Source organism: Callithrix jacchus, chromosome 13, assembly GCF_049354715.1.
Source record: "Callithrix jacchus isolate 240 chromosome 13, calJac240_pri, whole genome shotgun sequence".
Taxonomy (NCBI): domain Eukaryota; kingdom Metazoa; phylum Chordata; class Mammalia; order Primates; family Cebidae; genus Callithrix; species Callithrix jacchus.
In genome coordinates, this window is record NC_133514.1 from 113019835 (window position 1) to 113091923 (window position 72089).

General features: G+C 42.6%; 1 long non-coding RNA gene across 1 annotated transcript; it reads right to left on the reverse strand.

The window, feature by feature from the left end:
- Positions 1–267: 267 nt before the first annotated feature.
- Positions 268–23987, reverse strand: LOC144578890 (uncharacterized). Its single transcript, XR_013525355.1, has 3 exons — positions 23445–23987; positions 16862–16958; positions 268–6220 (listed from the first exon to the last, which is right to left on the reverse strand). It is a non-coding gene; the product is annotated as an uncharacterized LOC144578890 (long non-coding RNA).
- Positions 23988–72089: the final 48102 nt, after the last annotated feature.

A 72089-nucleotide genomic window follows, 5' to 3' on the forward strand; every position in this document is an offset into this window, starting at 1 on the left:
AGGGTTTCCAGTATTCAGCAATTCAAAGTATGTGGGTGAAAATCCAGGATTAATGAAAGCCATTGCTATAAAGTTTACACATATAAAACAAACTCATGTTTCTAAGTCACATGTAAAGAAAATCATGATAAATATATTTAAAAATCAGCAAACAATTCTAAATTAGCTAATTTCAAGGTTAAAAAGTGACACAGCAGAACTTAGAGCACCCCAAAATAAAATTATTTATACTTTCAGATTTTAATATATTTCTTAGATATAGTGAACTCCACATTTCTCTTCAAAGAACCAGTATGTCAGTATGTTCAACTCTCTTATTCTTTAATTCTCCATTTTAGAGTTTAACTTCCTGGTTCTCTGTGTCCCCTTACCTCTAGTTTCGGTAAACAACTTTCCCGCCAGTTCTAATCAGTAGTTCACATCTGTTTCCCTGGTACCCTGCTCCATCTGACTCATCCCGATTGCCTGCTCTGGTCACCTGCTCCATCCTGACTCATCCTGGTCACCTGCTTTGACCTGAGTCACCCCCAGTCACCTGCTCTGCCATAACCATTTCTCCTGCCAAACCACTTACCCCACCACTCAGACTCATACCCCTGCTCTCTTTAAAATAGCCAATCAGAATTAGCTTAGACTGTGTGGTCTAACCCTAGCCAATAGGGGAACAACACAGCAGTAGGGGCTACATCAGGGGTAAGAACCTCTTTCCCTCTCCTGTTCAGGTGTGCACTCACCATTGCTCCATCCATGAGATGCACCCTTCTACAGAAGTAAATTGCCTTGCTGAGAGAATTTATATTCAAGTTCTACTTCTTCTGCAGCATTGAAATTTTACATATAACACATTTAACGAGTTCCCTAATCAAGTCAAGCAGAATAATAAATATTGAGCCGAAAAAGTACACCTGTTACTACAACACTTATTAGTCTGTATTCAGAGTGCTTATAAAACAGAAAGCTGAAATAGCATCAGGGTAACATCTCTGCTTCATTTCATTATTTTTCTCTACTTAGGTCTTCAGCAAACTCTTTAACAAAGCAGTCAGGCTGAGGAGGTAAGCCTCTCCCTAGGGGTTGGGTTGAGCTGGTAAAGCTCCTGCCCAGGTAACCACACCCCCCAAGAGGTGGGTCTCATGTGGAGCAGTGGGGAACAGGAGGTGGTGGTGGTGATGTCATTTGAAATTATACTTCATTCCACTCTGGGGGTGTGGCTGTGTTTCCCTGTTGGTGGCAGTGAAGCAAGGTTAGAAGCATGTTTTACAATCAAGGCTTCCAGGTGATAGGGAGCAGGGAGGGAGCCAGGGCTGTATAGGATGATAGCAGGGAGAAAGGCAGGGGCTTGGGCCAAGGTGGATTTAAAGGAAAACAACCAGGCCAGGTCAGGTGGCTCACACCTGTGATCCCAGCACTTTGGGAGACCAACATGGGAGGATTGCTTGAGGCCAAGAGTTCAGCCTAGGCAACATAGTGAGACCTGTCTATCCAAAAAAAAAAAAAAAGTCAAGTAGGATGGTGTGGCCTGCAGTCCCAGCTACTTGGGAGGTTGAGGTCAAGACTGCAGTAAGCTATGATCATGCTACTGTACTCCAGCCTGGGCAACAGAGCAAGATCCTGTCTAAAAAATATAACATAAAAGAAAGAAACAGACACCCAAAGGCACTCACAGGCCCAGCCTTCCAGTGCGACCTAGTCAGTGCTGGGCTGTGGGATGTGAGAGGCAGAGGCTCAGCATAGCCCTCGGAGACACCCATTCTGCTGCTTCTCCTCTCCTTGCTTCCATTCATTTAGCTGCATTCAGTTCTGCAATGATGATCAGACAGCAACGGCCAGACCTACCCTACATACAGTGCTCCTGGTGACAGACAAATGCTGCTTCCTTCTTATTTGAGTCAACTAACATTTATGGATCATTTGTCAGTGCATGTCATCATGGTGTAGGCAAAAATATGTGTAATGCACATTCACTGAGAGCTTGCTTTACATAGAACAGGGATTAGGAATTTTGCAACCTGCGAAAATTACTTTTTCTGGTTGCATAAAATATATGTGTACTCTGAGAAAATACATTATCCCTAAAAGAAATTAAAGGATACAAAATATAGAAAATAAAAAAGTAGAACTAATCCCATAATCTCTACCTCCAGATGTAGCTGCCGTTAGAATTTATCTTCAAAACCTTTTTAATATCCTTAAGTCTCTGGGAGTGTTTTATTTTTGAAAATTAAGAGAACAGGACTGGTTGCAGTGGCTTTGGGCTAGGTGCAGTGGCTCATGCCTGTAATCCAGCACTTTTAAAGCTGAGGTGGGTGGATCACCTGAGGTCAGGAGTTTGAGACCAGCCTGGCCAACATGGTGAAACCCCATCTCTACTACAAGTACAAAAATTAGCCGGACATGGTAGCAGACACCTATAATCCAAGCTACTTGGGAGGCTGAGGCAGGAGAATCGCTTGAACCCAGGAGGCAGAGATTGCAGTGAGCTGAGATAGGGCCACTACACTCCAGCCTTGGTGACAGCATGAGGCTCTATCTCAAATAATAATCATAATCATAATAAAAAAAATTAAGAGAACATTAAAATTCATGAAAAATTTTATTTTTCCTTCATTTATACAGCTTAGTTTGGCTGGATATCAGATTCTGGGTTGAAAATTCTTTTCTTTGAGGATATTGAATATTAACCCCCACTCTCTTCTAGCTTGTAGGGTTTCTGCTGAGAGATCTGCTGTGAGTCTGATAGGCTTCCCTTTATGGGTAACCTGACCTTTCTCTCTAGCTACCCTTAGAATTTTCTCCTTTATTTCAACCCTGGTGAATCTAACAATTATGTGTCTTGGGGTTGCTCTACTTGAGGAATATCTTTGTGGTGTCCTCTGTATTACCTGGAGATGAGTATTGTCCCACCTTACTAGTTTAGGGAAGTTTTCCTGAATAATATCCTGAAGAATATTTTCCAGCTTGGAATCATTCTCTTCATGACCTTCAGGTACACCTATCAAATGTAAATTAGGTCTTTTCACATAGTCCCATATTTCTTGGAGACTTTGCTCATTCCTTTTTACTTTTTCTTCTCTAATCTTGTCTTCTCATTTTATTTCATTAAGTTGGTCTTCGACCTCTGATATCCTTACTTCTGCTTGATCAATTCGAGTGTTTAAACCTGTGCATACTTCTTGGAGTTCCCATATTGTATTCTTCAGTTCCATTAATTCACTTATATTCCTCTCTAAATTGTCTATTCTCATTAGGATTTCATCAAATCTTTTTTCAAAGTTCTTAGTTTCTTTACATTGGGCTTGAACATGTTCTTTTAACTCACAGAAGTTTCTTATTATCCACCTTCTGAAGCCTGATTCTGTTAATGGAACGCACTCGTTCTCCATCAGGCCTTGTTCCCCTGTTGATGAGGAACTGTGATCCTCTGTAGAGGGAGAGGCATTCTGATTTTGAGTATTCTCAGCCTTTTTACGCTGGTTTCTTCCCATCATTGTAAATTTATCCACCTGTCGTCTTTGTAATTACCAACTTTCAAATTAGGTCTCTGAGTGGACGTCCAACTTGTTAATTCCCAGGGCCAAAATCTGAGCAACCCACTGCGCAGGCCAAAACAGCGGCATCAAGATTCTTGGTGCATTTCTGTCCGGGAGTCTCCCGTCTGGCTTCCCTTCTGAATCCCTTCTTCAATCAGCTCCAAACGTCAGCCGAAAGGGGAACCAGTCCCGTTTACTCTGCATCAAGAACCGCTGCGCCGGGGCACCGGCAAAACTGCAGCGCTGGCTGCAAGAGTCGCGCTGGCGACCCATGGGGCTCCTCCGCTGGGAATCTCTTGGTCCTTGAGCAACAAAAATTTGTCTGAAAGTGTGGCATCCTCTCATTCTCTGTGCTTTCACTGGAAGCTACAAGCCTGAGCTGCTAGTGGTCAGCCATCTTGGATCTCAAGATCTCAAGATCTAAAATTATAGAAGATGTGAAAGTATTGGTATTCTGGTTAAATAAAATAATCTCAAAAACCTTCCCCAATTTTATTATTTCATTACAATGATTTTATTTTACTAGAAAAAACATTATTGGTTAATTCATCAATGAAATTCACATGGAGAGGAGGCTCATGAGATGTTAGAGGTGCCATCTGCTGTCCTGCCAGCATGGAGCTGAGTTCTGGAGGGTCTGCTGGCCTGTGAGATTGCACATTCAGGTTCAATGCTGGCCCTACCCTCTGCTGAGAAATGCTGAGTGTATTATAAAATATATTGTTTGATGAAAACAATGGCAAGGAAAACCTGGCTGGCCCCCCCTCAAGTGGAAAACAGCTTGGGGCATTCTAAAGTAGCAAAACAGTATATGTATATCATATACCTGTTAAAACAATTCTTTAAGCATGAGATATATGGCCCTGCCCCCATGGCTCCCTCATGGAGAATACTTTCTAGTTTGTCAGTGGTAAGTAGGCACCAGCTGTCTGACTAGTTTATCCTGGTTCTATGAGAAAAAACAGAACATCTGTTTGCTGATAACAATCACCTGTTCAGAGAGAATAACTACGTGGGTCAGAGTCCGCTGGGGCCCTCAGCCCAGACTGCTGTCAGCTCCCTGAGGCTCTCAGCTAGGAAGGCTGTTGGCCCCCGGATAGTCCCACTTTGCTGTTCCATGTGGGTGTCTGCTTCTTAATGCCTTCAGTGCCACCTGGGTGGGGGTCTGTATGGCCAAGCTGGTCTCAGTACCCTCCTGTGAGATTATGTGTTCAGGTTCAATGCTGGCCCTACCCTCCTCTGAGTTCTGGATTTCTGGAGGCGCTGCTGGCCCTACCCTCCTCTGAGATTATGCTTTCAGGTTCAATGCAACACAGTGCAATATATCTTTCAAGAACACAACTCTGCCTGGGACCCTTAAGCTTGAAATTGAAGACCTAATTTTCCCCAGACCAATGAAGCAAATACTTGATGTGGTAGCATCAAGTTTCCTGCAGGTCTGAGAGCTGGATTGTGATGCTTGGATCTAAGGGCAACATATTTATTGGAGGAGGCAAAGTGTTTGCTCATCCATGGAGCTGGCTAAAAGGATGCTTGGGATACGAGTGTGTTCACTCAAGATGCTGTCTGACTGATTGTCTATTGGTAATAAAAAATAGCCAGAAGTAAATTAAAATTCATTCCTCCAGGAATATCTTTGGCCTGAGAACAATAAACGTGTCAAATTACCATCTGTAGTAAAAATGTCAGGGATCTGTATGTACTGTTACTGGTGGATACTATAATTCCCAGGCCCAAGTAGAAATAGGGGTTTTGTTGCTGGCTAGGTGCAATGTGTTTTGGGGTGATATGGAGAATAGGTGTATTTTTTTGAGGTGCCCGGCTAATTTTTGTATTTTTAGTAGAATCTCACTCTGTCACTAGGCTGGAGTGCAGTGGCACAATCTCGGCTCACTGCAACCTCCACCTCTGGGGTTCCAGTGATTCTCCTGCCTCAGCCTCCCAAGTAGCTGGGACTATAGCTGTGCACCAGCACGTCCAACTAATTTTTGTATTTTTGGTAGAAACAAGGTTTCACCATGTTGGCCAGGATGGTCTCTATCTCTTGATCTTGTGATCTACCCGCCTTGGCCTCCCAAAGTACGGGGATTACAGGCGTGAGCCACCGTGCCTGGCTGGTGTATTGTTCTTTTTAAAACAATTTAATGGTAATAGGCAAAATGGCAGTGATAAAGTAAGGATCATGAGAGGACACAAATAAAAATAGGGAGTTGGTCAGGCATCTTTGCTGGGATGACTCCAGTAGAAGTTAGAGTTACACACACACACACACACACACACACACAAAACACTTGCCAGATGTAGCAAATAACAATCCAGAACGTCCTTCCCTTTCTGAATTAATGGTTACTCCTGTGTGCTCCCTGGGCTGTCATCACTCTGCCTGACCCTGCTCAGCTCTCTTCGTCCTCCAGTGGACTGTAAGTTCATTCCACCACTTTATCCCCTGTGGGTTTCTCTGCACCTGGCTTAAGTCAGATATTCAGTTGATTGAACGATATATCTGTTGACTGAATGGATGAAAGAGTGAGTGGTATAGAAAACACACTCACATTTGAGGATCACACAGCTGTGTGAAGTTGACTGTGGATTGCACTGAAGAACGAGGCTGCAACAGGCTTCTCCAAAGGAGGAGACCACGAAGGCAAGCTTGGATTCCATCCTGCAGCCGCTAGATACCAGGGCTGGTCCTGGGCACAAAAGAGACAGGTGGACATTTATGTTTCAGAAATAATATTCTTCCAGCATCACGAGGGGCAGCTTACGGAAAGGTGAGGCGGGAGGCACGTGGGAGATGAGACGGAAAGATTTGTGCTTTATAACCTGAGTTGGAAATGTGATTGTTTTATCTCTGTGGTCTGTGTGTTTCAATATTAGTTATATCCTGCAGTTGAAGGTGACACTGATTTAGAGCAGGGTTGAGCTAAGTCTCCCCTGCCACCTCCTACACCAGAGCCATTCTGTCACTGTGATGTCCACCATCAGAGGAGGGGCAGAAAGACGCCACAGGATCTCAGCTGAAGGGGGTTTTGGGTGGAAGTGGCCGGAAGGCATCTGTGCTAGAGCAATTAATCATTAAACTCACGCACGGATGCTCCCTTAAAGTATAAATGGTGTATGTTAGTGTAAACAGCTAGGAGGGCAGTGAGTGAGTTTCTGAAGAAGAGGAGGAGACAGAGGACAGAGCTGTGACCCAGTGACCGAGAAGGAAGCTGCCAAGAGAGCTGCAGCCAACAGAGCCCTCGGGTTCCAAGATTCCTCCCCACTCCGTTCCTCACTCCCGACCCACTCCTCATCTCCCAGAAACATTCTTCAATGGTAGCCAGTGCCTGCTATTTCTTTCATAAGAAGCAGTCTTTAATTCTGCGTTGGAGATAAGAGGTTTACTCTAAAAGCTCAGATGAGGAGACTCTTGAAAACAGCTCCAATCTAAATGCAACCAGTTAATAAATTCCTGTCCTATTGAGATAAGTTATCACGGCAAATCCAACCACAGGCGGTGCAGCTCCTGAATCAGCAGGGAGAATTATGAGGAGGTGATCAAATGGGTAACTTGTAGATTAATACAAGCACACAAAACCCAGGGAACGAGGAAATCTCGAGACTGTTATTTCCTGTATCTGACATGACAAACATTCCTTAATTCTTCAAACACTCCTTAAAGAAATGAAAATTACTTTCTCATTCTCTAAAAAATAATGATCAAACTTGCAGAAGGGAGAGAATATGGGGGAATGGGAATTGAAGGGATGGGGAAAATGTCCGCTGGAGAAAAGTGAGAGATGTACGTGTTTCACCAGAAATCGAGCAGTTAGGATTTTTGCCATTGCTGTTATGAAGACAGGAAGTTCTGGTGCACATATATTAGGATTGCCAGATAGAACACAGGACACTCAGTTAAATTTGAATTTCAATCAAACAACCGATAGCACATGAGACAGTTGGATTGCATAGGGTGTACATATGTATTTCATGGGGCTATAAAAATAATTCTCTTCCAGAAGACAGTGAGGTTGCACTATAGCAGGGGTAAGACTACGATCTGTGGGCCAAATCCAATCCTCTTCCTGTGGTTGTAAATAAAGGTATATTGCGACACAGCCTGCTCATTCATTTAAATATTGTTCGTGGTGATTTTTCACACCATAACGGCAGAACTGAATAGTTGTGAGACAGACTGCATAGTCTTCAAAGCCTAAAATAATTACTTTCTGCTATAGGAAATCAGGAGTTTCCTAGGTATAGATATTTAGAAAAAAAATTGTTTCTGGTCCTAAGGTTTCAGAAAACATGACAAATAGGAGGAGGATGCAAGAAGTTTGGTGAGTGGGGAGAATTATAAGCAGGAAATTTAAGTGGAGATCACCTTTTTTTTGAGACAGAGTTTTGCTCTTGTTGCCCAGACTGGAGTGCAGTGGCACAATCTTGGCTCACCGCAACCTCTGCCTCCCGGGTTCAAGTGATTCTCCTGCCTCAGCATCCTGAGTAGCTGGGATTACAGGCATGTACCACCATGCCTGGATAATTTTGTATTTCTAGTAGAGATGGGGTTTCTCCATGTTGGTCAGGCTGGTCTTGAACTCCTGACCTCATGTGATCTGCCCGCCTTGGCCTTCCAAGGTGCCGGGATTACAGGCGTGAGCTACTATACCTGGCCTTTTTTATTTTATTTTATTTTTTTGGTGTACTCTGTCACCCAGACTGAAGTACGGTGGTGAGATTATGGCTCATTGCACCCTGGACCTCCTGGCCTCAAGCAGTCCTCCGCTCAGCCTCCCAAAGCGCTGGGATTACAGATAATGGGCTGCTGTGACTGGTGAGGTCAACTCTGGAAGGGTTTTGTAAGCCATTTTAAGGAATACCTTTGCTCTTTCTGCTTAGCCTTCCTAGAATAGTTTTTTTCTCAATATGCCTGTTAAAATCCTCTGTTTTTTGGAGCAAGCTTTAATCTCACCTTGAGCATAAGATTTTTGGTAAGAATATTTTTGTTCATTTTTTAAAAATAAGTGCAATAGTACTTACAGTGGGCTTTTCTTACTTGACAGAAAAGTTGTTTTTTTTTTTTTCCTGAGACAGAGTCTCAGTCTTTCGCCCAGGCTGGAGTGCAGTGGCGTCACCTCGGCTCACTGCAAGCTCCACCCCCCATGTTCATGTTCAATCGATTCTCCTGCCTCAGCCTCCTGAGTAGCTGGGATTACAGGTGCCCACCACTACACCCAGCTACTTTTTTACTTTTAGTAGAGATGGAGTTTCACCATATTGCCCAGGCTGGTCTAGAACTCCTGACCTCAGGTGATCCACCTGCCTTAGCCTCCCAAAGTGTTGGGATTACAGGCGTGAGCCACTACGCCCAGTCAGAAAAATTCTTAAATGCAGAAATTATTTGTCTCTCTAGGTACTAAAGTGATGAAGATAGTTATGTAAAAGTAGATGTTCAATAAATAAATACCGAATAAATATATATATAGTGATCGCCCTACTAGAGCGTAAGAATCATGACAACATTGTTTGACTCCATCAGTTGGATGCTTCTACAGGGACAATCTCTTTGGACTTGAGCGTCTAGGAAATAGAAAATACATGGTCCACATCTTCCACTGTTCAGTGCTATCATTTATACCTGCTTCTTTACACTGCTGAGTAATGGGGCAAATCTTTTCTACTTGAGTATTGCTTTTGCCTTTCTTTCTAATGACTAACAACCCATTGGCCAAGCGCAGTGTCAGCCATCATCTTGTTTGCTTGTTTCCTTCTTCAAACTGTGCTGTGGAGCATTCCAAGTTTGGCTGACTTAGGTGGGATTCATGCTCCTGACTCTAAGGCTATTTTCCCCACTTTGCACACATATTTCTTGAGCAATGATCATCCTTCTTTGGTAGCTTTGTTACAATCCAGTAATACCTGGGTATCTATTTTCCGTACTGAGAAAAGAGCATGGTCAAAAGATTCGGTACGGAGCTGCGTATTGAATGATTAAGAAGACATTTAATTTGAAATACGATTTGTCTCCAAACTGACATTTTGCCTATGAGAAACCTGAGCTCCACGCACAGACCACATGACAAGCAGCTGGTTTTCATGAAAGTCCAGAGAAGCACCTTCTATCAGGTTGCAAACGTCTCCCTTTGGAAGATACCAGCTGAAATCTTTCTGTCTCCCACTCTTGGCTCTAATTTGTTTATCAGACAACCCGCAGTTTTGTCATCATTTCTTCACTTGGAGACAGAACTAGTAAGTCTTGATCAAGCCCAGTGATTCATTTCCTTATTTTTTTTTTCACTATAGTTCCTATTCAAGGTTCTGCCACGTGCTCTTTTGCATGGGGGAGGTGGCGCAGCCTGTGCCCTCTTGACCCGAAAGAGCTCTGGTTGGGCTATGATTCATTAATTCCCTAACGTCTTTTCCAACCGTAGATAAAAATCTCAGTTGGTTAAATGATGGGGCAAGGTGTGGAATGAAGGTTGGCATGGGTCTTGGAAAAAAAGTACATTTCCTTTTCCAAAGTACAGTATTAATTTTAATTGGCTTACAATAAACAGTAGGGGTAATTGTAACTCACAAAAGAGAAGTGTGCTTTGAAGAACTGGCATCATATAGAAAAGAATAAAAGGATGTAGAAAAGTTTTATAGCAATCCTGATATTTGTTCCTGAGATTGATTTTTATAGGATTATAAAATTTGCTGGAATTAGTAGCTCTGTAGAGAGAATAGGAATCGCAGAAGTTCAGAGCCGGAAGGTATTTTACAAAGTGAGTCAACCTCCTTATATTACTGATAAGAAAAATGAGGCAATGAAGTGCTCAGAGGTAGGATTCGTTTCGCAAGTCCTTGAGGTACCTCCATTTGCAAAGCTGCAGATGAATCATGAGTTCTCATCACCTCTGGCCTCTAGAATCACCTAAACATAGTGGAAAAGTTGCAGCTGGTTATGGGGGTATCCAAGGTGGGTTAAGGGGACTGCCTTCTTTCAGACATGCTGTGCTCCCAAAGTCTCGCCACATTTAGCAGGACTTCTCCCAAATATGTGGGGGTTCAGGCTCCCCAGGCCCCTCTGTGTTTCTCCATTAAAATTTCAGTTTGGTATTGGCTTCCTGGGGTTCTAACACTGCTCTGGGAATTCAAAATGTAGTACAGAGAGGATGTGTGAGATGAATATTTCTAAAACATAATGATGTTACTCTTTTGTTTAAATGTCTTTGAAAGCCCTTTCTTGCCAACACCAATACTTTAAATTGTAGTTTTATTATTACTGAGTAAGGGCAACAGGTTTGGAGGTGATTGCTATGGAAAGGGCGGTTTGTTACTAACAGTTCCCAAGAGGAGGGGCAAGCGTCCTGCTGGGCTCCACCACGAGGAAGCACCAGGGTGGGTCGAGAGGTGGCAGAGAGGGGCAGAGTGTGGGTAGGAGGCTTTATTGTGGTTTCCACAGGAAAGGCAAGGCTAGGCAGGCTTAGGATTGGTGAGCCTGAATGCTTTCTGTGGGTTCTGGGCTAGAGAAGCTGTCCCTAGTGGTCTGGTGCCTGGCTCCTGGATGATTAGGGCAGAGGACTGTTGTCTCCTGAGTATGTGTGTCAGGTGGAAGATGTGGTGGGGTGTTGGGCTCTGGATTGTCAGTTTCTATATGAAGGGGGGGCTCCCAGGTGAGTTGTTTGCTATCTCTAAGAATTAGCAAGCCCTGGGAGAGGCAGTCTCTCCCCTGTCAGCAAGAGCCCAGAACCCAGAGCATCAAGAATGCAGAAAATACAGGTAGAATAAGCCACATTTGCAGGAGTGTGCACCTCGAAAGACTTTTCCTGGGAGATGCCCTGAAAAGAGAGGATTCTGTGTTCTATTTTGGGAACTGCTGCTTGTGGGTCCCCTCTGGCAGCATGTTAGCAGATTAAGGTCACTGGGGGAAATCCTGCTCGAAAGAAACCTGTTAGTCTTTATTTAACCCTGTTTTCCAAGCTTGTTTCACCATAAAATCCTTTTGAAAAACATAAACTGTCATTTTTAAGATATCTTGAATATGTGGTTTAGTGGTAGAATCCAGGCTTTGCTTTGTTGAAAATCTGGCCCTCACCTTCTCTCCTGGGGATTTTAGTAAGAATCAGCCATGGCAGGCCGGCTGGTTTAATTAGGGTTACTACCACAAGCTTTTCTCCTTCCTGCCTCCAAGCTTCGCTCAACCGGTTTGCCCATGATTCAGGATAGTACCTCATGCTCCTTACCCAATCCAAGTCTTTCTAGCACCACCTCCTCTGTGAAGCCCTTGCCAGCTTCCCCAGCCCACAAAATAGATATTGCATACCACATGCCAGACTATTCTAAGCACTTAGGAAACCTCAATTAACTTAATCATCACTGTGGTCCTATGAGGCTGGCACAATCTGTATCCCTGTTTTACAGATAAGGAACCCGAGATGCAGTGATGTTGAATGACAGGCAGAGTCATTGATTTGGTTTAAATCTGTGTCCCCGCCATTATCTCATGCTGACTTGTAATCTCTAGTGTTCGAGGTGGGGCCTGATGGGAAGTGACTGGATTATGGGGGTGAATTTCTCCTTTGGTGCTGTTCTTCTGATAGTGAGTGAGTTCTGGTGAGATCTGGTCATTTACAAGTGCGGGGCACCTCCCCTCCCTTTCCCTCTTCCGCCCGCTCTGCTAGGTGAAGTGCTCGCTCCCACTTTGGCTTCCGCCATGATTGTAAGTTTCCTGAGGCCTCCCCACAAGGCGGAAGAAGCTGTGCTTCCTGTAGAGCCTGCAGAACTGTGAGCCAATTCAACGTCTTTTTTTTTTTTTTTTAAATAAATCATACAGTCTCAGGTATTTCTTTATAGCAGCGCAAGAACGGACTAATACAGTCAGTCATAAAGCTGAAAGCTGTTCAGGATGTCATTGGCATTCAATGAATGATGTTAGAATAAATGAAAATATCCATGGGAATCAGGTGGGTCTCTTCTAAAATCTGTGAGTGTGTGTGTGTGCGTGCGTGTGAATATGTGCTTTAAATCAAAGGGAAGGTGCAGCTTTCACTCTCCTCTCTCATTTAACATTCTGCAACGTTATTAAGACTCCACTCATTCATACTTTGTTCAGATAGAATTTAAATTTAGAGTTTACTTTGGCTTAGCAAGATGATTTTCTGAGCCCTTCCACTGAGAGAGTATAAATTCACAGGTAAACAAGAACCCAGGGAAACATTTAAAACCACTTAAATGTACTCTTTGTAGTACTAGCTTATACAAGCACAAGATACTTCTAATTCATTCTTATACGTTAATTACAATAACATTTTAACAACTGTATCAGTCAGGGTTCAACCAGAGAGCAGAACCAGTAGGAGACACTAAGAGGCTTATTGCAGGGAATTGGATATGTAACCATGGGGCTGGCTAGTCAAGTCTGAAATCTGCAGGGCAGTCTCCAGAAGGGGCTGCAGTTGCTATGCACCAGCAGAATTTCTTCAAAGAAGCCTTAGTTCTGCTTTTAAGATCCTTCAACTGACAGAATCAGGCTCCCCCAGATTATCTCAAATAATCTCCTTTAACTAAAGTCAACTCGCTGTGAGTTGACTGACATCTACAAAATACCTTCCCAGTAACCCCTAAACTAGGGTTTGATTGAATAACTGGGGACTGTAGCCTCACCAAATTCACACATCAAAAGGCAGTTACAGGAACCTTTACTAATCACCATGTTCTTAGTCTATTTTATGTTTCTATTTGTATTTTAAAAGAAAAAATAATTTACCTAGAAATAAGCTATTGAATAAATAAGATGTTTTAATCATCTGAATGGACTTTCCTTCATCTGGTAATGAGATAATAGGACACTAGTTACTGGTATTTCCTTGCTTTTCGGTTGTCTTCAGATCCCTTTCTGTTTATCTGCTTCTCTCTCCCTTCATGTTTAAGGTGTAAGTATATCTAGTTGACATCAATCCTGAGCCTTCGTCACCTTACCAAAAAAGGAGGATGATTACAAAGTGCTGACGTCATAGGGCAAACTGGAGGGTGAGATGAATTAAGGAAAGTGCTTGGATGAGGGTCTGCGTAGGCAGTGAGCTGTGCTCTCTTTGTAGCAGTAGGAGTCGCTCTGGTTAATTTCCTCTGGCTATGACCATGCTTGTGAGTGACACATCCAGAGGCTGTGGCATCATGTATTGAAGAATTAAAACATGAGTATATATCAATGCCTTTCTAATGTAAAATGTAGCATTTTCAAAGACCTGTTTTCCATCACCTTTCTGGGGTACTAGAGACACACACTCCTCCAGGCTGTCAGCTGAACTGGCTTTTGAAAATTCATGGCAGCTTTGCTGTCAGGCCAGGTGGGTGGTCTTTCACAGGGAGGGACTTTCTTGCCACAGAACTTGACACAGTCACACTGCTCCTCAACACTGAATGTGTTCAGAGACCCTGATAGGCAGCAAGACAGTTTTATTAGGTAGCTCCCTTTTGAGGTGGAATTCACTCACTATCAGGAGAACAGCATCAAGGAAGAACTTTGCCCCCCATGATCCAATCACCTCCCATTAGGCCCCACATCCAACACTGGGGATTACAATTCAACATGAGATTTGGGCAGGGACACAGATCCAAACTATGTAAAGAAGTGAGTGTGTTTTATCGTCATCTTGGGTTGGAGGAAGATACTAAGATGCAGAGAAAGGGCCTTTTCCTCTGGCCTCAGCTCAGCTCTAGAATTAGATGAAGCAATCCAGCCATCTAGGCCTTTGCCTATCAGCTCTGGGTAAAACTGGCTGTTACTGAGCTCTAAACTCACTCTTCTTTCTAGGCGGGTACCAACACCCAAGCATAGGTGAGGTTGTGGGGAAAAACCCTGATTTCCTTCCCCAATTCTTTTTCCCTGGCACTGCTGGCAATGGCAGGAAGACACATTCCATTTGCCAGGAGGAGTGCTTTCCTAGTTTGCTTTTCGAAGAGTACAGCAAAATTTCTTCTGGGGAAAAGAGTGACAGTCGCTGCCATGTAAACAGGAGGCAAGGGCTTGCGGCACTACCACAGCCTCCTCTTTGCAGAACGCTCTGAGCTGCTCTGAGGCTCGCGAGGGGAGGGGTGTGAGTGGAGAGGAGGATGTTTTCTTTACACATCCACCTCCATAAACTGTCCGTGCCATCTGGTAGAGATTGTATATGCTTTTGTCCCAGACGCAGGAAGAATCATCTCTTCTGCGATGAAGTCTTGATGGAGAGCTCCCGTGTCAGAGCAGCTGACTGTGTACCTGCAGCCAGCAAAGCAGGTCCCCTTTTTCCTGTCCCCAGCCCCTTGCATTTCTGCCTCACCCCAAAATGGTGAAGCCCTCACATGGGAGAATGCAGACTTGCCCCTGCATGCACTGCCATGCTATTTAGAGGAGAGCTCAAGGCAGAGCAGGGGCTCAGCAAATGTTGGTTGAATAAATGAATTAATGGATTTACTAAGCTGTTTCTAGGTTCACCCAAAGGAGCAGTTTAAGACATTTCTAAGGGCCAGGTATAGTGGCTCACGCCTACAATTCTAGCACTTTGGGAGGCCAAGGTAGGAGGATAACTTGAGTCATGGAGTTCTAGGTTCGAGTGAGCTGTGATTGTGCCACTGCATGCCAGCCAGGGTGACAGAAGGAGACCCTGTCTCTAAAAACAAACAAACAAACAAGTTTCTTAGAACCCGAAGCTACTAGAAACAAGAACTAAGAAATGGGCCAGGTGTGGTGGCTCATGCCTATAATCCCAGCCCTTTGGGAGGCTGGGGTGGGTGGATTTTTTGAGCCCAGCCTCCCAAAGGGCTGGGATTATAGGCATTCAGCTTTAGCCTGAGTATTACCACAGGTGTTTCAGTGGTGTCTTAAAGTCAAAGTGAAACTGTACTGCTTGTGGATACCTAGTTCCTGAATTATAAAAGAAACTCCTGGTCTTCATGGCTGTTTTAAAAAAATATTTTGTTACTGACGGATCAAATATTCAATAGGCTTTATTAAGTATGCCTGCGTGTGTGTTCATGTCCTTAAACTAATATTTACTGCTCACTCCTCTTAGCACTACAAGTGTGTTGACTTATTTAATTCTCTCAAGAGTTTGTGAGGAAGTCATTATCATTCTTTATGTTAAGATAAGGCCCAGCCTGGTCAACTTGGTGAAACCCTGTCTCTACTAAAAATACAAAAAATTAGGCTGAGCAATGGTGGCTCATAGCTGTAATCCCAGCACTTTGGGAGGCCAAGGCAGGTAGATCACCTGAGGTCAGGAGTTCGAGACCAGCCTGGCCAATGTGGTAAAACCCTGTCTTTACTAAAAATACAAAAAAATTTAGCCAGGTGTGGTGGCAGGCACCTGTAATCCCAGCTACTCAGCAGGCTGAGGTAGGAGAATCGCTTGAACCCTGGAGGCAGAGGATGCAGTGAGCCAAGATCATGCCTTTGCACTCCAGCATGGGTGACAAGAGCGAAACTACATCTCAAAAAAAAAAAAAAAAAATTAGCCTGGCATGGTGGTATACACCTGTAGTCCCAGCTACTCAGAAGGCTGAGGCAGGAGAATTGCTTGAACCCCGGAGGTGGAGGTTGCAGTGAGCTGAGATTGCACTACCGCACTCCAGCCTGGGCAATAGAGCAAGACACCATCTCAAAAGAAAAAAAGAAAGGGAAAGGGAAGGACAGGGAGGTGATTGCACAGTCCTGGTTCCACACTCAACACTGAGTGTCATAGCCCCTGCTGTACAGAGGGCCCAGCTGGAACTCCTAACTGGCCTGTCTACACGTGTTCTTCCAGGGAAATGGTGCAAATCTCAGATGACATTCAGACTCTGAGAGGGTCTCCTCCACAAACACAACCTGGAGGCACAGTGTGCTTGCTTCAGCTTTTGAGCTCTACTTACGGTAATATTAGAGTGGTCAAAATGGGGGTGGCTTCTGCAACAAAATCTTTAAAACCAAAGTAACAGGACTGGTCACAATTCCTGGTGTTTTCAGGGACGAATGCGCCTTGGTGATGCTGAGGGCTGGGACCCAGGCTGCGCCCGTTCCCCTGCTGCAGCCTCACTTTGTCACGCCCCTGACTTGCAATGAAATACTTGCCTCCAGCTGGAATGTAAACATTTTGGAGTCTTTCGATATTTGTTCCAATTTAGCCAGTCATCATTGACTTTCCTGGAAATTTGCACAATATTCTTTCATTTATTTTAACACTGGGATGAATTCCAAATGAAGAAGGCTCACTACTCTTCAGTGTGTTTTTAAAACATTTTCGAACTTCTCCCTCCATTTTTAGATGAGTAAATGTGGAGAAACAGATGAAAGAACATAGAATTTTAAAAAAATGATGTAGCTGTATTAACTATGCCTAGGTTACCAAATCGAGCCTCCTGAAGACTGTGCTGGTCACACCCGTCTATGTCATATTCAGGCAGGTGGCTGAAAGTGGATGCTGGTGTTCTTCCGACTTCGGGCTTTTCTCGGGGAGGCATGGAAGAACAGGAAACAAAGAATGTTACATAGTGATGAGGAACCTGAACAGCTTCTAAAACAAAGACTGACTGTAATAGGCTGGGTGAGCGTTCTGACAGATCCAGACATGAGGCAACAGGATTCCCCATGAGTTGAGAAATGCAGTCCTAACCATTTATTCCGTCCAGAGGTTTACAGAGCAACACACTAGAAGGTTCAAGGATGCAAAGTCCATGATGAAAGAACTGTCTTCTTGAGGGGTTTGGCACCCAACATTGGATTAAACTGAAGCCCAGGAATGTCTACAAATATCCCCCCACCTAGTACTGAGTGATCTTTACTATCTGCCTGACAATGGGATGGGGGAACTGTGTCTCACCCAGAGGGTGTAGGTGGAGTTTTCTCAGGATGCTGCAGTGCAGGGTCAGTGTGGGATTTAATAGTATCTTGAGTATAAGATAGAAGAATCAAGTTGAGGGGGTGGTTTAGGAACAGTGAAGTTACCTCCAATAAAGTCCCCCTCCCAAGATTACAGATATCATCATGTACTTAACAAAACCTCACTAATCAGAGATGTATACTGTATATATGAAACCTTGGGTAGACAACAAGAAGTGTGAAAAAACTAACTCAGGCTGGGCACGGTGGCCCACGCCTGTAATCCCAGCACTTTGGGAAGCCGAGGTGGGTGGGATTGAGACCATCCTGGCCAACACGGTGAAACCCTGTCTCTACTAAAACTACAAAAATTAGCTGGGCATGGTGGCATGCACCTGTAGTCCCAGCTACTTGGGAGGCTGAGGCAGGAGAATCGCTTGAACCTGAGACGCATAAGTAACAATAAGCTGAGATTGTACCACTGCACTCCAGCCTGGCGACAGCGTAAGACTCTGTCTCAAAAAAAAAAAGTTGAACTCAATAGAAACCAAGGAAAGGCAAATAAACATGTTAAGTAATTGTCCATTTGCCAATTTGGCAGAGGGTAGAAAGGAACAATAATCATGATTTGTGAGGTTTTCAGAAAATGACAGCTCACATTGCTGCGGTAAACGTATAAATGAATGTGATCTGTCATTCATTGCTTTCTCAAAAAGTGTAATATAGAAATATATAAGGAGGCTGAGGCAGGAGAATTGCCTGAACCCAGGAGGTGGAGGTTGCAGTGAGCCGAGATCGCGCCATTGCACTCCAGCCTGGGTAACAAGAGCGAAACTCCATCTAAAAAAAAAAAAAAAGAAAGAAATATATATAGCAGTGTTTAAAACTGTAACTTGTTATTTTTATTGCCCAGGAACTTCAAATAAAAGCAACTTAAACATCTTCAAGAAAGTGGTACAGTGAGCTGGGTACAGTGGCTCACACCAGTAATCCCAGCATTTTGGGAGGCTGAGGCAGGCAGATCACTTGAGGTCAGGAGTTCAAGACTAACCTGTCCAACAGGGTAAAACCCCATCTCTACTAAAAACATAAATATTAGCCAGGCAGGGTTGGGGGGGTGCCTGTAATTCCAGCTACTTGGAGGCTGAGGCAGGAGAATATCTTGAATATGGGAGGTGGAGGTTGCAGTAAATCGAGATCATGCCATTGCACTTGAGCCCGGATGACAAGAGCAAGACTAGGTCTCAAAAAAAAAAAAAAAAAAAAAAAAGAAAATGTACAGTGCATATAGAAGAATATTTAAAGACTAGAAGGATACTCAGAATACAGTCGTGGTAGGTAGAATAATTACCCCTCAAAAGTGTCCACATCTCTCCCTGGAGCATGTGAGTATGTTCTGTTGTATGGAAAAGGGGAATTAGGTTGCTATTGGTTGACCATAAGAATGAGAAATTATCCTGAATTTTCTGGGTGGGCCCAATGGAAACACTCGGGTCTTTACAAGTGGAAAAGAGAAACAGGAAAGTCTGCGTCAGAGTGATGCAATGTGAGGAAAACTCGACTGTCACTGGCTTTGAATATGGAAGTGGCCATAAGCCAAGGAATGTAGGCACCGTCAAGAAGCTAGAAAAGGTAGGAAAATGGATTTTCACAAAGAGGTTCCAAAAAGAAACAGCTCAGCCGACACTTCATGTTAGCCTAGTGAGATCCATTTTAGACTTCTGATCTCCAGGATTGTGAAGATAATAAATTTGTCTTGTCACCAAGTTTGTGACAATTTGTTACCATCAATAGTAAACAAACATTTTGTTAAGTGAAAAACATCCAGTTTTGTAAGTTGTACACAACTATGGTTTGAATGTGTTCCCCAAAGTTTGTGTGTTGGAAACTTAATCCCTCTGCACTCATGAATGGATTAAAGGATTGAGGGTGCTTTTCTCATGGATGGAAGAATATCACTGTCACTGGAGTGGATTTGTTATCATGCGAGTGGCTTTGCTACAAACTGAGCTGTCTCTGGCTCTACTGCTCTTTCCCTGTCACCACGTGATGCCCTTCACCATGTTGTGACATGTCAACATGTTCTTCACTAGATGCCAGTAGCATGTTCTTGGACTTCCCAGCCTCCAGAACCATGAGCTAAAGAAAGCTCTTTTCTGTATAAATTATCCAGTCAGTGGTATTGGTTATGGCACCAGGAAATGGACTAAGACAAGCACTGAAGGTTGAAGGTTGAGGTGAAAAATAATACACACACACACACACATGCAGAGAGAAGAACAGACTGAGATATTATATAATATGGCTAAATTAATTGTGGTTCTATCTAGCTGGTAATGTTACAGTTGATTTATATTATTTTTATATATTTTATCTATATTTTATACAGTATAAATGTATTATTTTGAAATAAGAAAAATGTTATTTTAAAATGCAGTGATCATGGTTGTTTCAAGCTCTATTGCAAATTTGCATCACAGATATTTTACAGAGAAACTTTAATTTTTCATTCTTTTTTAAGATGCAGTGTTACTTTCGAGATCTTTCTCTTGTAGGATAATCTTTTTCCACAGTGATAGATAGCTGGTCACTGATGGTCATGCGGAAACCTGAGCAAACATCTTTCGTTAAAGGATACTCTTAGGTAAGCACTTAGAATTTTTAGTATATTATAGGGAGATGCTTTCTACTGTTCCAACTGTAAAACATTGTTAAGACATTGCATAGCCATATGACAGCGGTGATTATAACTATTCTGTAGGAGCATTAAAATAATGATTATGCTTTGTTTCATGAGAAAGTAGAGTGGAAAATTCCACATACCTCTAATTACATAACTTAATAAACATGAGAAGATTCTCTTTATTTTGGTTACACCTATCAATATAATTTTTTCATGCAATGCAAGTTATGGCATAGGGATTATGGTTGTCAACTGAAGAATGACAAGGTTCATAAATTTAGAAAGGGTTACAGCTTGCAGGGTGGCCATCTGACAGGCTGAGAAGCCAGAAACAGACATATTGAGGGAGGGGCAATGGGAGCAGGAATGTGTGCTGAACAAGGTGGCTGAATATACGTGTTTAATAAGCTACAGGAGGGGTCATGAATCTTTATGAAAGAGGAAACATGCGCATGAGCAATAAAGCTTCATGCTTCTCCAAGGGACCCATGTTCAGAAAATGGCCATATTAGCATGATTGGAGGGCGGAGTTTCCAACCTTCTGACTTCAAAAGGTGACGCAGAGGACACAAAATTCCCAACTGCACATTCCTTGCAGAGTCCATGGTCCGTGGTCTCTCATCAGGCAGAAAGGAAGGGCAGTGTCAGGTTGGTCAATAGCAGTGGAGTCATTTGAAAGACTGGTTTCTGTTTCGCTTTTAGGGAAGAAAGCCTAATGGTGGCCAGCAAGGGAGGGGCACATTGAGGTATGTCTGACCTCATCCCTTCATGGCCAAGAACTCAGTTTTCAAGGTTACTCTGGGGACCCGTGGGACAAGAGGGGGTCCATTCAGTCAGTTGGGGGGCTTAGTATTTCATTTTTATTTCTCATGGGTTTTTCTATCAGGCCAATAAAAAACAAACAAGCATGGAGGAAGTACTGTGGCCGCCTTAACATATCTAATACTATTATTACCTAGGTATTGCGGACGAACGGTTTCTCCCCCAGATTGATATGTTTGAAGGCTTAACCCCCCTACTGTGACCATAAGTAAAGATAGGACTTATAAAGAGGTAGTTATGGTTAAATGAGGTCAGAAGGGTGGGTTTCTGGATAGATATAGTGTCCTTATGGAAGGACATCAGAGAGCCCTCTCTTTCCCCCCAGGCACATAAGGAAGAGGCCATTTGAGCCCTCGACGAGAAGGCTGCCATCTCCTGGCCAAGAGAATTGGTCTCAGAATGAAACCACCTTGCTGCCACCTTGATTTTGGACTTCCAGCTTACAGAACTGTGAGAAATACATGTTTGTTGTTTAAGCCACTCTGTCTATGATATTTTGTTATGGCAGCCTGAGCTATGATATATGCAATGCCTGTTTATTATTTTTAATGTCTATGTCAATCTTATCAGGTAGCTACTGTCATTATCCCATTGCGGCAAACAGAGGCTTATGGAACTAAGTGGTCTAATGTCACACAGCTGATCATTGGAAGAACAAGAAATCAAACTGAAGTCTTCTGATTCTAAACACTTTTTTTTTTTTTTTTTTTTTTTGGGAGACAGTCTTTCTCTCTGTTGCTCAGGCTGGAGTATAGTGATGTGATCTCGGCTTACTGCAACCTCTGCCTCCTGGGTTCAAGTGATTCTCCTGTCTCAGCCTCCTGAGTAGCCAGGATCACAGACACGTGCCACCACGCTTGGCTAATTTTTATATTTTTAGTAGAGATGGGGTTTTACCATGTTGGCCAGGCTAATCTTGAACTCCTGACCTCTGGTGATCTGCCCTCCTCAGCCTCCCAAATTGCTGAGATAACAGGCGTGAGCCACCTTGCCCGGCCTCTGATTCTAGATTCTGTATGATCATGATTACTCAGATTATTTTATTTTTTAAAATAATGTGTTACTTTCATTGTTGAACCTCATAAGCAGTTGTATAACTTTCTGGTTTTCCCATCACCTAAAATAATATACTATATTACTAAAACTACTGTAGCTTTAATTTAGCTGTTTCTTTTTCAAAACATCAGCAATTATATTTCAGTGAGTTGTCTTAATTTCATATGGCTGGGTACAGAAAGAAGAGTAACTCCACTTTAGAGATGGCAGTAGCCAGGAATAATCATGGTGCCCATCATTTTTGGCTGGAGAATTTTAAAAGAATATTGAAAAAAATTAGTGCTTTAGAGGAGATTGTGCTAATGATTCTGCTATTGGCAGGGCACCCCAAGAGAAACAATCTCAGCCCATCAACTTGCTGATGCTACAGTTCCTCTGGGAGAGGTGAGGATGTTCTCAAAGAAGGCAAGAGTACTCATTATTGTAAAGGTAAAATATGATTTAAAAGACTTGTGAGAAAAGTTGTTTTCTAGAAGCACAACAAACATCACGAGGAAGCCATGCTGCTTATCTGCAATCTTTGCTTTGATATTTCTGCGTTGGATTAGACTTTGATATTTGGAAATCAGATCATTGTTGGAGCAGTGGTGTTCTTAATGAGAAAAACAACCATCTAAAGCGAATGGTGTTTAGATGTTAAATGGTGGAGAGGAAAGGCTGTAAATGTTAAGAGGTGAGTTAGGAGAGCATGAAGGAACTCTGGCTTGGAGCCAATTAGAATAGGACTGAGAGAAGTAGTGGATAATATGATAGATGTTGAGTAACAGCTTGCAGACAAGGTTCACTAAAAACCTGTCAAAAGGAACCCTTCCAAATACCACGATAGACTCAAGGCAGAGGACATCTTTGCATTGTTTAATTATGATATATTTCTTAATTATAGAAAATTACAGAGAAACTTCACAAGGAGGATCTTTCAAAAAATGCTAATCTAAGTCATTAATTTGAATATTTACAATAGAAAATTATTCAATTAGGCTACTATAGTTCTTTTTCAGTAGAAATCAGTGATAGTATGATCAAGAAGACTTTTGTCCAGGATGGAATGTCCTGCTGAATCTATTATGCATTACTGTATTTCCTGGAATATGCAGGAAGTAAACAAATACAAGAGCCCAGCAAGTCCTGCCTCCTTGCTTCTGTGCACACTTAACAGGCTGGCACCCTGAAGGGCTATTTAATTTAGAAAAGTGCTGGCAGTACTGCCTTCTACCCTTCATCTTAAATAGGCAAGTCTTCCTCCTAAGAAAAGCAATCAGGAAAAGCTCCCTGGTGAAAAGGAAGCTTATCAACCACGGAGTCCTGGGGAGAAGCTGTTTCCTGCCTAATGGTAGGAATTATCTGTCTGAGCTTTCTGCTGTTACGGCAAAGGCCCTTGGGCACTGTGTATCCTCTACCCTGTCATGGGAACCTGATTTGGCACTTTTGCTGAGTCAAAGCATTGGACGCTGCAGTCAGCTACTTCAAGCCACTGGCTTTCCCCCTGGATTGTTTATTTCATCTTTACCCTCAAAATTTCATCCACTATTCAGTCTGTGCTCAAATATACCTTTGTCCTTGAGATCTGGGAAGGCTTCCTGCGTCCACTTCTCTCTCCTCACATTTGCTCTGGGTTATCTGTTTATAACTCTCGTTTTCGTGGAACAAAGCTTGGGCTTTGGAGGTCCACCTTGGTTCAGATCCTGGCTCTGCGTCTCACTGCGTGAAGACGCTTAACAGATTTCTTGATTTTTACGACCCTCTATTTCCTCATCTATAAAATAGACCTAAGAATGCCAAATGTCACCATATTTGTTTAAAAAATAAATATGTCTATAAATCGTTTGACATGTTGTCAAACACTCCACCACATACTGTATTCTTCCTTCTTCCTGTTACAGGTAGTTACACATGAGCAGGGCAGGAGAGCGCTCTCCATCGCTCCTACCCACTAGGAATGTCCAGGGATGGTCTGGAAATTATCACATCCCTTTTAAAATGGTAATTCGGCAGCCATTTCCTGATGGTCCACACCTGTTAACATCGAAATGTTAACTGAATGCAGACCCCAGGAAGAAGCAACTGGGCATGCCTGTTAAGAGACAAAAATGGCGAAGTTCGATGTTCCGGGTGGGGTACACACCACCGGAAATGGGGAAAAGGGAAGAAAGCCTCAGGTGGGCATGCGCAGAGCTCCCTAAGCACAAGGGGTGTGCTCAAGTCCAAAGGGCAAGAAAAGCACTGCTCATGCGCATGCGGGAAGCCCACCCTCAGGGGAGAATCCTGGGAAAGAGGCCGGCCTATAAAGTCCCACGATCAAGGTTAAAGCACTGTTTGTTTGTTTTGTGTTTTATTTTTGTTCGGTTGTTTGAGATGGAGTCTTGCTCAATCGGGCAGGCTGGAGTGCAGTGGCGCCCTCTTGGTTGACTGCAACCTCTGCCTCCCGGGTTCAAGCAATTTTCGTGCCTCAACCTCCCGGGTAGCTGGGATTACAGGTATGCGCCATTTTGCCCTGCTAATTTTTGTATTTTTAGTAGAGACGGGGTTTCACCATGTTGGCAGGATGGTCTTGAACTCCTGACCTCAGGTGATCCGCCTGCCTCGGCCTTAGAACTCCCAAAGTGAGGGCGAGACGCAGAGAAGTACAGTCTATATGGCACAGCTATTTTTTTTTTTTTTAAATCCATTGAGAGAGATGGATTAATTGACAGTTAATTAATCTCTGCCTCTGTTTCTGGGATTACAGGCATGAACCACCACTCCCAGCCTTTTGTTCTTTTCTCTTTTGGACTTTCAGGAGCTTACTTGGGTCTCTTCCAAGTGAATTTTTCTTTCTTTCCTGTTCTAAAGGCTTTTTATGTTTAAAATTTATTTATTTATTTACTCATCAAAATTTTTTTTTCCATTTTCAACATGGTTGCATTTTTATTGGTAACAGTTAATTTGGAATATTATATAATTACATACTCTTGAATTACATAATAAACCACTCTAATAATATAGTGCAGTCATTATTATAGTGCAGAAAGTCAGAACTTTCCAGAAAACCTGAAATTCATTTCTCATAGATTTCTTTCCAGCACAGTTATTATTCTTACTCTTCCTGCTTTTCCTTTTAAAAAATTATTTCCATGGGTTTTTGGGGAATTGGTTTGGTTATATGAGTGAGTCTTATAGTGGTGATTTGTGAGATTTTGATGCACCCATCTCTTAAGTAGTGTACACTACACCCAGTTTGTAGTCTTTTATCCCTCGCCCTCTTTCCCCTCTTCCCCCCACCCTGCTCCCGAAAGTCCACTGAATCATTGGTAAAGGCTTTTTAAATAAACTTCCACTGCTGCTCTGAAAATTGCCTTAATCTTTTTTTCTGCTTTATGCCCCTCAGCCAATTTCTTTCTTCAGAGGTGGCAAGGGCTGAAGTTGCTGATGAGGACCTGTACGGACTCGCTGCTGGTAATTCGGTTCTCTGCCAGTGTTAACATTACTGTTTTGTTTCCGTTTAGTTACTGATTATTTAATAGCATTTTAATTTACAGGGGTGTTGGGACCACATCTTACATAACTCTCTATCCCCTAGAACTAAAGATAGTGCCTTGGGTATATCAGGCAGTCTGTGAGGAGTTACTGCATTAAAATAAGTTGGTCAAAAGAGAAACAGAGAAAAAAATAAAAGGCATATAACCAACATGCTGTGTCCTCAATTTCTCTCCTCAGTTTAGAAGAGATCAGCAGATGTCCCCGTCCTAAATACCAAAGGATATTTTAGATCAGGACTGTGGCAGACTGGGTCCTAACAGTTCTTATGCTGTTACTGGACAAGATCTCAGAGCCGTTGTGACCCCACTCAAAAGCCTTAAAACACGGTTTTTTTCCCCCTTCTGCTATCCAGGACATTAGTGGGACAATTGGCAAAAGATCTACAGGATAGGTCAAGGAGTATATCAATGCTAACTTCTGATTTTGATGATTGTACTGAGGTTAGTAAGACAGAAATATTTAGGAACAGGAAAGCATTATGTCTGCAACTTACTCCTCAGCTGTTCAGAAAAAGACCCATTAAGACGCAGAGAGAATGATGGAGCAAATGTGATAAAATGTCAGTATTTAGGAGTCCATGTGAAGATTGTATGGGTATTCACCATACTTTTTTTTGCAACTTTTCTGTAAGTCTGAAACTATCTCAAAAAAAAAAAACAAAAAAATATATATATAGTAAACTGAGATCATGTTTGCGTCTTCTTTGGCTTGTGGTCAGATGGGGGAGTTATCAGACCAATGTATAGTCCTCTTTCTCTTCTCCCTAAATTAAGACGTCTGCTTGCCTAAGTTTCACAGCCTGGGAAATGACACCCGTTACATAATGGGGCAAGCCTGATGCATAGCAGTTGGGACAGTCAGATCTGCAAGGTTGGGAGCATTTCTGACGCCTATCTGCAATTGGAAGCCCCACACTTCCCAATTCTGCATTCACTCTTGAGATGTTAGCCCAGAGTTCACCTCTCCCACAGAGATCAGTTGTAAGTATAGATGTTGCTTGACCAGTGATGTCGGACATGGGTGGCTACCGTACTACAGAGCCAGAAGACACATCACCTTGGGAAAGATCAGCTTTCACTAAGACGGCTTTATTGACACACTTTCTTAATAGATGTTCATAGTGGTCAGAATTTTTGACTCCATAACAAAGTTGTGGTGTAGAAGAAGAAGGGGAAAAGAATACCACTATAGATTTGTCCCATTTTTGTGAAAGCTGAAAGATAAATATTGGAACAGTTCTTTGTACGTAAGGGCTACATTATATGCTTAATTGTAAATAAAACAAGTTTCCCCATGATTTTTCATATGATGTTACTAGCCTGTCAGATTCCTCTCCCACGGCAGATCAGGAACTCTGAGGATGACATCTGCAGGAGTGGGTTTGTCTGAGATGTGTGAACCAGAGCAGCTCCATCTTGAGTGGGAGTTGGGTAAAATGAAGCTGACTGGGCGGCATTCCCAGAAGGTTAAGGCATTCTAAGTCACAGGATGAGATAGGAGGTTGGCACAAGATACAGGTCATAAAGACCTTGCTGATAAAACAGGTTGCAGTAAAGGAGCAGCCAAAACCCACTAAAACCAAGATGGCCACAAGAGTGACCTCTGGTCGTCCTCACTGCTACGCTCCCACCAGCGCCATGACAGTTTACAAACGCCATGGTAGCATCAGGAAGTCACCCTACGTGGTCTAAAAAGGGGAGGCAGGAAAAATCCACCCCTTGTTTAGCATGTCATCAAGAAATAACCCCCAAAATGGGCAACCAGCAGTCCTTGGGCTGCCCTGTCTATGGAGTAGCCATTCTTTCATTCCTCTACTTTCTTAATAAACTTGCTTTCAGTTTATGGACTCACCCTGAATTCCTCTTTGTGAGAGATCCAAGAACCCTCTCTTGGGGTCTGGATGGAGACCCTTCTTGTAACAGGGTCACAGCCTGAACCCACATTGTGGTCACACTGGAACTCAAGCATTTCTGCCAGACCCAGGGAGCAGCCCTTTGTAAGGAGCAGTTCCTAGCAATAAGGGAGGAGCAGACTGAACCAAACGAGGCGGGACAGAAATGCCCCAGATGCCAGCTGTCCCTCAGCCCTCTGTCTCAGCCCTCCTCACCCTCTTAGTCTCAGATCTTCTGCCTCTGTCTACACACCCATCCTTCACATAAGGTTTTCAAGTCTGGAAACTAAAAACAGATACAGCTAATTTTACAAAGATCTTGGAGAAGCATTGGGAGTGTAAAGAAGCACTTTTGGGAAACCAACACAGAAGTGAAAGCCTAGACGGGGGTGTGTCGGGGAGCGATTCTCTCCACATCACTGCAGAATACAGAATATCACAGCGCTGTGTGCACCCAGGGGCCAGCACACAGAGCTCAGGGACATTAGGGCCAGTGCAGCGTGTGGCTTTGGCTCCAAGCAAGGACTCGGTGCCCTGCATCAAGCACTGGCATTGGGATCTTAACTGGCAGGGATGGGTGGCAGCGCTAGCGGCAGCCAGGAGCTCTCACACACAACAGAGGCATTGGGAAGGGCAGAGATACAGAAGTTGCCACACTGGTGGATAGGAATGTGTTTTTGATTAACTGTGAGATGCCTTCTGGGGAGTTCCAGTTTTCAGGGGGATCAGAGATAATACAGCAGTGAGGGACAGGAGAAGCAGAGAAGTACAGTCTATATGGCACAGCTGTTTTTGTTTTTGTTTTTTAATCCGTAGAGAGGTATAGATTAATTGACATCATTTGCATTTCTTAGCCTGCTAATTCACAAGGATTGTTATCTTTTTAGAATATCAATTTATATAGGCACATTAAAATAAGTTGTATTTACCCACTGCCTTTGTACTATTACCTAATAATATTCACAAAAGTAATGCAGTGATATTTTTAAGCTGAGGTGCACATTGGAATTACCTCGGGAGTTGTAAAAATACATATGCCTTCATCCCATGCTTAGAAATCAGATTGAAGGATTTGGGATGAGGCCAAATCGCTATAGTTAAAATCTCTTAAGGAGATTTTAGTATTTCTTTGTTGAAGACTAACAAGAAACTGTGACAGAACATAAAATTCTAATGATATACCTGATCCCTACTTAGATAACAAGGTCTGTAGCCATGATAAAATGTAACAGATGAATCACAAAAGAAAATAATAATTAATTATAACATCGTTTTGCATTTCTGTTGCACTTTGCATCTTTTCAAAGCACTTTACCTCTATATCAATTATGATACAGAAGTATCCCGATTTGCTTCTGTAACGATTATGAAAGTGAGGACTGAATGAAGAACTGTCGTGCCGTTCCTCGGAATGAAGACAGTGAGGGGGATAAGGCAGTATGCAACGTATGGGCATGGAGGGGGTCTCATGGCACCAGATGCAGGCAAGTGTTATATGTACCAAGCTTAGAGGTAGTGTGGTTCTAGGCATGCCCCTGGCATTCAACCGAGACTGCTCAGCGCCTTGTTTGCTTTTTGTGCTCAACTCTTCTACAGGAAAATTACAGTCCTTAGAGTTAACTGTCTTGTTACCATTATGTTCTATAATTTAAGTATCCAAAACCTCCACACATGAAGTCTCCACCTGGCACCTGCCAGGAACACCTTCTGAAATCTATTCACTTTCGAGCATGGTGGTTCACCCTGTAATCCCAGCACTTTGGGAGGCTGAGGCTGGTGGATTGCTTGAGGCCAGGAGTTTGAAACCAGCCTGGCCAACATGGTGAAACCCTGTCTCTATTAAAAATGCAAAAGTTAGCCAGGTGTGGTGGCGTGCGTCTGCGGTCCCAATTACTTGTGAGGCGGAGGCAGGAGAATTGCTTGAACCTGGGAGACAGAGGTTGCAGCAAGCCGAGATGGTGTCACTGCACTCCATCCTGCCAACACAGGGAGACTCTGTCAAAAAAAAAAAAAAACCTAAAAATAAAAAAGAAATCTATTCACTGCAGATTCCAGGCAGAAGAGTTGACAATCCGGTTCTGCCCGGTGAAAACCAGCTTGGTCAGGTAACCTGACCTCCATTTTCACTAGAAAGTCCAGAACTAATTTAGGAGAACAGCTTGCCCATGTGAAGCATCTTCATTCTTGTACTTTAGATAAGAGTACGAAGCACAGACACAACATCTCCCCTGATAGTCGCCTGGCTGGGGTAGATACTCTTATCACAGTGCTTGCATGTTGCTGAAAATGCTCTTGCAGGATGAAAATGAAATTTGGCTTTAATTTATAGATTTAGAGGTGAATATTTTTGAATGCACTCTATTCATTTCCTATGAATATTTCTAAGAGAAAAAATCAGCAGAACAATGGATATAAAATCAGAATGTCAAAGGAATAATCATCTTTTAATCTTTTTTTATTAAACTTTAATTCTAAAAGCATTTGGATAAATATAATTTTGCTTCCATTATTAAAAAGTCATGGCATTCAAATGATATTATTTTGTGTACATAAATCGACATAATCAATGATTTATTATTTGATATATCTTTGTATAAACTGATCATTTGATAATTCTACTACTAAGAGGGGAGGTTAGTATTTTTATGGGTTTCAGCCACGGAGGCAGAAATGCATACACTCATACGGGGTAAGCAAAAACAGGACTCCTCTCATCTGCCCCACCAATAAGACTTGCTGGTTCTATCTGTTTCTTCCCAGATGTCATCTTCCTGGACCAGCTTTGTAAGCACCTTTACATTTCTCCAGTTCCACTCTTGCTGAATCTTCTTCCCATTCACTTACACAGCAGCCAACATATTTTTTGTTTTTGAGATAGAGTCTCGCTCTTGTTGCCCAGGCTGGAGTGCAATGGTGCAACCTTGGCTCACTGCAACCTCTGCCTCCTGGGTTCAAGTGATTCTCCTGCCTTAGCCTCCCGAGTAGCTGGAATTACAGGCACCCACCACCACACCTGGCTAACTTTGTGTTTTTAGTAGAGATGGGGTTTCACCATGTTGGCCAGGCTGGTCTCAAACTCCTGACACAAGGTGATCCACCCACCTCTGCCTCCCAAACTGCTGGAATTACAGGCATGAGTCACCATGCCTGGCTCAAAATACTTTTTAATTTAATTAGATGGATTTATTTATTTGAGATGGAGTCTTGCTCTGTCACCCAGGCTAGAGTGCAGTGGTGGGATCTCGGCTTATTGTAACCTCTGACTCCCGGGTTCAAGTGACTCTCTTGCCTCAGCCTCCTGAGTAGCTGGGACTACAGATGCCCGACACCACACCCAGTGAATTTTCTATTTTTAGTGGAGTCAGGGTTTCACCATGTTGGCCAGGCTAGTCTTCAACTCCTGACGTCATGTGGTCTGCCCGCCTCAACCTCCCAAAGTGCTGGGATTACAGGCATGAGCCACTGTGCGTGCCCCACGATTCTTTTTAAAAAGTGTGTAAATTGGATCACGTGATACCAGTTTCATCCAGTGGTTTCCCATTGCATTTGGGATAATATCGAAACTCCTTGAGACCCAGAATTCTCTCTCCCACTAATTCACCGTGCCTCAGCCATGCTGACCTTGGGGTTTCAGGACGTGCAGTGTGACCCCCAGCTCTTGGCCTGAACGTTCTCAGGTCTCAGCTTAAATGGCACTTCTTTGAAGAAGGCTCTGGTTACTCTGCCTTGTCCTTTCAGAGCCTTTGCCACAAGGTAGATAACTGCGTATCCAGGAATTTGTCTACTCACTTAACACAGCTCCATGATGGCTGGGCTTTGTCTGTTTCTGTCCATTACTTTGTCTAGAACAGTGAATGAATGAATGAATGAATATCAGAATATTTCAAATAAGGCTGGAACTTGGAAAATGTGTGTGATCCCAAATGCTGGTCCCAATCATCCCCACAAGATCTTCTCAGCAGGTTACTTATAATTTTGCACCCGTATGTTCACGGTGAGCCAACTCTCCTTCCTTCTGTCCTGTGTTTACTCCTCATTTCTCTCAATCTTATAATGGGGATGTTGCAACAATTCAGTCAATACTATTCTCTACCATCACTGTCTACAGTACAGCATTTATTTTTTATTTTTGTCTTTTTACTGAAAGATGTCATGAGTGTGTATCTGACCTCTTCAGTTACAAAGTGAGAAACTGAAGACATGGTTCTCATTTTTCCTTGGCACTGAGTTCTGTGTTGAACACATGCACCCTCTCTGACATACATGTGAAAATATAATTTTCTCCCTTCTCTTAATTTCTAGGATTGCTTTTAAATGAGGAGGCTCCAAGTTCAATTTTGCATGAAATATATATTTTTAACAAGTTGATTTTTTAACAAGTTGATATTTTTTCACATGCTGTAACCATCTGTCACTCAGTAAAGCCTAGAAATCAGATATATCAAAAACTAACCTTGCTTTAAGAAGAAAATATAATCATTTTTTAAAAGACCATTATACTCCCAGAGATTTATGGTAATTTTGTTTTGAAGCAACACTGACCTCCTGTGGCCAGGAGAATACTTCACCTTTTTTTTTTTTTTTTTTAAAGCAAGAGGGTTTTTTTTTTTTTCATAGAGAGGTATGGATTGACATTATTTGCATTTCTTAGCTTGCTAATTTACAAGGATTGTTATGTTTTTAGAATATCAATTTATGTATGTTACACTGTTACAATTTACATATGTAACAAATTGCATCTGTTACAATTAAGTTATATCCATTTGACCACTACCTTTTTACTTTTATCTAATAGTCATCAAAGTAATGCAATGATTTGTAAGCTGAGGTGCATATCAGAATTACCTAGGGAGTTGTAAAAATACGTGTGCCAAGAGTTTTTCTTGTAATGCTTTCTTTATCATGGTAATATTTATTTTCAGCCCACAAAATTTACTGTAACTTAGCAGTGTTGATATTTTCAGTCTATAATTCTAGTCACTATAAAGGCAATATTTAGGAAAGTAACTTCTCGTTCTCTGTCAATTGTGGAAGGAAAAATGCAACCCGATGTTGTAAGACCTTGCAGTACAGAAGGCACGGTATCTGAGGTGCATTCACTCCAAGTTTGCACCTCAGAAAGTGGGGGCCCCTTTCTCCTGTTCCTTCCATTTCTATAAATGATGCCATTTTATTAACTTCATATTTTATTTGGGGTCAGCTGCTCCTTATTTAGCTCTAGCTCGTTTTCCTCACCGTCAATTTACATTTCAAAATAACTTATGTGTGACTCTCTCCACCATCTGCATTTACCACCTTTGTCTTCTGCTTCCCTGAAGATGGCGGTGGCCTCCTGGGTGCCTTCTCTGCTCCTTTCCTCCTCTGCCCTCCCTGCTAGGATCGCCCCCTCCTCTTCAGAAGCACCGCCAACCCCCACCCTCACAACAGTGGCTCCTGGTGGGCCTGTGATGAACAGGCAGAAATTAGGATAAGAATTCAAAACTGTTTATGACAATTTGACAGAGCAATTTTGTGTATGTTTGGGCTTATATTTTTTGTAGTTGATTGTCTTGCTTCCATTTCATGTTCTAGAAATTGATTTCTACCACCTGTTAAAGCAGCACTGGTCAGTGATGGATAGGAAGAAAACTCGCCCTTCGCCACAGGAGGTTTGGGGAACACAGCTTTACTCCCTCCCTCTGGGTTAGTCCTTCCTAAGCACTGTTGTCTGGTGAATTATTTCCTTACTCAACAATGCTAATGTCGTCTCATTTTCCATTGTATCATGTTGTATTAGTCCGTTCTCACGCTGCTAGGAAAAGATGCCTGAGACTGGGTAATTTATAAAGGAAACAGGTTTAATGGACTCACAGTTCCTCGGGGCTGGGGAGGCCTCAGGAAACTTACAATCATGGCAGAGGGCACCTCTTCACAGGGCAGCAGGAGAGAGAATGAGTGCCAGCAGGGGCAATGCCAGGTGCTTATAAAACCATCAGATCTCATGCCACCTCACTCACTATGATGAAAACATGATTCAGTTACCTCCCACAGAGCCCCCTCTTGTGATACGTGGGGATTGTGAGGATCACAGTTCAAGGTGAGATTTTGGTAGGGACACAGCCAAACCATATCCCATGTCTAAACTCGCTGTGGGGTTTCTGGTGAATTTAACTTCAGCCCAGCTGTCCAGCCTTCTTAATTCAGCTCACCAGGCTTTCCAGACCTCTGCTTATGTGGACAGGTGCGCGCATGTACGCACACAGTGGCTTCCACTCCGTTCTTAGGTTCCTGAGCCCACCCCGCCCCAGAGGCCTATCCCTCTGTGTGACCCAAAGGGGATCATTGTTTCAAGGTCCACTTCAGGTTTTCCTCCTAGGAAGCTTCCTGCTCATCCCAAACCTTACTGGTCTTCGAGTCTACTCAGTTCCCATGGTGGTCACCATGACAACAGGTCAGCCCAGGCAGCTTATATGGGCCAAGGGCCTCACCTGCCCCACACCACTCCCTACACCTGTGCTCTCTGGGAAGCATTTCCTGTGCTTCTCACGCCAGCCGATGTGATAGCTGCTATTTTCTTTTTGAGACGGAGTTTCGCTCTTGTTGCCCAGGCCGGAGTGCAATGGTGCGATCTTGGCTCACTGCAACTTAAGCCTCCTGGGTTCAAGCGCTTCTCCTGTCTTAGCCTCCTGAGTAGCTGGGATTAAAGGAATCTGTCATCACTCCTGGCTAATTCTGTAGTTTTTTTTTTTTTTTTTGAGACGGAGTTTCGCTCTTCTTGCCCAGGCTGGAGTGCAATGGCGTGATCTCGGCTCACCGTAACCTCTGCCTCCTGGGTTCAGGCGAGTCTCCTGCCTCAGCCTCCTGAGTAGCTGGGATTACAAGCACGCGCCACCGTGCCCAGCTAATTTTTTGTATTTTTAGTAGAGACGGGGTTTCACCGTGTTGACCAAGATGGTCTCGATCTCTTGACCTCGTGATCCACCCACCTCGGCCTCCCTAATTTTGTAGTTTTTACTCGAGATGCGATTTTTCCATGTTGGTAAGGCTGGTCTGGAACTCCTGACCTCAGGTGATCCACCTGCCTCGGCCTCCCAAAGTGCTGCAATTACAGGTGTTGGCCACTGCGCCTGGCCCGGTAGCTGCTATTTTCATCTCAATTTTATGGATGAGGAAACTGAGGCACAAGGTGTTAGTCTCTGCCCTTGGTCAAAGAGGCTGGAAGGGGTGGAGAGGGGATCACGGCAGTCTTGACCGATTTTTTATTTCTCTACTAGAAACTCTAGTTTACAGAGGAGGACATTTAAAGCTCGATGCCCTGGGCCACAGGCTGGGGAAGCAATGATGTGAAGCCAGGTCACTGTTAGTGCTCTTAGGCTGTGGTGGCTTCACACAGATTTATCAGCTCACGGTGCTGCAGGCCGGAAGTCTGAAATCAGGGCATTGGCAGTGTTGGTTCCATCTGGTAGCTCAGCGAGAGAACCTGTTCCGAGCTTCTCCCTCTTGGAACAGCTTCTGGCGGCTGTGGGCAGGCCTCAGCATTCCTGGCCTCCTAGCTGCTTCACACCAACCTCTGCGTCTGTGTTCACAGAGGTCTCCCTCTGTGACGATCTGTGCCTAATCTCCCTCTCCTCTCTCATAAGGACTGCATTTAGGGCCCGCTCCACTCTAAACCCTGAGTGATCTCATCCTCAAGATCCTTAACTACACCTGCAAAGATCCTAGTTCCGAGTATGTCATGCTCTTAAGCCATGGAAGTCAGGACTTGAACGTATCTTTCTGGGGGCTGCTACTCAATTCACAGCGTCAGTCTCCCTATAAAGTCCACATCCTTTCCACACTCTGTTGCTGTGCGATCACTTTGTGCCAAGAAGTTTCCTATGTGATCACATACTCTCCACACATAGGCTGAGTGATTCACAGGCTCAGGATTTCTTTAAGCTGTTGTAGTTAAGGACCATGCTTTACCCATCATCAGCAGCCCCTAGGGCCTCACACGGTGCAACACGTAAAAGGAACTGTCCAAGAGGGAATGGCAGGCAGCACTGTGATAAGACATTCTTGGATGGGAGAACCTTCCAGAATTCTCCATCTCAGCATGTAGACAGTTAGGTAACATCATCTATGGATCAAGCCATTCTTATGTGTAAGCAAAAGAAAAGGTATTCCTCAGCTGGGCGCAGAGGGTGGTGGATCACCTGAGGTCAGGAGTTCGAGACCGGTCTGACCAACATGGTGAAACCCCTTCTCTACTACAGAAAACAAAAATTAGCAGGGTGTGGTGGTGTACACCTGTACTCCTAGCTGCTCTGGAGGCTGAGACAGGAGAATCGCTTGAACCCAGGAGGTGGAGGTTGCAGTGAGCTGAGATCCTGCCACTGCACTCCATCCTGGGCAACAAAGAGCAAAACTCTGTCTCAAGGAAAAAAAAAGGAAAGAAAAGAAAAGCTATTCCTCCACACAAAAAAGGATGCCTATTGGAAGTACCAGGAAGGAACTAATAATTATTTAGCTTCTACTACATGCTAGGTCCTGTTGCACATTTTACTTTATTCTTACTTAATTCACATTTTGTTCATTAAAGTTCAGAGCAGCAGGAAAAGAAATGAAGTACCAAAAATAGCTAAATTGTAGTTGGTTTGGGCATAGCAGGTTAGGCCAGCAAGATGGAAGAAAACGACTTTTGTGATTCACGATGAAATACACCATGGAATATTATGCAGGCATCAAAAACGATGAGTTTGTGTCCTTTGTAGGGACATGGATGAACTTGGAGACCATCATTCTCAGCAAACTGACACAAGAACAGAAAATGAAATACTGCATGTTCTCACTCATAGGCGGGTGTTGAACAATGAGAACACATGGACACAGGGAGGGGAGCACTACACACTGGAGTCTGTTGGGGAGAATAGGGGAGGGACAGCGGCAGAGGGGGGAGTTGGGAGAGATAGCATGGGGAGAAATGCCGTTATAGGTGAAGGGGAGGAAGGCAGCAAATCACACTGCCACGTGTGTACCTATGCAACTATCTTGCATGTTCTTCACATGTACCCCAAAACCTAAAATGCAATTAAAAAAAAAAAGAAAAACAATAATTGAAAAATAATTGAATCTCAAGGTATTGCGGGTCTTACTAATTGAATATGCTTTCATGGAAAAGACAAAACCCAGCGCTGTGAGGGAACCTTTGGTTTGTATTGCCATTCATTGGAGAGGCTTTAAGCTCAACAGTAAAACTGCTTATAACCTTTAGCACTAAAGTTTCAGTGATGTTTGATGAGTCTACTTGACAGAAGTTAAAAAGAGGCAGTAATTCTGAGCACAGCAAAGACTTAGAATTTCAAAACTCGATTTGCATTTTAAACATTCAGGAGCAAGGACGTTTGTTTGTTTGCGTTTTTTTTTTTTTTTTTTTTTCAACGTAGCCCTTGAGAATGCAATGTAAAAAGACAGCACTTTTAGCTGAAATGATGGGTGGTGTAACCAGAGGCTGGCTGGGTAGGTAGGTGGTGGGGGGTTCCACAGGAAGGGCTCCCCCAGCCCTTCCGAAGTGTTTTTAAGTGGATTGCTCCCCAAAGAGAATGAAGAGTAAATATATTTCAATTTTAATGCTTTCTTGAAAAGCAGCAAAGATTGCTTTTTAAAATGACTAAATCTGTGATGAAGCGTAAGGGAAAGTAAAGGCCTGCTGTTCCCTTCTGTTTGCCTTTTGATAATTTGCTTTTGTTTGAGGTTCCGTTTTGTGGATATATGTGCTTGAACATATTTCTGTTTTAAAATCTCTCCTCTCCTGCTGCGAACTGAGTTCGTCTTGATAGTGAGTGCACTGGGCTGGAGGTTGGAGGGCCATTTAGTTATCAGTGGCCAAGGAAGGGCTGTTGTTGGTTTATCAGTAGCTCCCCCTTGTGGCCATTCTATGCATTTCCTAATTATAAGTAGCTGAAACATTTATAGGACAGGATTGATTTATAAACAATATTTTATTCTATTTTTCAGATTGTTAATTTAATTACTTTTCTCTCTTGCTCTAATATTTACTCCAGTCTAACATCCATTCTTTAAACTTTAAATTTAGGGATGAAGCCTGTGGCTTGGGACAGACTGAGGTTCCTGTGAGGACTGAAGGCATTTTTTTTTTCCTTTTTTTTTTTTTGAGACTGAGTTTCGCTCTTGTTACCCAGGCTGGAGTGCAACGGCGCGATCTCGGCTCACCGCAACCTCCGCCTCCTGGGTTCAGGCAATTCTCCTGCCTTAGCCTCCTGAGTAGCTGGGATTACAGGCACGCGCCACCATGCCCAGCTAATTTTTTTGTATTTTTAGTAGAGACGGGGTTTCAACATGTTGACCAGGATGGTCTCGATCTCTTGACCTTGTGATCCACCCGCCTTGGCCTCCCAAAGTGCTGGGATTACAGGTTTGAGCCACCGCGCCCGGCTGAAGGCATTTTAATAACACCAAACACCACTTCGCTACCAAGACTGTGCCCAGTCTTCGCACTTGCTTGATTTTAAACACTTGAATATTTAATTCTAACATACACTATTCTCAAGACAAAAGTATTTTAAATTGCTGTTTTTGTTACTTATTGGTATAGTATTTATTTTTTCTTTATTCATATTCAGAAAATAAATTCTGAAGGCTTTTTTGTTAACCACTAAAAATCTATACTCTGTGCAACACCTTATAAGCTCATACTCAAATGCTGGATGAAATTATTTAAAAATTAAGTTGCTTGAGTGCAAATTTCATGCGGGAGAGCTATGGATACCTTAGAGCAAATTAGAGCTACATTGGCTTTAAATTTCTTTTAAAACCTCCATATTTCAATCGGAGAACTAAAACTGAGAATTAATGCATTTCACGTGGGTTGAATATCTGGTTTTGAGCTTTGCTATGGCTCTAGATATTTTGGTATGCTAATTAAACTAATATTAAAAGTGCTTCTTGACAAATTCTCACTTTTTGGCCATTATAGTTCTCTATTTCTATAAACACTTTTCCACATGCCCCTCAAGGTTTTGCCTTGTTTGAATAATTTAAATTAGAAGTTCATTCAGAGATCATTTAAAATACAATTTTGCACAGACTATATTACATATTACTTTTGGAGGACACTAAATTAATGCTTAGTTGTAAAAATAATCAGATCGATTGGTTTAGAGGTTTGAGGCCTTATTCTTTATGAACCCAATACTGCAGGTTCCAGGGTTGGAGGAGCAGGGCAGTGACTCACAGGCAGCTTCTGGGAGGAAAGGAGGAAGTAGTGTGGGGCTCAGAAGAGTTATTTGCGTTATACTCAGTCTGTTGTATTCAGCTGTTCTCCATGCAGAGCACATGAATCCTCTGCCACTGATTGGTGTATCTTCACAATTTTTATGAATGTTCCTTCCCTTATTTTCGCTCAGGACTGATTTTGTTGACTTTTTAGAAGTTCAGTTTCATATATTGGGGAAATCTATAGTGTGATTTGTGCTAGTCGGCTTTGATTGTTTTCATAACTTAAATCCTGTATTTAAAAGAACTTTCTAATGAGTATATTTGAAAAGTACATAAACACAGAAACAAATATGTGTATACATATATGTGTGTGTATGTATATACATATATGTATATATGTGTGTGCCCATATATATGTATACACACATATATATGGGCACACACATATATGTACACACACATATGTATGCACACACACATACACACACATACACATATATATTTATATTAAATCCTGCGGCCTGATAAAATAAATTTAGATATTTTTAATTAGAAGAGAAAGATATCTGAGGCAGGAAGATAGGGTCGGGAAGCAGGGAGCATAAGGCTGATTCACACTTCAGTGATGATAGGAAATACCCTCTCCATTTACATAGGGTGTATGCTGAGTGAATGACTGTAACTTCACTTCATCCTCTTCGTTTCCATAGAGCGAACACCAAGTAACCGATGGAAACCTCTAGAGGGTATTTTAACCTCCCCAAATTCTGTAACGGGGCTTTAAGCCTCTGTGCTCGGGCCTACTCCCGCACTGTGGCATGCACTTTCGTGTTCAGTAACTCTCTGCTTTTGTTGCTTCATTCTTTCCTTGCTTTGTTTGTGCATTTTGTCCAATTCTTTGTTTGAGATGCCAAGAACCTGGACATCCTTCACCAATAACAGTATCGGGGTTGTTGTGCTTAACAAACATTTGTGAATGGTTGAAGGCTACTGCCACCTCTGTGATCACTCTAGAGAAGAGAATCTTGAAGATAATTGTAATTTGGATTCCCTTCACTCCAAAGTACTGTCTTGTCTTGAACGTGGGACTTTAAAGAGGCAACAGAGAGAACCCATGGAGAATGACCGAACTCTGTAATCGCATAAAGATCCTAACGGCACTCTGCTCTGTACCTTTCTCTCTTTTTAAGCTGCTCTGGCATCAAAATGTCTGGATTTTAATTCAGCCCGCTGTTTACTACCTGGATCAGTTATGTTGCCATGTAACAAATTACCCCAAAACTTAACAGCCAAAAACAACATCCATTTATTATCACACTATTTCTGTGGCTCAGGAATCCAGGCGTAGCTTACTTGGGTCCTCTTCCGGCTGGTGGTGCCTCACAAGGCTGCAATCTAAGTGACAGCTTGGGCTCTGGCTCCATCTGAAGGCTCAGCTGAGGGAGAACTCACTAATAAGCCAGAGCATGTGGCTGCTGGCTGGCCTGAGGTGGGGTTGGCCAGAGACTTCAGTTTTTTTGCCACATGGGGTGCTCCACTGAGCAGCTCACATCCTGGTAGCTGGATTCTCCCAGAGTGCATGAGAAAGAGAGTGAGAGTAAACAGAGATGGTTAGAAAGATGTTGAGCCTTTTTGTAACCTAATCTTTAAAATGCTATCCCATCACTTTCACCACGTTTCATTTGTTACATGTTTGGCACTAGGTCCAACTCACAAGCTCACATTCAACAGAAGGCGGGATGCTGGGATTCCTGAGGACACCTCAGAGGCTGCCAATCACACCACCAGGGACACTGTCTCATCACTCATGTCTCTGCTATCGGATTCTCTTGTGTCACGTGACTGAAATAATGATTCCTACTTTAGTGAGCCTTGAATAAGCTAATAAGACACTTAGAGCTGTACCTGGCTTATTGTTAGAGGCCAATTAAATTGAGGCATTAACAACATCCCTATATTATTATTTCTTCTTCTTTTTTTTTTTTTTGAGATGGAGTCTCACTGTATCTCCTAGGCTGGAGTGCAGTGGCATGATCTCTGCTCACTGCAACCTCCACCTCCCAGGTTGAAGCCTCAGCCTCCCAAGTAGCTGTGGTTACAGGCGTGCACCACCATGCCCAGCTAATTTTTTTGTATTTTGAGTAGAGACAGGGTTTCCCCATGTTGGCCAGCCTGGTCTTGAACTCTGGACCTCAGGCGATCCACCTGCCTCAGCCCCCTAAAGTGCTGGGATTACAGGCATGAGCCACCGCGCCCAGCTACATCCCTATTTTATAAAGGAAGACATAAGATTACGCTGAATTTACAGGACTTATCTAGAGCCCTACAACTCAGAAGCAAGGGGGCTGCTGGGTTGTGAACCCAGGGCTGCCTGACTCCAAAGCCTATTCTCTTATCCACTCTTCTGTTCTAATCACAATGGAGGCTTGGATGTGATTCCATCCCCAGATGTAACGGGTAGTCAGAGTTGCGTTCCTACTTGAATACTGTTCTCATCTATGACTTCCATGTGGATGAGGCCACCAGCCAACTTCCTTTCTTTATCAAATTTGAGAGGCCGGGTGCAGTGGCTCATGCCTGTAATCCCAGCATTTTCAGAGGCTGAGACGGGTGGATCACCTGTGGTCAGGAGTTCAAGACTGGCCTGGCCAGCATTCCAAAACTCAAAAATACAAAAATTAGCTGGGCGTGGTGATGCCCGTCTGTAATCCCAGCTACTCAGGAAGCAGAGGCAGGGTGAATTGCTTGAACCCAGGAGGCGGAGGTTGCAGTGAGCTGAGATTGCACCACTGCACTCCAGCCTGGGCAACAGAGCGAGACTCCATCTCAAAGAAAAAGAAATACTTTTGATTTGATTGGTCAGTGTCAATCAGTGCAGCTGACTGCCTCCTGCCTTGGGAAACATTTCACTTTTCCTAGTACTGTATTTTTCTTCATCTGGCCTCTAAATGTTGAAGTACTTTCAGCTCAACTTGGGCTTCCCTTTTTAAAAATCCGCGCTGCTTCTTGCTGCTGTGATGCAATCTCATGGCTTTAAATATAATCTTTATGGAAATGGCTCCCAGGTTTATATTTTAAGTCCTGATCTCTGTCGAGTTTCATGCTTTTCTTATCCAGCTGACTACTTGGATCTGTGCTTGGGAGATCTCCACTTGTCTAACATGTGTCTAAATCATGTCATGTTCAAAACATTCAAAACGAATTCCTCATCTTCCTTCTGAAAGCTTTCAGTTTATTTCTTTCATGTTTTTAATTTTCTTCTTCATTCCTTTTAGCACCTTCTCACATATTAAATATTTTACTTTTAAACAAATTTTAAACTTATTTTAATATGTTTCACTTACGTTTACTATTGCTTGCCTCTGCCCTCTGTAATACAAGAGGGCCAGGAGGCTTTTTTTTTTTTTTTTTTTTTCCTGTTCTGAGCAAGATTATGTCTTATTTAAGTACCTGGGTATGGCTGACCATATAGCAATAGTCAATAAATATTTGTTGAACAATAAATGTAGACACAAAAATGTGAGTTACGTTATATAAGTCACGTTATATGTGTTATATAACATCAGCGAAGTATGCTTTGGAGAAAAAAATCATAACCCTCTGTTTGTTTTTGGTAGGTAATTGGAAGCTGGAACTCCATGTCACCTCTCTCACCCCATCTTAAAACAATAGCTCTAAACAATATACCCGAATATGCCACTGAAGAAATGACACTCAGAGGAGTAACTGTAAGAATTGGGGGCCTCTCAGTGGGTGGCCAAAAACCAGTCCTGCTTCCCATGCCCCATGCTGGCTCTAGTAACTTCCATAAATAAAGGACGTGGGAAGGGGAGGTGGCGGGAAATTGGGAGCGGAGCAAGAGATGATAGGAAAGTGAGAAAAAGATTGCTTTTTATTGACTCAAAAACTGGAATTATTGAATAAATGTTCAGAGCAATGTGAGAATCAGGCTGCTTGGTGGTGCTAATTTAAAAACAGGCATAAATTACTCCATTCAACAAAAATGCGTTACATATAGAAGAAAAGTCCAGCAAATTGAACAGAGATTTTTTTCATTCTTCTTGCGAAAGGTCAGGGCAGTTCTAATTCCAATGTCCAATTACCAGACACAATCAGCACAGCAAAGTAGAATCAACTCAATTTCAATCTCAGGCATTTGTCTCACCTTTAGCTGGCTTTGGTATGACTCACTGCAATTTTCTCATCAAAAAGCTAATTTTAGGAGCAAAATGTCAAGAAAAGATGAAAAAGCAGAGCCCAGTTTTACAGAGCCTGGGATTTTTAAAAAAAAATCAGGGCTGCACTCATAAGCTACTTGTCAAATCAGTCACCCACCGAAGCCTCTGTGATGTTATGGCCGGGCTCCAAGGGAATAGAAAGCAGAAAGACAAGCATCTCTGTCCCGTTCTCTAATCTCACATGGAGGAGGACGTTCTGTTCCAGATGGTCCTAAATTTTAACCTGACTTGATGATGTTTGAACAAATTCCAGTTGCCTGAGCAGACTTGACAAAATGAACACCAAGTATGGTGGCCCCGGAGGCAGCGGCAGCTGTCTCTTTAAAAAAGCAAAACAGAACAAAATACAGACAAACAAACAACAACGATGCCATTATTCTAAGTGAAGTAACTCAGGAATGGAAAACCCTGTATGCTCTGACTCATAAGTGGGAGCTAAACTCTAAGGATGCAAAGGCATAAGAATGATACAATGCGCTGGGCGCGGTGGCTCACGTCTGTAATCCCAGCACTTTGGGAGGCCGAGGCCGGTGGATCATGAGGCCAAGAGATCGAGACCATCCTGGTCAACATGGTGAAACCTCGTCTCTACTACAAATACAAAAAATTAGCTGGGCATGGTGTCGCGTGCCTGTAGTTCCAGCTACTCGGGAGGCTGAGGCAGGAGAATTGCCTGAACCCAGGAGGCGGAGGTTGCGGTGAGTCGAGATTGTGCCATCATTGCACTCCCGCCTGGGTAACAAGAGCGAAACTCCGTCTCAAAAAAAAAAAAGTATGATACAATGGACTCTGGGGACTCGTGGGGAAAGGATGAGATGGGGTGAAGGGTAAGACGACGTTTTGGATACAGTGTACACTGCTTGGGTGAGGGTGCACCAGAATCTCAGAAATTACCACTCAAAAACTTATTCACATAACCCCAAACCACCTGTATTCCCTGAAACTATTGAAATTAAAATAAAAATTAGGCTAAGTGCAGTGGCTCATACCTGTAATCCTAGCACTTTGGGAGGCCGAGGCGGGCAGACCACTTGAGTTCAGGAGTTTGAGACCAGTCTGGCCAACATGGTGAAACCCCGTGTCTACTAAAAATACAGAAATTAGCCGGGCATGGTGGTGTGTGTCTGTCTTCCCAGCTACTCAGGAGGCTGAGGCAGGAAAATTGCTTGAATCCAGGGGACAGAGGTTGTGATGAGCCGAGATTGTGCCACTGCACTCCAGCCTGAGTGACAGACTGACACTCTGTCTCCAAAAAAAAAAAAAAAGGAAATTGAATTAAAAATTAAAATCCAAAATTCTTTGTAAGGGAAATCTATGGAAGGAGGGAAAAAAATAGATTTTCTAGGCTATTTCCATATATATATATATATATATATTTTTTTTTTTTTGTAGAGATAGGGTCTCAGTTTGTCACCCAGGCTGGAGTGGAATGCAGTGGCACCATCAGAACTCACTGCAGCCTTTACCTCCCAGGCTGAAGCAATCTTCTCACCTCGGCTTTCTGAGTATCTAGGACCACAGCTGTGTGCCACCACGCACAGCTAATTAAACATTTTTAATTTTTTAATGTAGAGATGGGATCTCACTATGTTGTCCAGGCTGATCTCAAACTCCTGGACTCAAGTGATCTTCCTGCCCCGGACTCCCAGAGTGCTGGGATTACAGTCGTGAGCCACCGCACCCAAGCATTTTTCTACAAGAAGAGGAGTGCCTATTCAGTTCCCTGAGTGATTACAATGAAACCATCAGCAAGTTCTGTGCCCAGTCAGTGTTGCCAGGTCTCCAGTGCGGGGCGGCCTCCCCAAGGCTCTTTGTGCTCTGGCATCAGCAACACTCTTTCCTGTGACATATTCTCTGGGTCCACTCCAACTCCCTTCTGCTGTAATTTTGGAAAAGCTTATTTTGTGGAATCCTTATGAAAATTACAGAACAGTTATCCAATCACATTTCATGGTCTTGAAAAGCTGGACTTCTAATCCAGGAGCCCCAGGGCCTGTCCTTGGAGTGCCTGTTCACAGCAGGTGTCTTTCGGGTCCTTCACCACGTTTGCTCTCCCACTTGAGTCTATGTTATATCTGCTCTTGGCTGCGAGCAAAGATAGGAGCTGCCCTCGACAGTTACGTATTTTTGTCACATTATTTCATGAAATGACTTTTATTTACCACTCATCTATGCTGTGTATATGCCAGAGAATGGCAATTTTTAAAACATCCAAACATTTAATTTTAAAAGCATTTGAGATGTATAAAATTCAGATGATTTCTTTGGCAAAGTCTTATCCCAAACCCTTTTGCAAAGGTTATTCCAAACCCAGGATGTGGTCAGCAGAGCTCTAACTGATTCCTTTTCCTGGAAAATGCTCTTCTTCTCTAAGGCATGTGCATGTGTGCCTGTGTGGGTGGCTGTGTTGATTTTGGGGTTGGGTGATGTGTGGGGAGGAGAGTGCCTGTGCCCTTTGCCTTTCTGAGTTTCTCCAGAGTGTCTGAGACAATAACAAAACAAGGGGATTCATCGTGGCTTTCGGTCCTTCAAAATGATCCATATAACAGTATCCATTTATAGTCTATGAATGTATCGTTCCTTTGAGGAAAAGGGAAGCAGCCAGTGCCATGGCTTATTATTTTAGAGAATATTTTACTGCCATGCAACAAAGCTAAAAGGAAAAGAAATTAGTCTTTTGTAAAGAGATGAAGTTTATACCTTAAATACAAAAACCCAGCTTTGCCAGCTTTATATTCTTACTGCTCAGACATTTTCTTGTCACGTTGAAGATGTTTCACTTTTGTTGGAAACAGATGCTCGATGCTGCAAGGAAAAATCAGCACTGAAAGGAAGGATTTCTCAGCAAGCAAGTTTTACTTCCTGGACTGCTGGAAGTGTACTCTCACTAGCCTTCTTGCCACGAGAGTACAAGGAACAAAGGAAAAGCAGTCATATTTATCCCTTTGCATTTGGGGTTGTCCTTCCTTCTGTGTCTGATCTCCATTGGCTGGAGCCAGACCTCACAGTTTAAACTAAAACCCGATTGGCTAACAACTTAAAACTTTTCTAAACAGGTAAGGGGCATAGGCTGCAAGCTAGGACATGCCTGTGAGCACATCCAGCACAGATACTTTGGTTAAAGTACAAGGACATGGAATATACTACATGCCTGTAAGTATGGCATGTTCAACAGCTACATAGGATAGGGCTTAATAAAGAGTTATTAGCACACTTATGATTTATTCTTTAACAAGAAAGGAAACGTTAAAGAGGAACTTTTCTACTTTCCACAACTTTGAAATGGAAACTTGTATAATCCCCCTCCCAAGAATTGTTTCCCTGAACCCTACATCGTGATGCATTATTTGTGGCATGGGTAAGAAATGAATGCCATCATCCTGCTTCAAGGAGTTCAACATGTTTTAGGACAAAATGTCAAGGACAGAGATACTTTTGGTGGGGGAAAAATCTGAAAGCATACTAAGCTATTTTGCCAATTATTTCTCCAAATTCATTTGTTTTCCGTGAATTCAAGGTTATTTTGAGTTAGAAATAAAATAAATAACATAGGAGTAATATACCAGATGGAGTAAAAACCAAACGAAATATGAGAAAGCATTTGGCACCAATTTAATAGTCCAAATGTGGGTTGCCTCAATGTGCAACAACTCATATAAATTGACTAAGACTTTGCCTTAGTCTTATTGCTCCCTCTACGATGAGTTGCGTAACTGGATCGAATTGTGGATTCTCTCACCCCCAAGTATTAGATGTTTTTGCAGATGAGCAAACTAAGACCCAGACGCCTTTTCTCACCATCACCATATGAGTTAGTGGCCGTCTGGGGGACCTTAGACATGTGGCTGCATAGTGTCATTGTCATCGGAGAGTGGCAACCCTCCCTGCACCCTAAAGGTCCTCTGCTCATGACTGAAATGCTGCTGTCCTCATTGCTCATGCCAAGTGGGACCCTTGCCTGGCCTCTTCTTTTCCCTATTGGGATGCCCACCAGCATTTTAAGAGGATTTGTGTGAATCAGTGGGTGAGGCCAAGAAGGCTAAAGAATATTAGAGGGCTAGTGGTGGGTAGTGGCTAGATGTAAAAAGAAGGAGAACAGTTTTTAAAAACTGAGACTATAAAAATGTGTTGCTGCCATTCGTAACTTTGATCATAGATGGGCCTTGCACTATTGATTTAAGTGACAAGTCAGGTTTAAAGTGTCAGAATCACTCATGAAGGAAAGAGCAAGATGTAATTATGTTTTTGGTCTTAGAAAAGTTTAAAAACAAAACCATTTGAGGCAGATTAATTTCAATTGTTTTTCAATCCACTCTTAATTTAAAATGAAGAGTCCTTCCAATGGTGGTATGAGAAATCCACTAAATAAATCATAGGATTAGAGTAGCTTTCTTTTAGTGTATTATTCCTAGTTAACAAATTAGGAGATCTTGGCCACGTCAACACTCAAACATTATTCTAAAGAGAATGTTCAGATAGTTCTTAGTACTGGGAACTTACAGATAAATAAAGAATTCTCAGCTTGTTGCCTTGGAAAATTTTATTTTAATGAACAGACACGTTCAGAATGCCTATTATTAGCATACAAACACTCCTAGGTTCTTCTCTTTTGAAATATGCCTTCATTTACAAAAGCTTAATGTTTTAATATGAAAATCCTCATTAAATCTTCATCAGCATTAATAAATCACTAGATCCATTAATGCCAGGCGAGGCACTGAAGAAATGCAGCATGTAAGAATTACAAGATTTTTCTTCTTTTTGTGTGCTTTTGAAAAATTCCAATGAAAATTATATTCAAAATAAAATGTTATACATCTATTGACGCTTTTTAGTGACCCAAATGTTTGCATTATATTACAGCACTCGATCCTTATAACACGACCATATGTCTTGGAAGGAAAGAGGTTATATTGCTTTACAGCTGAGGACTTGGTCAAGGGTACATGAGTAGAAAGTGGAAATTCAAGGTTATTTTATTTTAGACAGAGTCTCATACCATTGCCCAGAGGGGAGTGAAATGGCGCATCTCGGCTCACTGCCACCTCTGTCTGCCTCTGGGGTTCAAGCGATTCTCCTGCCTCAGCCTCCTGAGTAGCTGGGAGTACAGGTGCCTAACACCACGCCTAGCTAATTTTTTGTATTTTTAGTAGAGACAGGGTTTCACCATGTTGGCCGGGCTGGTCTCAAACTGTTGACCTCGAGATTCGCTCCCCTTGGCCTCCCAAAGTGCTGGGATTATAGGCACGAGCCATCACACCTGGCCTGCATGAAGATTTTATAGAGGCTGGTTCTGTATTCTTCCCATAACATGGTGATGCTTTTACACGTTCATGCATAAACTCTATTTGTTTGCAGAGTATTCATGGTGCTGGAATGCTTATATATGCATATATTGGGGATATATGTTGTGGCTTCCCCTGGATCACAGACCTTGTGAGAACAAACAGTACCCTGTGTGCTGTCCCTTGTCTCTGTCCCTGTCAGTCCCTGTATTCAAGGCCGCAATCAATCACTGTCAATTAACAGTAACGCTGATTTTATCTGGGACATTTTTACAATGCTGTGAGCCTATAAAAAAAGTAAAACGGTAAAAAAAAAATATTAGAGACTGGTGAAGTTTTATTTTATCTGCCAGGCTGTTATGAAAAGTGTACTTTGGCTTCTGGTACTCCCTTCTTCCAGGAATGAACAAGTTATGTGCATTCAGTTTTTGTGGAGCTGACCATTTCCCTTTGAAAACGGCCCAGTCCATTTATTTTAGCACTTGATTTGGGGACGGGTGTTAAATTCTGTTGCTGGCATTGCGCCAAGACACCAGAACGGCAGAGGCCGCGGGGCTGGAGGCTGCAGGGGTGACTCCCCTGCCGGATCTGGCCAAGCCCCCTGCCAGTCCAGGCCGTTTACCTTCCAGTCACACCAAGAACTAAAACAGCATCAGCCAAAGGTACAATGTTCTCCCAAAGCGTTAAAAATCGATGCTTGGCTTGAAATACAGTCTGGTCTTTGATATTCTGCCGTGGTGATTGATCAATGTGCGAGGTCAGGAAGCTGAAGTTGTGAGCAAGCCTGTCGGTGCAGGGCTGAGGCTATGACGAGGGAAGATGCCAGGGACGCAGCCGCGAGCTGGACTGCGGGGTCGGCGGAGCAGTGGGCAGGGGTGCGGGGGAGCCCTGCCGAGCCCGGGGCGTTCGCAGTGTCAGCTTCTCATGGGCCTCGCAGGGCACAGCGCACGCTCTGCGCTGTTTGGCCTCCTTGGAGGCCGTGGGGAAAGCTGCTGGTTTTAGGATTGGGGAAGGATGGCACCAGGCGCTGCGGCGGGGAGGGGAGGAGGTGAAGGCTGCGGGAAGTAATGGGCGGCCAGAGCGGATGCAGCCCGGGTGCAGCGGGGGTTTAGGGGTGATGTAGGGTGGGTGCCGTGGGGGTGCAGGTCGGGTGCAGCGGGGATTCAGGATTGATGCAGGGTGGGTGCAGCGGGGGTGCAGGGATGATGTAGGGTGGGAGCAGTGGCCTGGCCACCTGCCGGCTCTCCCGGTGCCGAAGAGAGAGAGTCCCTCTCGCAGCTGCCAGGTGTGCTCTTGTTCAATCGCTGCAATCGCCCCAACTTGTCCCTCCTGCCCCCACTCCTCCTGGAGCCCTGAACAGGGAGATCAGCAGAGTCTCCTTTTGTTTGACTGCCTTTTCCCTCCGTCCTGGCATTCAGGAGGGCGGATTGAGCAGTGGGTGAGCTCTCAAGAGTGGGGCCTGGAGATGAAAGGAGGGCAGATGGGCCGGCGGGGGCAGATTTCACATGAACAGATTTTACTTTGCAGTGGGGTGAGTGGCACAAATGGCCAATTGATTCCCAGAATATTTTGGGGGACTGGTACTAAACCAACGTGTACGACTGACCACAAACATCGGGTTAGTTGCCGGAGAACATGTTTAGAGGAAGTCGTAACATTCCTATTTCCTGATACTACTTTTACCAGGGATGTCTTCCATAAAAAACAAACAGATAAACTTTGATTTTTCTGATTACAAAAGCAATATGTGTTTATTACTGAGTACTTGAGAAACACAGATGAATATGACCAAGCAAACCAGTCACTCACTAGTCCATGAAGGAGAGGCAACCACTGTTAATATGTTAGACGTATTCTCTTCTATCATTTTTTGAATACATATTTATATTTAATATAATATTTGAGATATAGTATGTATTGAGATTTTAGACCTTGATTTATATTAAACAATTTTATTAAGATATGATTTACAGGCTGGGAGCAATGGCTCATGCCTGTAATTCAAGCACTTTGGGAGGCCAAGACAGGCGGATCACCTGAGGTTAGGAGTTTGAGACCAGCCTGGCCAAAATGGCGAAACCCCATCTCTACCAAAAATATGAAAATTAGCTGGGTGTGGTGGTGGGCACCTGTAATACCAGTTATTTGGGAGGCTGAGGCAGGAGAATCACTTGAACCCAGGAGGCAGAAGTTGCAGCGAGCTGAGATTGTACCACTGTACTCCAGCCTGGGTGACAGAGAAAGACTCTCCCTCAAAAAAAAAAAAAAAAAAGAGAAAAAAGATTATTTACACACCATAATATACACAATCATAAATGCACGATTCAATTATTTTTCATTTATTATTATTATTTTTTGAGGCAGAGTTTCACTCTGTCACCCAGGCTGGAGTGCAGTGACATGATCTCAGCTCATTGCAACCTCTGCCTCCTGGGTTCAAGAGATTCTCCTGCCTCAGCCTCCCAAGTAGCTAGGACTACAGGCACATGCCACCAAGTCTGGCTATTTTTTTTTTTCATATATTTAGTAGAGATGGGGTTTCACCATGTTAGCCAGGATGGTCTCAATCTCCTGACCTTGTGATCCGCCTGCCTTGGCCTCTCAAAGTGCTGGGATTACAGGCTTGAGTCACTGTGCCCAGCCACAATTCAATTATTTTTAGTAAGTGTTTGTTTAAATTTGTGCAACCATCGCCACAGTCCAGTTTGGGAACAATTCCATCCTCTAAGTGTAACCTCCTTCCCCTTTGCAAACCACACTGAGCCCCAGGTAACCACTGACTTGCTTTTAGTGTCTACAAATTTGCCTCTTTTGGACATTTTAGATAAGTGAGTCATACAACGTGTAGCCTTTTGTGTCTGGCTTCATTTACTCAGCTTGTGTTTTTGAGGATCATCCAAGTTGTAGCGTGGATCAGAAGCTTATTTTATTTATTTATTATTTATTTATTTATTTATTTTTTTTGAGACGGAGTTTCGCTCTTGTTACCCAGGCTGGAGTGCAATGGCGCAATCTCGGCTCACTGCAACCTCCGCCTCCTGGGTTCAGGCAATTCTCCTGCCTCAGCCTCCCGAGTAGCTGGGATTACAGGCACACGCCACCATGCCCAGCTAATTTTTTGTATATTTAGTAGAGACGGGGTTTCACCATGTTGACCAGGATGGTCTCGATCTCTTGACCTCGTGATCCACCCGCCTCGGCCTCCCAAAGTGCTGGGATTACAGGCTTGAGCCACCGCGCCCAGCCGCTTATTTTATTTTTTGAGACGGTCTCACTTTGTTGCCCAGGCTGGAGTGCAGTAGTGCGATCAGGACTCACTGCAGCCTCTACCTCCTGGGCTTGAGTGATCCTCCCACCTCCCTCCCAAGGAGTTGCAATTACAGATGCGCAATCACACCTGACTAATTTTTAATTTTTTTTTTGGAGAGATGGGTTCTCCCTATGTTACCAGGCTGGTGTTGAATTCCTGGGCTCAAGCAGTCCTCCTTCCTTGGCCTCTCAAAGTGTTGGGATTTCAGACATGAGCCGCCATGCTTTGCCTCATTTTTATTGCAGAATAGTATTCCACTGAATGGATATGACACATTTTGCTTACCCATGCACCTGGTTTTGGCTATTCAAAATGCTGTTGCTATGAACATTCACGCACATGTGTTTGTATGAACACATCTTTTCATTTCTATTGGGTAAGATCCTAGAAGTTGAATTGTTGGGTTGTATAGTAAATTTGCTTTACTTTTTAGGAAATTGCCAGACTGTTTTCCAAAGCAGCTGCCCATTTTACATTCCCACCAGCAACGTACGAAGGTTCAAGTTTCTCTATGTCCTCGCCAACACTTGTTTTTGTCTATTTGTTTGATAGCGGCCATTCCAGCAAGTGTAGTGGTTCTCAGTGGGGTTTGAATTTGCATTTCTTTGAAGAGTAAGAATATGAAGCATCTTTGCATGTGCTCATTAACCATTCAGATGTCTAGTGAAATGTCTGTTCAAATCTTTGGTCCATATAAAAATTGAATTTTCTCCTTATTGAATTATAGTTCTTTATTTATTCTGCATGCAGTTTTGGTATGAGAACTATGATTTGAAATTATTTTTTTCCCAGTTTGTGGCTTTTTTCATTTTCATAGTGCTATCTTCTTTTTTTTTTTTTTTTTTTGAGATGGAGTTTCACTCTTGTTACCCAGGCTGGAGTGCAATGGCACGATCTCAGCTCACCACAACCTCCACCTCCTGGGTTCAGGCAATTCTCCTGCCTCAGCCTCCCAAGTAGCTGGGATTACAGGCACGCGCCACCATGCCCAGCTAATTTTTTGTATCTTTAGTAGAGACAGGGTTTCACCATTTTGACCAAGATGGTCTCGATCTCATGACCTCGTGATCCACCCGCCTCGGCCTCCCAAAGTGCTGGGATTACAGGTTTGAGCCACCATGCCCGGCCAGTGCTATCTTCTTAAATGCAAAAGTTTTAAATTTCAATGAAGCATGATTATTTTTTTCTGTGATGGATCATGCTTTTGGTGTTATCTCAGAAATTTTTGCCCAATCTTAGAAATTTTTGTTACTATAATTTTTTCTTATGTTTTATTGTAGATGTTTTATAGACTTAGATTTTATAGTAAGATGTATAAGTGATTTTGAATTAATTTTTGGATATGATATGTTTTAGGGTCTCTGATCATTTTTTTTTTTTTTTTGCATATGGCAATACAATTATCCCAGCACCATTTGTTGAAATGACTTGGAACCTTTGTCAAAATTGAGTTGAGGGGCTGGGCACAGTGGCTCATGCCTGTAATCCCAGCACTTTGGGAGGCCAAGGTGGACAGATCATTTGAGGTCAGGAGTTCGAGATTAGCCTGGCCAGTATGGTGAAACCCCATCTCTACTAAACATATAAAAATTAGCTGGGCATGGTGGCGCCTGCCAGTAGTCTCAGCTACTTGGGAGGCTGAGCCAGAAGAATTGCTTGAACCTGGGAAGGAGAGGTTGCAGGGAGCTGAGATGGTGCCATTGTACTTCAGCCTGGGTGTTGCAGCATGATTCCATCTAAAAAAAATCAGTTGGGCATCAATGTAAAGGCTTATTTCTAGACTCTATGTATCTATGTTCCTATCCTTATGTCAGTACCATCCCCTGTTGTTTCTGTGAATTTATAGTCATTGTGAAATGGGGTAGTACAAATTCTTACACTTTGTTCTAACCTTTCAAAATTGTTGTGACTGTTTTAAGTCCTTTGCATTAAGAAAATATACAGATTCAGCCTGTCTACTTCTGCAACATAACCTGCTGTAGTTTTGATAGGGATTTCATTGAATTTATTTATTTTATTGGAACATTTTCTCATGTTTTTTATAATTTTGATACTTTTAACTGGGACAGTTTTGGGACATTTGTGGTGGGAAGAAGGGAGTTGGGATAAACTTTCAATTCCTCTTTTCAGCTCAGCATTCACTCAGTATTTGCCCTGTGATACATGTACAGAGAAGATGGGTCTTTGCAACAGAAAAACTTGTGGCCATGAATTTGTTAGCTGGTAAAATTTTACTAAATTCTCCCTTGGAGGTCCATAGGGTAACGCAGGTAAGAATGAGAGGCCAAGGAAATCCTGGAGGGTGGCGATGACACGGATGGGGCAGTCCATGCCAGGAGCCACGACTCCTTATGCCACCAGCAGTGCAGGTTGCCAGGAGGACCCTCAGCACGACATGGACACACGCTGCATTACTCGGTGGGCTGGGCAGGCAGCGGCTGCTGTCAGGAAGGCATGGGCCAGAAGTGGGGAGGAAGAGCGTTCCTGTCATTATCTGACAAGAAATGTAAGAGGCCATGCCCAGCCAAGTGCCCATGGGGTGCTGCTCATGGAGCCCAGGAATCAACTCTCTGGCTTCTTCCAGATCACAAGGTTCACGATGGGGTTTACAGCCTTCATTTCTGATGTTATAAGGTTAGAGGCAGTGACCTTGGGAGAGTTTACACTCAATTTAATTTTTATTGTTTCATGAAATGGGAACTGTTTTCTGCCAGTCAATAAAGCAGCGGGCATTCTGCTGTCTAGAGGACTGGATAGACGATCGCTGTTTGTTATCCCCGTTTAACTGCAGGGTAGTCTTATCAGTGTGGAGTCTGGACTGCAGGACTTTTACCCGCCTCAGGGCTAATTCTTTATTCATGTCAGCATCGATGTTGTTACATATAACAGGTTATGGCCACTTCAAAAGGAAGGGAAAGTTCGAAGTCTCTGAAGTTTAAAATGTGCTAAAAAGCAAATGAGCTAAGGGAACTGGAGATCTGAGCTAGGGGTCTGAGGCACCAGGAGTTTCAGCGGAAACATGTCTGAAATGTAAGCTGAGGATCAGATGTTCCAGGAAATAATGGCAACGCTAACCTAGCAGGTGAAAGAAACATCATCGAAGAACTCAGTTACGTCACAATGGAGAAGCACAATGCTTATGGCAAAAGTCACTAGCAGTTTAGAGAAGGAAAAATGATCAAACATATTCCCTGTATGTTATGGAAAAAATCCTAAATATTCCCAATTTCCAATTACATGTTCAAATTGAGCAGAAGTCCTGTTGAAGTTTACATGAAAGAACAGGTGATAAAGGAAATGGTAGGTGGGTGTTCGAAGGCCATAGACGCTTCCTCACTATACTATCATGGTATAATAGGAAAGTGGCTTTGCACTCTTGATCAAGGACCAACTAAATGCAGAGATGTTGGCCTCAGAAGGGATGAGGGTGAGGGTCAAAGGTCACTGAATACCTGCTCTAGAATCCTGTTTATAAGGGCACTAATTCTATTCATGAGGGTTCTGCTCACTGACCTAATCACCTACCAAAGCTTCCACATCCTAATACTATCACATTGGGGGTGAGGTTTCAATATAAATTTTGGAAGGACACAAACATTCAGTCTGTAGAGGGGAAAGGCTGGGCAAGCCACTTCTACTTTCGCTGATTCTAAGAAGTGGCATCGGCCAGGTGCAGTGGCTCATGCCTGTAATCCTAGCACTTTGGGAAGCCAAGGAGGGTGGATCACCTGAGGTCAGGGGTTCAAGACCAGCCTGGCCACAAGGCAAAACCCTGTCTCTACTAAAAATACAAAAATTAGTGGAGTGTGGTGGCACTTACCTATAATCCCAGGTACTCGGGAGGCTGAGGCAGGAGAATTGCTTGAACCTGGGAGGCAGAGGTTGCAGTGAGCCTCTGTAGATCACGCCACTGTACACCAGGCTGGGCGACAGAGCAAGACTCCATCTCAAAAAGAAAAAAAAGTGGCATCACTATTTATTGAAGATTGCTCCATGCCAGCAATCATAATGGAGACATTAGGCCTGAGACTTGAAACATCTAAGTGAGTCCCAGGTGTTACCTGAGTACTGAGAGGCTGAGCAGGCTCGCATCTTAGTGTATCTGGCTGCAGCCTACTCCTGCACCACGTGGATGCTTCTTAAACCTTCAGATCCCAGGCTCTGCTCCTGGGCATTCTGGTTCTGTAGGATTGGAAAGACGTCCAGGAATTGGTGTTTGTGACAAGTGTCCCAGGTGCTGCTAAGGCAGGCAGACAGTGAACTTCCGGTCTTCACATGATCCTGAGCTGTACAGAGCAAGAAATACATCAGTGACTTCTGCCCTGGCATTCGGCAAGGCTTGGGAATGTCAGGATCACGTGCAGAGCCGGGATTTAAAGACCCAGCGTGATGGCTTGAGTCCTTACATAGTTCTTCCAATGTCCTTGCTGCCAGTCAGGCCTGGGTCTCTCAGGTGGCTGCAGGGTCCCTGTGGGCCTTCGCATTGTAGCTCTCCATCTCTACCTTCTGGAGTTAGAACTTCTGGCTTCTCTGCTCCCCCAAGCTCTTTCGGGTTGTGCTAGGAATACCCGCGGCCCCGTAAGCTCTCCCCGAGACCTGAGCCACGAGGCCAACTTTGTTCTTTTCACCCCTTTTCTCTCTCCGGGGTCCTGCTGTCCAGGGCCATTGATCCCGGTTAAGAGCTGCCCATCCCCCTGCTCCTTAGTGTTGACTTTTGACCCTTCCCCATCTCTGCTATCTGACTGTAAATCAGAGTCTTTGTCTCTTCAGCACCCTCGCATTTTCCAGCACGGTGACAGAGAGCGTAGTGGTCCTTGGACGTCTCAGCCAGCTCAGCTGTATTGAATTCTTGCCTCTCTGTGTTACCTGGTGCCCGGTCTCTCACCCAGTCCAGTTACTGTCGTTCCCTCCCTTTCTGCCTGGTTCAAAATCTCTTACAGGTTTAATCTTCTGACCCTTAATTTCGGTTAGTTCTCCTGTCTATATAATTACTCTGGCTTATTCTTGATTAATAGATTTGGCGACCTTTAAAAAGTGGTCTTTGGCCGGGTGTGGTGGCTCACGCCTGTAATCCCAGCACTTTGGGAGGCTGAGGTGGGCGGATCACCTGAAGTCAGGAGATCGAGACCATCTTGGCCAACATGGTGAAACCCCATCTCTACTAAAAAACGAAAAATTAGCCGGGCATCGTGGTGCATGCCTGTAGTCCAAGCTACTCAGGAGGCTGAGGCAGGAGAATCGCTTGAACTCAGGAGCTGAAGTTGCAGTGAGCCAAGATCATGCCACTGCACTCCAGCCTGGTGACAGAGAAAGACTCTGTCTCAAAAAAAAAAAAGTGATTTTTTTTCTGTTGCCCATTTATTAATTGACCAGAATCTTGCTCGTCCATGTTGTCCAGTAGTTGTTCCTTCTGTTATTCTATTCGCCCATATCTTGTGACTGTGTCAGCTTTAGTTTGCAAATCCCAAGGCCTGACTAGCTCATAGTCCCCAATTCTTATTATTTTGTAGCTTTAAATTTCAAAATATAATATTCATAGTAATCTTAAAGAATATGAAGAAAGAGAGATCACTCCTTCTTATCTCACTCCACACTCCAGGTGGGATCATCCTTGGAAGGTTAGTATTTATCCTTCTGAACATCTTCTATGCATCTCCAATATGCCAGTTTATAGATGTTTACAAACATGACATCTCGTTGCCTTTTCTGATGCTTATGTTTTACTTCATTTTGATGGAAACAGTCATCTTTAACTTTTATATATCTAATTCTTCTAGCAGAATATACTTAATATAATTTTGACGTGAAGAAAATATACTGCAGCCTATGTAAAATTCCTTCTAATCTAGCGGCCCTTAACCAGGACTGCACGTTGCAATCAACTGGGAGCTGTGAAGCTGCTGATGCCTGGGTCTCACCTTCAGAGAGTCTGATTTAATTGGCCTGGCATGTGTTCAGGGCATAGTGAGTTTTAAATCCTCCCCAGGTGGTTCTAATGTAAGCCAAGATTGAAAACCACTGTTCTAAATAGAAGGCCCAAAACAAAGATTAAGGATCGTCAGTGTTAAAAGGCAAAATATAATTAGGAGCAGCCCCTTGGAGAATGACTCCTTTCCTTAATTCAAGACTTTTGATATACACACGACTTCCGTTAGTACGAGTTTTCTTAGAAATCGACCAACCAACCCAACCACGGCGAAACACCCCCATCTGCAGGGAGATTGTCTTCCCAACGGTACAGCTGTCAGTTTGTGACAGAGTGAGAATCTCCCTGAGGTCTGAAACTACACCTGTGTTTTTTCTGCTTCTCTGGGCTATGTGAGATACAGGCTTGAAAGACATGTGACCATACCCAGCTTTCACTGCATGAACGGAGGAGAAAATACACTGGGCCTGGGCCGAGAAGGAGGGAGAAGGCAGGCGGTGGCTTATCCGTGAAGGCCAAATGTTAACTGGGTGTAGATAAGGAAGTAGTACATGATGAAACGGAAGAACTGGAGCAGGGATGGGAGAGGGTGGCTGTCGTATCACTCCGGCGGTACAAGACATCAATGATGCCAACCTCAGCTTGCAAGCCAAGATCTTGCAGAGGTCTGTGTTCACATGGAGTATGTGAGCCTCCAGCCCCACTACCTTCTCCTCGGAAGTGGCTCGAGTTAGTTACCATGCAAGCAGACTCCACGTTAACTGGGCTTCTTAGGCGTGACTTGTGTCTGGTTCTGACAATGGGGTAAATAGGATAAAGGAAGGTTTCCAGGTCCTCTAGATGGGGCAGCCCTCTGAGAGGCTCAGGCCTGTTGTCCTTAGATGCGGCCCAAATGCAACCGATTGTACATTCAATCACAAGACTTGTAGAGAGGTTGAGTTATACCCTCAGAGTGTTAGAGGGGGTCGTTTCTGCAAGTAACCAAGCACGTAGCTGTACATTTATGACTGTTTACTTGAGGATGTGGAGGGGGGAGGGTGAATGTGCTCTTCCTAACACCACGGGCATGAAAGGGCCACTGATGACTAGCATCTGTTCCCATACACATTGTTAAAGGGACTGCCTCCCTGCAAACTCTCAAGCGGGGCAGAGGCATTTCATCATTCCCTGGTGATCCCAAGAAGAATGGCTCTTTGTTCTTGAACAGAGTCAGAATAAAGTAAAATCATGGAGATTCAAAACTGAGATTTCGTGAGCATACGTTAGTATGCATACTAATGATAAAGATAAATTATCTTTATGTAACATCCATTTTCCAGGCTGAGATATTTTCCCCTATTTCCCATAAGAATTTTTATTAAAGCAGGAAAGATTTCATTTTCTCTCCAGCTGATTCTGATGGAGGTAAAAAAAGAAGCCTAAGTGTTTATACGTGACTTGAACTGAGAACTCCCCTGAGAGTCATAGATGGTTTGCTAAACTTGGTCCTCAGGAAATCCTGCAATGCCAACTGACTGGAATAGCTTGCTATTGATGACCACTGTAATATCATAAGAGTTGGGGACAGGGAAGGACTGGTCGGTTTGTCAAGAGGTCCTGCCAATAGAAGGGAAGCCGCTTCCCTTATTGAAGTCCCCACTGTAAGATACAGATGGAGTCTGGCATGGCTCCAGGTGTAATTACGAGACTTGATTCAGTTACAGACCTGAATGGAGGAGAAGGTCAAGCTTGCCTGCAGTCCGGAGTCAGAGTAGTGAATTCCCAGAAAGCTCAGATTCAATTATGTAGGGAGGCCTCTGCCAGTTCCAGTTCTGTTGTTGCACTTTTAAGACTCCCATCCACAGAAGAATGCCTGCTGGCAGTTACAGTTGATAAACTAAGTAGGAGTTTCCTGCTCCAGAGGGAATGGAGGCACTGGCAGCAACCACTGGCAGCTGGAACTCCCAAGCAACTGCATGATGTGGGAGGATGCCTGGCAGTCATTTCTGACCACAAGGCCTGGGAGCCACTCTTACATCCAATTCTCTCTCCTTTTGAACTGATTCAGAAGACTCGGAGACCTTGGTAAGTTTGATCTTAAGATGGTGGGAGTTCTTGGGAAAATACCTTTGGCATGTAAAACACTGGCAAATAGAACAGGAGATGGTCGTTTAAATGCTGGCCACAGTACACTGCTAATGGATTTGAAAATAAAAAGAGGATTACAGCTCTCGGGATTAGTATAGGATTAATCTAGTTCTTTCTTCAAAACCAAAGATGCAAATGTCCTGAAGGAAAAATTGATGCTCACTTAAAAAAATAAAGCTAATAATTCTGTAGGATTGTGATTCTCATAAGGAGATCATCTCTTGTGCGCCAGATGATTTAGAAGAAATGCATTCCCTGATCAGCTTATACTCATGATTAATGTAAATGTTGTTTAAATTGCCACTAATGGCAGCAAGGCAGCACTAATTTAAGGAGCACTGAATTCTGGTTGATGAGCAATATCAGAGTTAGGGAAGTAAATTTCGTGTTTACAACTCGGAGTTACCAATGAAATACTAGCTTGGAAGTGTTCCTGCTTATTAACCTTTGAAGAAAGGAAGCTCATCAACGTTTTATTAAACCTATTTTCTGTAATGTGGCCATCTTCTTTACTAATCATTATTCAGCTTACGCATTTGACCGCAGGCAAATGTTTAAGAGCCTTTTGTGTCTATTCTCTTCTCCATCTTAACAAGCAATCATCTTTGATATTTAAGATGTTAAAGTCTACAGAGAGAAAAAAGTTGTAGTCCAAAATCTCTATTATTTTTGGAACTAACCTCTAGATTTAAAAAAAGAGATGGTATCCATTTAGAGGCCATTTTTTTTTTTTGAGATAGAGTTTCACTCTGTCACCCAGGTTGGAGTGCCATGGCATGATCTCAGCTCACTGTAACCTTGGCCTCCTAGGCTCAAGTGATCCTCCCACCTCAGCCTCCCAAGTAGCTGGGAACACAGGTTTGTGCAACCACACCTGGTGAACTTTTTGTATTTTTGGTAGAGATGGGGTTTCACTATGTTGCCTAGGCAGGTCTCAAACTCATAAGCTCAGGCGATACAGCTGCCTTGGCCTCCCAAAGTGCTGGGATTACAGGCATGAACCACCACACCCAGCCTAGGTGCCATTCTTAAGATTCTAACCTTAGAAGTTTAGGAAACTGAATCTTGAAATATGTAGTCAGTGATTATGGAAGGTAATAGAGAGGAAACACACATGTGGGGCATACTGAAGAAAGCACTCCTGAGCGGAATCAATGGGACCACTTGTATCATAAACCAACGTGTAACGTTTCAAAATTTTGGAACCAGACCAACTTGGGTTCAAATTTTGCTGCCACTGTATGTGTACTGGCTGTGCAACCCTTAGTAAATTACTCAACCTCACTAATCCTTAGTTTCCCCATCCCTAAAATGGGGACAGTGGAAGTGTCAACTTTATTGGATTACTGTGAGGATTAAAAGATAATGAGCCTGGCAAATAGTATGTTCTCAAAAAGCTACTCTTTGGAGCTATGATTGGATATCAAAATGATGGCTCAGAGGACGCAGGCATCAGGCAGAAGGAGAACATCTATTTTTGACAAGGACTGGTTCTTATAGCCTTTGTTATTTCCAAGACTTTTTATTTTTATTTTTTATTCTGAGATGGAGTTTCACTCTTGTTGCCCAGGCTGGAGTACAATGGTGCGATCTTGGCTCACTGCAACCTCCATCTCCTGGGTTCAAGCGGTTCTCCTGTCTCAGCCTCCCCCAGGTAGCTGGGGTTACAGGTGAGTGCCACAATGCCCAGCTAATTTTTGTGTTTTTAGTAGAGATGGGGTTTCACCAGGTTAGCCAGGCTGGTCTCAAACTCCTGACCTCAGGTGATCCGCCGCCTTGGCCTCCCAAAGTTCTAGGATTATAGCATGAGCCATTGCACCCCACCGGTATTTCCAAGACGTTTTAAGAAAGGAGGAACTTGCCCTAGACATGTGGGCCTAAGAACAGGAGTTTTATTGACCCAAGGATAGTGGGGTGTAATTTATGGACTGCGTCAAATTTGATTGCTGGTGCATTGAACAGTATACCATAAAATAAAATCTTAACATTTGCATGATTCTGTTCACCATTTTTTTTTCTCTCCTGCATTGTTAGTGCTGACTCTCCCTTGAGTTCCAGCTATTTTGATTTAGGTTTTCTCTAGGAAGATTAAGGATTGTGCTGAGAGTTTGTTGGGGAAATGGGATGAGCCTTCCTGGTACAGAGAACACTATGATTGAAAACACAGAAACACGATCTACTGAAGGTGACAACCACTAAGTGATACAATGAGATGGATAGTGTGTCTCACCTGATGCAGGGTGAGCGAAGAAATGAATTGTATATGTTTTACACAATGCCTTCTTTCTCCCTAGAATCCCTCTTGTTAGGTCCTTATTTTCAATTTTCTCAACATCAAGAATAATTTTTTGTGATGCTCAATTAATTTGCAATTGAAACTAATCAATTCATTGATTCAATCACTATTTATTGAGGTTATACTAAGTACATTGTATTATGATAAATACTTATGTATTGCAAAAATGAGTAAGATGATAGATAAGTTATTTAATAAAGATGATAAACCATATACATAAATGATAATGGTGGACCCAATCAGATTTTTACCTTCAAACAGGGATTTTTAACTACTGGGTATAAGTTGGATGCTTACATTCCATTCTAAGAAACAAGACTCACCAGGCAGTGATGAGTATTTACAAAAATATTCACCATTATCACATGACTTTATGCTCAGAAGCTAAACGTTGTTATTATGTTTATCAAAAGGGAACGTAAGTTAAAAATTGAGAAACTAACATAGATACAGTGTGTGAAAGTTTGAAAACATTTTTGTCTTCAGTTTCATTGAATTTCTACAACACATATGGTACTTCCATTTTGTAAATGAATAAGTCAGAACCCAAATATGTTAAGCAAATTTTTCAAAACACAGATAATAAATGGCAGGGATAGCACTTACCCCAGGGCTTCTGATGCCAAAGTGTGTGTTCCTTTTACAGAGCCCATCACACAACTTCCTAAATGGTACACATTCATATTCACATGTGAATTGAGATGTCACAAAGGTCAGGGCATCCGACAGGATTCTTTACACAGTGCATAAGTACGGTCTGAGGTAATGGAAACTGAGGAGGTGATGGGAGAACCACAAGAAGAGAGAAGGACATGAAGAAATGTACAATCAGAAAAATCTGGGGAGTGTTGAGAGAAGGTTTTATCTTGGCTGGTGTTTGTAGAGACGTAGTGAGAGGTGAGAGCAGATGGGAGCTTGAGGCTCAAGTTAATCTAGGGAACCATGGACAGGTTTTGAAAAGACTGAAACCAGGACAATCATCATGACATTTTAAGAAAGCAAATATGGCAGTGTTGCATGGGATAGATTTCATAAGGGGGGCATTATTGGATGGCAAAATATCCCCGGAGCACCTCAGCTCATGGTAATAGAAAAGGAGAAACACTGAAGTATTATCCAATTGCTTACCTGGCCTTGCCCTTGGGTTCCTGAGAGGCCTCTCAAACAGGATGTTTCCACCAACCTCTCTCTTTCCCCTTGTCTGTCATAGTTTTGTTCCTCTACCTGTCTTCTCAATCTTGGTAAACTGTATCGTCACGTAAGTCACTCAGGCCAGGACACTGAGTGTTATCTTCAATTTCTGTTTCCCTGGCAGTGAGTCAGCAAACCCCGTTGTTTTTGTGTCTTAAATACATCTCACATCTATCCACCAATCTCCATCTTCCTTTTGCCCACATTAGTCCAGACCTCAAACATCTTGCCCAAATTTTGCTACTGCTTCTGTTTCCCATCCAGCTATTATAGATATATCTGTATTATATGTGTAATATATATAATAGACATATATATGACAAACATGTCTATCATATATGTAATATATATAATATATAATATATATATAATATATATATTATATATATATATATAATATGTTGCTCACCTACTTAAAACAGTTTTATTATTTCCCATTTTCTTGGAAGTAAACTTTGGACTCCTCACTGTGGCCTTCAGGACCAGAAGGAGGCAACCCCGAGGATCTCCTCAGCTTCCTTTCCTTTGCCCTCCTCTCTCCCAGCGTTTCAGCACTGCCTGCATTCTGGGATCACACAGTGGGCATTTCCCACTTACAGCCCTCAGAGCTTTCCTTCTCTTTGGAAACTGACTGCTTCCTCCTCCTGCCCTCTTTGGAGGAGCCTTCCCTGATGTGTGAGGCAGGTCTGTTTCCTTTCTGTTACTGCATCGTCACTTCCAGCTCTGTTTCTTTGTAGCACTTGTTTTATGTTATATATTTTTTGTTTGTTAACTAATTTACAGTTTTGTCTCAACGACCAAATTACACATCCATGAGAGCGAGAACACATCGGTTTTGTTCACTCCCTTGCACTTAGACCCAGGGCTTGACACAATGCACCTTCTACAGTGTATTCAAGTATATGTCGAATAACTGAATGAATCATTTGGCAACTGATTGAATGTGAGAAGAAGGGATTCTGTGGTTTAGAGCAGGGCTCCTAAAAATGCAGCCATCCCAGTATTGTACTGGTAAATTGGATATCACCACAGCACTCCCTCACCCCCAGAACTCTTAGTTTATAGTGATTGGGGGATATTCAAGGTGTAAATGACTCTACCATGGCCAGTTTCAAGCTATCAATGAGATCGATGTTGCAAAACTTGATGTTGGGAAGGGATATCTACATCCGGATTTCCAGCACAGCATTTAGCTTTCTGGACTTTCATGGTCTCTTCTGGTCTAACAGTTGTACCACTGGTGGTTTTAGAGGAAAAAATTTAAAAACATCCTATGAAAATTTCGCATATTTATAACATACATTTCATTATGATTTTCATAGAAATACCATTGCATTCCTTGTAATACTTTTATTCTTTTTTTTTTTTTAAGATGGAGTCTCACTTTATTGTCCAGGCTGAAGTGCAATGGGGCAATCTTGGCTCACTGCAGCCTCCACCTCCTGGGCTCAAGTGATTCTCCTGCCTTAGCCTCCCGAGTAGCTGGGATTACAGGCATGTGCCACCACGCCTGGCTAATTTTTGTATTTTTAGTAGAGACAGGGTTTCACTATGTTGCCCAGGCTGGTCTTGAACTCCTGACCTCAGGTGATCCACCCGCCTCGGCCTCCCAAAGTGCTGAAATTACAGTCATGAGTCACTGCACCTGACCAATACTTTTATTCTTAAAAGCTGTGAATGACTCAATGGATTGCATTGGTCTGTCTTATCTAACTTCTCATTTGCAGGAAGTTATCTCAACCAGCATATTTTTATATTATTTGCATGGTATTATTCGGATTCATTAAATTTGCATGTCAGGTTTCTAGCATTGTGTTACATCATACTCATAATTCACAAAAATGGAACAAAGGCTTAAAAGTGTTTCACTGAAGAATAAAAGTAGTGAGGAAAATAGCAATGCATATATTAAAGTCAGTAATTTCATAAATGCAAATAGTAAGTGGGTTTCTAGGTAAATATAAAATGTGAATCTATGTGTGCTCATAAATGTTGACGTTTTTGAGCATGAAGATTTGGAACACAAAGTCGAAAGGTCATGTGTGGATGTCCTAACAGTGGACTTTTTAAGATATATAACCTATTTATCCCCGTTTATTTTTTTTTAATCTTTTTTTTATCCCCGCTTATTGTGGTATGATATCTGGGCTAGAATTCTTTTAGTGTGGCATCAATCCATGCAGACTTTAAGGTGTTTTAAAAACAAAACCCATCACCTTTTCTTGGTAAGCCGATTGTAGATATTTAGAATAAAAAGAATTATATATTTTCAATTTTTAAAATGGACTTTTTTTTTTTCCTTCAGTAGTGGTAGAGAAATGATCAATGCTACAAAGAAATTATGGAAAAGTGAATTCCTTAAAGAAAAATAGGTACAATTTACAAATTTGATTGACAAGATGCTTGTAAAACCAGCTATAAAAATTGACTAGTTTTCATTCAGGGAACAGGGCAATCAAGCTATTGACAAAATTCTATGATGGAACATTTGAATGAGTTTTGGAGGTTGCATAGTACCAGTGGCTGACTCTGGAAAATCAGGGACTGTCTCTACATATGCTCATAGATATACACTTTATGTCTGACATGAAGCGCCACATATAGACGAAAGGAGAGAGCTGGATTTTTTTTTTCTTTTACTGAAAACACACACTATACAAATTTTGTGGTTTAGTTAGTTATTACTTTGTGAGCTATGCTGGAACCTGGACAAGGATTAGTGGTGCAAGTATTTTTTTTTTTTTTTTACTTTTCTTTTTGGTTCTTGGGGACATGTGGAGGTTTGTTACATAGGTAAATTTGTGACATGGGGATTGTACGGATTATCTTGTCACCCAGGTATTAAGCCTAGTGCCCATCAGTTATTTTTTCTGCTTCTCTCCCTCTTCCCACCCTTTATCCTCAGGTAGGTCCCAGTGTGTGTTATTCCCCTCTTTGTGTTTATGAGTTCTCATCATTGAGCTCCCACTTACAAGTGAGAACATGCTTTATTTGGTTTTCTGTTTCTGCATTAGCTTGCTAAGGATAATGGCCTTCAGCTCCATCCATGTTCCCTTGAAAGACATGATCTCATTCTTTCTTATAGCTTCATAGTATTCCATGGTGTGTATGTACCATATTTTCTTGTTCCAATTTGCCATCAGTAGGTCTTTAGATTGATCACATGTCTTTGCTATTGTTAATAGTGTTGCAAAGGACATATACATGCATGTATCTTTATGGCAGAATTATTTCTATTCCTTTGGGTATATACCCAGTAATGGGATTGCTGGATCGAATGGTAGTTCTGTTTTTAGCTCTCTGAGGAATCACCATAATGCTTTCCACAATGGTTGAACTAATTTACACTCCCACCATCAGTGTCTAAGTGTTCCCTTTTCTGGGCAACCTTGCCAGCATCTGCTATTTTTTGACTTATTGATAAGAGCCATTCTGAGGCTGGGCTTGGTGGCCCATGCCTGTAATCCCAGCACTTTGGGAGGCCAAGGCAGTTGGATCACCTGAGGTCAGGAGTTCAAGACCAGCCTGGCCAATGTGGTGAAACCCCATCTCTACTAAAAATATAAAAAATTAGCCAGGTGTGGTGGCAGGCACCTGTAATCCCAGCTACATCTATGTTGATATAGTTTGGTTGTGTACCCACACAAATCTCATCTTGAACTGTAGCTCCCATAATCCCCATGTGTTGTGGGAGGGACCCAGTGGGGCACTACAGGTATACACCATCACCCCCAGCTAATTTTTGTATTTTTTTAGTAGAGACAGGGCTTCACCATATTGGCCATGATGGTCTTTATCTCTTGACCTCATGATTCACCCACCTAGGACTCCCAAAGTGCTGGGATTATAGGTGTGAGCCACCGTGCCTAGCCTGTTTTTTTTTTTTTTTCTTATAAATTTAAGTTTCTTACAGATGCTGGATATTAGACCTTTGTCAGATGCATAGTTTACAAAATATTTTTTTCCATTCTGTAGGTTGTCTGTTTATTCTGTTGATAGTTTCTTGTGCTGTGCAGAAGCTCTTTTGATTAATCAGATCCCATTTGTCAATTTTTGCTTTTGTTGCAGTTGCTTTTAATGTCTTCATCATGAAATCTTTGCCCATTCCTCTGTCTAGAATGGTATTGCCTCGGTTGCTGTCCAAGGTTTTTATATTTCTGATTTTTACATTTAAGTCTCTAATCCATCTTGAGTTGATTTTTGTATATGGTGTAGGGTCTGGTTTCAATCTTCTGCATAAGACTAGCCAGTTATCTCAGCACAGTTTATTGAATAGGGAGTCCTTTCCCCATAGCTTGTTTCTGTTAGCTTTGTCAAAGATCGGATCGTCATAGGTATGTGGCCTTTTTTCTTGGCTCTTTATTCTGTTCCATTGGTCTATGTATCTGCTTTTGTAACAATATAACGCTGTTTGGGTTACTGTAGCCCTGAACGATAGTTTGAAGTTGAGTAACATGATGTCTCCAGCTTTGTTCTTTTTGCATAGGATTGTTTTTAGCTATTCTGACTTTATTAAAAAATGTTATATAATTTTTTTTTGTTGTCGTTGTTGAGATGGAGTTTCTCTGTTGCTCAGGCTGGAGTGCAGTGGTGCAATCTCGGCTCACTGCAATGTCTGTCTCCTGGGTTCAAGCAATTCTGCCTCCTGAGTAGCTGGGACTACAGGCAGTTGCCACCACACCTGGCTAATCTTTTGTATTTTTAGTAGAGTTGGGGTTTTACCATGTTGGCTAGGCTGGTCTTGAACTCCTGACCTCAGGTGATCTGGCTGCCTTGACCGTCCAAAGTACTGGGATTACAGGTGTGAGCCACTGCACCCAAACTCCATATGAATTTTAAAATTATTTTTTCTAGTTCTGTGAAAAACGTTGGTAGTTTGATAGGAGTAGCATTGAATCTGTAAATTGCTTTGGGTAGTATGGCCATTTTAATGCTGTTGATTCTTCCTATCCATGAACATGGAATTTTTTTTATTTGTTTGTGTGATCTCTGATTCCTTTGAGCAGTGTCTTATAGTTCTCATTGTAGAGATCTTTCACCTTCCTAATAAGCTGTATTTCCTGGGTACTTTATTCTTTTTGTGGCAGTTGTGAATGAGACTGCGTTCCTGACTTGGCTCTCAGCTTGGCTATTGTTGGTGGATAGCAATGTTAGTGATTTTTGTATATTGATTTTGTATTTTGAAACATTGTCGAAGCTGTTTATCAGCTGAGGGAGCTTTTGGGCTGAGACCATGGGGTTTTCTAGATATTTCTGTGTAATTACATGGTTTTGAGCAATTTTTAAAGTCCTGACTTCTATTTTTATTTTGCTGTGCTCTGAGAATGTGTTTATGATTTTGGTTCTTTCGCATTTGCTGAAGATGGTTTTACATTTGATTATATGGTCAGTGTGCTATGCGGTGATGAGAAGAATGTATATTCTGTTGTTTTTTTTTGTGGTAAGTTCTGTAGAGCTCTAGCAGATCCATTTGGTCCAATGTTGAGTTCAGGCTCTAAATATCTTTGTTAATTTTCTGTTTTGTTCTTTCTAATACTGTAAATGAAGTTTTGAGGTTTCCCATTGTTATTGTGTATCGGCGTGTATGTCTCTTTGAAGGTTTCTAAGAACCTGTTTTAGAAAACAAGTTGGGTGCTCCTGTGTTGGGTGCATATATATTTCAGATAGTTAGGACCTGTTTTTTAATAATTTCCATTTGCTTGGTAGATCTTTTCTCCATCTCTTTATTTTTAGCCTATGGGTGTCAATATATGGGAGATATGTTTCTTGAAGACAGCATACCATTGGGTCTTGCTTTTTTATTCAGCTTGCCGCTCTGTGCCTTCTAAGTGGGGGGCAATTAGCCCATTTAAATTTAAGGTTTGTCTTGATAGGTGTGGTTTTGATCCTGTCATAGTGTTGTTAGCTGGTTATTATGTTGCTTTATAGTGTCCCTGGTCTGTGTATTTAATTGTATTCTTGTATCTACCAATAATGGTCTTTTCTTTCTGTATTTAGTTCTCCTTTCAAGATCTCTTGTAAGGCAGATCTGGTGGTAACAAACTCCCTCAACATTTGCTTACTTGAAAAGGATTTCTTCTTTTCCTGGGAAGCTTAGTTTGGCTGGCTATGAAATTCTTGGTTGAAATTTCTTTTCTTCAAGAATGTTGAATATAGGCCCCCAATCTCTTCTGGCTTGTAGGATTTCAGCTGAGAGGTGGTGTGTTAGCCTGATGGTGTTCCCTTTGTAGGTAGCCTGCCCTTTCACTCTAGCTTCTTTTACCATTCTTTCATTTCAACCTTGGAAAATTTGATGATTATGTGTCTTAAGGATGATCTTCTTGTGTAGAATCTTGCAAGAGTTCTCTATTTTCTGAATTTGACTGTTGGCCTCTCCAGCAAGACTGAAGAAGTTTTTGTAGATGGTATCCTGAAATACGTTTTCCAAGTTGTTTGCTTTCTGCCCTTTCCTTTTAGGGATGCCAGTGGTTAGATTTGGCCTCTTTATATAATTCCATATTTCTCAGAGGGTTTGTTCATTCCTTTTCACTCTGATTTCTTTATTTTCAATTGACTGGCTTTTTTAGAGAGGCAGTCTTTAATTTCTGAGATTCTTACCTTAGCTTGGTCTATTCTGCTGTTGATATTTGCAATTGCATTGTGAAATTCTTGTAGTGTGTTTTTCAGCTCTGTTAGATCCATTAGGATCTGGCTATTGCCATCTCTCAGCTTCTGTATCATTTTATTGTGATGCTTAGTTTCCTAGGATTGGGTTTTGTTATTCTTCTGAATCTTGATGATCTTCATTCCTACACATATGCTGAATTCCATTTCTGTCTTTTCAGCCAACTCAGCCTGGTTAAGAATCCTTGTTGGAGAACTAGTGCATTACTTCAGGTCTTGTATTGGTTCTTTCTCATCTCTGCATGTGGGTGTACCTTTAACTGCAGTGTAGATTGAGTACACTCAATAGACTTCTTTTCTGGATGTTTTCACAGGGATAAGGCTTTGTGCAGCATCTTCATTTTTAGTTGACTGCTTGTCTTTGGTTTCACAGCGGGGTATGTTAGGGTATTTTGGGGGTTGAAGCTTTGGGGTGTGATTGAGTAGGCAGTGATTAGGCATATTGGTTCAGTTGGTAGGCTCTTGCTCAGTTGTGTGACTTTCCTATATTTCCTTACAGTTGCAGCCATTCTCCCTCTCAACACTCTGGAATTTTGGGCTCTTCTCCCACTTGTACGTTGCAGCTTGACACTCCTGAGTTGCATACCGCAGCTCTGGGATGATCTCGGGGTTTATGTTCTCTCCCCATCTTGGAGGCAGCAGAGGAAGTGATGTTAGTAGGGTTGTGTCCAAGGGTCTTTTGCTTGTCTCCTGGGGGATCCACCAGAAGATAATGCAGGTATCAATCGCTCAGTGCAATCATCCCAGGATGGAGGGTCTGTGCTGAGGGCCCAAGCCAGGGGTTCCTACACCATGAATAGTATTTTTAAGGCTGAAATATATTCAGTGAACAAGGGCTTTTATTTAAAAAATAAAGTGATTCCACCAACAGTCAGTCTTTATTCAAAGAGATAGTCAATAAGACTCTGGTTGTTAAAGGAAATAGTGAAAATTGTGGATAAGATGAAATCTTAGGCATAAGGTGTTTTTTCTTTACAATATTTTGAGTGAGGAAGTGCATTATGAAACTGCATTAAAAAACCCACCAAAATACATTGCTAATGGAGAAGCTATTTGCATCAATTTACACAGAGATAAAACCATTTCTTCATGTTGTTGATAAAACCAGTAAAGATGATTCTGTGATATGAGGTGGTTTGGGAATATATTACTATTTGGCCTAGCCTGAATCTGCCACCTACAACTGAATAATTCCAGTTTTTACTGTTGAGGATGTAATATTAGGATTTATTGAAGACGCCAAACTCTGGCACACCGGGAGCTTAGCTGTTTCCCATCTTCGATGATTTTCTTCACTACTCAGAAAATGAAATCAATGAAGTGTTATTGAGAATATTGTAAACCACATCCTAATGCTGCCACAGGCAATAAATACTTTGCAGAGTCAAATCAATCCAAGAGAGGACGAGGAATTTATTTTCCATGATTTCCTAAATTTACATAATTCAAACTTCCAGCTTTTGACTCTGAGAGGCCTTCCACTTAGCATCTCTCCAATCCCATAAGTGATTTTTAGTAGGAATTTCTGTACAATTTCTGCATCCATGATAATGATTAAGCTGAATGTACAGAACTAGCTGGGGATCACCAAACAGTCACTAACTTCTAAGGCGACCATGAATTTGTATCAGAAGGTTCTATTGGCTGGGCACGGTGGCTCATGCCTATATTCCCAGCACTTTGGGAGGCCGAGGTGGGTGGATCACGAGGTCAAGAGATTGAGACCATCCTGGTCAACATGGTGAAACCCCATCTCTACTAAAAATACAAAAAATTAGCTGGGCATGGTGGCGTGTGCCTGTAATCCCAGCTACTCAGGAGGCTGAGGCAGGAGAATTGCCTGAACCCAGGAGGCAGAGGTTGCAGTGAGCTGAGATCATGCCATTGCACTCCAGCCTGGGTAACAAGAGTGAAACTCTGTCTCAAAAAAAAAAAAGGAAGGTTCTATTTACCAGAGGTAGAGTAACCAGCTGTCCTGTGAATCAGGCAGTCTACTGGACTGGAATTCATGCTTCTCCATGGCACGAAAGAGAGATTATTTCACATTTAATGTTAGTCTTAAACATTGTTATAACTTTTCTTAAGATTTCATTAAACATGGCAGTCCCCATATGCACCAAAAACCCATTAACAGTGTACAGATGTCTAAAGTGTGAGAAGCACCGTTCACAGCTGTTATTTCCAAATGGTGAGTATGAGAGCAGGAACACTGTGGTTTATATTACACGTTAAGCATTTCTGTTTTGTATTTGATTTGTAACGTGCGCAGTATTGAGTACAGTGATAAGTCTATATGCTTATGTGCATATACGTAGAATGCAAGCACATGCTCAAAAGTTTTCTATGACAGGACACATAATCAAAAAGTTTGAACACTTACAGGGTTTGGAGGTGTGTCCCCCCAAATTTCATAATGAAATGTAATCCCCAATGTTGGAGGTAGGGCCTGGTGACAGGTGACTGGATCATGGGGTGGATTTCTCATAAACGGTTTAGCACCATCCCATTTGTGCTGTCCTCACGACAGTGAATTTTCATGAGATCTGGTTGTTTCA